This window comes from Sesamum indicum, linkage group LG13 (genome assembly GCF_026168435.1).
Source record: "Sesamum indicum cultivar Baizhima isolate 11 linkage group LG13, ASM2616843v1, whole genome shotgun sequence".
NCBI lineage: Eukaryota > Viridiplantae > Streptophyta > Magnoliopsida > Lamiales > Pedaliaceae > Sesamum > Sesamum indicum.
In genome coordinates, this window is record NC_142669.1 from 16,489,572 (window position 1) to 16,559,593 (window position 70,022).

The 70,022-nt window shown below is 31.9% G+C and overlaps 8 protein-coding genes and 1 pseudogene across 12 annotated transcripts; 7 read left to right on the top strand and 2 right to left on the bottom strand.

The window, feature by feature from the left end:
- Positions 1 to 17,234: 17,234 nt before the first annotated feature.
- LOC105158599 (casein kinase II subunit alpha-2) lies at positions 17,235 to 23,876 on the bottom strand. Of its 3 annotated transcripts, XM_011075398.3 has the most exons (11): positions 23,465 to 23,873; positions 23,248 to 23,377; positions 22,355 to 22,549; positions 21,368 to 21,525; positions 19,429 to 19,519; positions 18,993 to 19,058; positions 18,548 to 18,630; positions 18,401 to 18,464; positions 18,233 to 18,301; positions 17,806 to 17,889; positions 17,235 to 17,687 (listed from the first exon to the last, which is right to left on the bottom strand). In XM_011075398.3, exons 1-10 carry the CDS (start codon positions 23,806 to 23,808, stop codon positions 17,830 to 17,832), a joined length of 1,260 nt encoding a protein of 419 aa, XP_011073700.1. In that variant the 5' UTR covers positions 23,809 to 23,873; the 3' UTR covers positions 17,235 to 17,687; positions 17,806 to 17,829. The 3 variants fall into 3 exon arrangements, 2 of the variants coding, with proteins under 2 accessions (XP_011073700.1, XP_011073698.1); XM_011075396.3 differs by having other exon boundaries at positions 17,235 to 17,889; XR_002286813.2 differs by lacking the exons at positions 17,235 to 17,687; positions 17,806 to 17,889 and having other exon boundaries at positions 18,548 to 18,650; positions 23,465 to 23,876.
- Positions 23,877 to 26,190: 2,314 nt separating this feature from the next.
- On the bottom strand, positions 26,191 to 32,175 carry LOC105158600 (uncharacterized). Of its 2 annotated transcripts, none has more exons than XM_011075399.3 (7): positions 31,746 to 32,175; positions 28,001 to 28,238; positions 27,718 to 27,908; positions 27,224 to 27,459; positions 26,907 to 27,150; positions 26,697 to 26,804; positions 26,191 to 26,531 (listed from the first exon to the last, which is right to left on the bottom strand). In XM_011075399.3, exons 1-7 carry the CDS (start codon positions 31,968 to 31,970, stop codon positions 26,409 to 26,411), a joined length of 1,365 nt encoding a protein of 454 aa, XP_011073701.1. In that variant the 5' UTR covers positions 31,971 to 32,175; the 3' UTR covers positions 26,191 to 26,408. The 2 variants fall into 2 exon arrangements, with proteins under 2 accessions (XP_011073701.1, XP_011073702.1); XM_011075400.3 differs by lacking the exon at positions 31,746 to 32,175 and adding an exon at positions 28,494 to 28,812.
- A 3,329-nt stretch (positions 32,176 to 35,504) lies between these two features.
- Positions 35,505 to 36,920, top strand: LOC148784566 (serine/threonine-protein phosphatase 7 long form homolog). The gene is made up of 6 exons (XM_088876891.1): positions 35,505 to 35,628; positions 35,806 to 36,108; positions 36,224 to 36,269; positions 36,358 to 36,556; positions 36,637 to 36,798; positions 36,903 to 36,920. The coding sequence occupies exons 1-6, from the start codon at positions 35,505 to 35,507 to the stop codon at positions 36,918 to 36,920; spliced, it is 852 nt and encodes a 283-aa protein (XP_088733017.1).
- Positions 36,921 to 41,422: 4,502 nt separating this feature from the next.
- On the top strand, positions 41,423 to 42,645 carry LOC105176198 (LOB domain-containing protein 37). Its single transcript, XM_011098929.3, has 2 exons — positions 41,423 to 41,834; positions 41,929 to 42,645. Exons 1-2 carry the CDS (start codon positions 41,651 to 41,653, stop codon positions 42,387 to 42,389), a joined length of 645 nt encoding a protein of 214 aa, XP_011097231.1. The 5' UTR covers positions 41,423 to 41,650; the 3' UTR covers positions 42,390 to 42,645.
- A 2,547-nt stretch (positions 42,646 to 45,192) lies between these two features.
- On the top strand, positions 45,193 to 49,260 carry LOC105176320 (casein kinase II subunit alpha-2-like; annotated as a pseudogene). Its single transcript, XR_016063510.1, has 9 exons — positions 45,193 to 45,285; positions 46,809 to 47,006; positions 47,242 to 47,401; positions 47,550 to 47,628; positions 47,720 to 47,785; positions 48,205 to 48,287; positions 48,468 to 48,531; positions 48,619 to 48,687; positions 48,835 to 49,260. The product of XR_016063510.1 is annotated as a casein kinase II subunit alpha-2-like (transcript).
- Positions 49,261 to 51,739: 2,479 nt separating this feature from the next.
- Positions 51,740 to 53,631, top strand: LOC105176199 (uncharacterized). The gene is made up of 3 exons (XM_011098930.3): positions 51,740 to 52,534; positions 53,157 to 53,247; positions 53,368 to 53,631. The coding sequence occupies exons 1-3, from the start codon at positions 51,948 to 51,950 to the stop codon at positions 53,431 to 53,433; spliced, it is 744 nt and encodes a 247-aa protein (XP_011097232.1). The 5' UTR covers positions 51,740 to 51,947; the 3' UTR covers positions 53,434 to 53,631.
- Positions 53,632 to 54,807: 1,176 nt separating this feature from the next.
- On the top strand, positions 54,808 to 57,644 carry CGLD27 (DUF1230 family protein (DUF1230)). Its single transcript, XM_011098931.3, has 7 exons — positions 54,808 to 55,126; positions 55,239 to 55,391; positions 55,588 to 55,665; positions 56,461 to 56,556; positions 56,725 to 56,760; positions 56,989 to 57,170; positions 57,233 to 57,644. Exons 1-7 carry the CDS (start codon positions 54,902 to 54,904, stop codon positions 57,393 to 57,395), a joined length of 933 nt encoding a protein of 310 aa, XP_011097233.1. The 5' UTR covers positions 54,808 to 54,901; the 3' UTR covers positions 57,396 to 57,644.
- Positions 57,645 to 58,414: 770 nt separating this feature from the next.
- LOC105176201 (uncharacterized) lies at positions 58,415 to 58,813 on the top strand. The gene has a single exon (XM_011098932.3). It carries the CDS (start codon positions 58,491 to 58,493, stop codon positions 58,746 to 58,748), a length of 258 nt encoding a protein of 85 aa, XP_011097234.1. The 5' UTR covers positions 58,415 to 58,490; the 3' UTR covers positions 58,749 to 58,813.
- Positions 58,814 to 65,303: 6,490 nt separating this feature from the next.
- LOC105176321 (uncharacterized) lies at positions 65,304 to 66,673 on the top strand. The gene has a single exon (XM_011099086.2). It carries the CDS (start codon positions 65,528 to 65,530, stop codon positions 66,497 to 66,499), a length of 972 nt encoding a protein of 323 aa, XP_011097388.1. The 5' UTR covers positions 65,304 to 65,527; the 3' UTR covers positions 66,500 to 66,673.
- The last annotated feature ends 3,349 nt before the right edge of the window (positions 66,674 to 70,022 follow it).

Consider the following 70,022-nt stretch of genomic DNA (forward strand, 5'->3'; position numbering starts at 1 on the left):
GATGTCAAAATCGTAGATTACTTACATGCCTACCTATAAATAATATTTTAGAAATCATGGATCCATCCTAATGAAAATTTCTCAATGTTTAAACTACAAAAAGATAAAATATTATAATAATAATAATGTCAGCAACAAAATGTTAAGTGATAATATTTAAATTATCACTATCACTAGTTATATATGTTAAGCAACACGTTTTTTTATTTTTTATTTTTCGGTAAATATAAATTTCGTTAAATAAATGATAGTACATCGGTACAATACAATATGAAAGGCTAGGAAATCATATCGACAGGCCAAAGAATCCGCCATAAACGAAAAAGGGCACAAGTACTAATAGAATAAGGTAAATTAACACTAAGTATCCGTTATCGGATATCTTCAATAATAAATTTTCTTACGGAAGACACCTTGTGTATTCCTCTATCAAATCGTCGAAAACTGCGCTCGCGCCATATGTGGTATACAAGAAAGCCCAATAGTGCACAATAAGAAGTCGAGATACAATAATTTTTTATTTGACACTTATGTAGTTAATGGTAAGAAAATTTGCATAAAAGTTTTAGGTAGTAATAATTAGTGATAAAAAAATCTATGCGTAAAATTGTTACCTTAGAAAATTGGTGACAAACCACTAAAACCAAAAAGCAAAAAAAAAAAAAAAAAAAAAATAGAAGATTAGGAATAAAAAAAAGTTGATAAATTTCATATTGGTACCATTATATATATAGTGACAAAAAAAATTATTTTGTCAAATTTCGTAGCTTTGATAGATAGAAATAATTAGTAAAAAAGAAAAGTTATGCATAAAATTATCATTAAAACAATTAGTGATATATATATAGTGGCAACCAATAATTTAATTTATTGTCACTATATTTGTGTTGTCACTATATATTATCTAATTATAGTGACATTAACTTTATACACAATTCTTGCCATTAACATTAATTATATTATACAAGATTAAAATTATTGTTACGTAATATATATTTTTATCTGACAAATTTAGAATTATCACTTAATATTTTATTTTTAATATTATTTTTATTGTAGTGTCAATATATAATTCCAAATAAACATGGTCGACATAGATGATCTGGGTTTAATTGTTGGATCCAGTCTGATCGATTGTACAATTAGGTTATAATAAAAAGACGCACATCATAAAAGTTTCAAATAAATTAATAATCTTAAGTAACACGTAATAGGTGCCTAGGTGATACCAAATCTCTTCCCTGAGTTGTGAGATAGAGGTGTTAGGTAAAGAGGTAATGAGTTCAAATTTTACTGATGTAGGTATTTAGTTTATTTTAAATAGTATTATGTTATGTCTTTGTTTGCTTTGAATTTGCTGGTCAATTTAAAAGTATTGATATATTGCGTAATATATCGATTGATTTAGAAATATTGATATATTTTTAGAAAAAGAAAAAATAAATTGCAAAATTTACAATTTCATTAAAATAAATAGACCAAAAATGAATGACTAGTAATTATTCAATTACAAAAGGACACGTACGCAGATGTCATTTTACATGTTGGTAAAGTGAATTAGGTTAAAAATATCTAAGCACAATAAAAAGAAATGACAGTGACATACAAAATTAACAATAATTATATTATTGACCATGACTCTTAATTATATACTCCATGATATATGTTTGTGACAGCGATAGCAAACAACGCCACAATTATATATGATCCCTAGTAAAATAGTATTCAGCATATTATTTTTATTAAATTATGTGCCTACATACAAATATATATATAAATTTTATTGTATTTTTCATTTTGTAATTTATTGGAGTCGTGAAATGATCATTCACCTTTTTTAGTTTACTAATTGACTTAAATGCATTTTTTATTCCATAATTTAGATCATTTTTCATTTTTTAACTTTTTATTATAGTATTTTGGTTCTACATCTTTTAATTTTTGCAATTTTAATCCTTATTTTTTTAGATAGAGTTCGCTCTTTTAAAAGATGCATGTGTATATATCTCCATTAACCTTTTTGAATTAGGGTTACTGTTCATATTGACTTAATTTTGCCAATATTTTGTACTTTAATTTTTTAAAATAGCATTTTGATCTTTTATTTTCAAGATTTCAATTTTTTTTTTCGCCAGAGTTCAGCCTTCTCTTGGTGGAGGTGAACCCCGACAAAAAAGATGAGCTAAAATTGCAAAAAAGATACAGAACCAAAATACTTTTCTAAAAAGCAAAAGGATGAAAATATCAAATGATATAAGTTACACGACAAAAATTGCATCTAAGCCTTTCGTAATTTCAAGACAAAATTGATTGAAAATTTCAAAGTTGACCAAAAAGTAGCATGGTGCTAGTTAAAAGTTGGAACATCACATTTTATTGGTTAAATTATGATGACGTGACAAATAGTGGTTGATTTAAAAAAAAAAAAAAAAGACAAAGTGGTTGAAGAAGTTGCCATGTCATACTTGCTTGTCATGTCAGTAAAAATAAAAAAGATAAGATGTGTTATTCTAATTTTTAACTTGTACATAATTAGCACATATATGCCACTTTTCGATCAATTTAATCTTGAAATCCAAAAATTTAAAGAAAGACCAAAGTGATCCCTCAATTTTAAAATTAAACAAAAAATTACTACTTTACATGTTAGGTTTGCATTGGTTACTATAAAAAAAATAAAGAAAATTTGAATTATTCTTTATACTATAAATCATCATTGCTTAAAAATCAAAACGTATCAGTATTGCTTATCATGGTCAAAATAAAATCAATGTAAAATTTAAATTTTCACTACGATAAATTAATATTTGTCATAATTTTATCTATATATGGTAATATATTTGCCGTAAATTTTAGTTTTAACTATTATTTTGAATTCGTTCGTAGAAATAACGGCTAATATCAGTTAAACAATTATGTGCAATTTTATTATGAATTTACTTTTAACTGTGATAATTAATAATATGAAATGTCGTATTCTTCCAATATCATTTATTAAAAGTTTAGAGGATAAATTTAAGTTTAATATTTTACATTGGGCATAATATGCGTGAATAGTTTAATTTAAATATTTTATATTTTTTTATCTAACTATATATTTTGGTCTAAATAAAGAATTCGACCCGAAACAGTAGTCTACCCTTTTGTTACAGCTTTCTTTATTTTATGCATTGAGCCCAACAATTAAACTTTTATTAACTTTTTGACGATCTAATTCACACAGCTCCGTTCCCGAACTACTTTAAAATTCAACCCCGCCAATAAAATAAAGAATTAAATATTTTCTATTATAAATTAATATCATATCTCGTCTTACACTTTACATATGATACGTATGTCACTAAAAAAAATGACTTTTTATTATAATTAATTATTATAATTAAAAATAAAAAATTACGATGAATACTAACTAATTTCGATTGTGTAATATTTATTAATTGTTGTTGCTACAAGTGCTATAACTAAAAATTATGATAAATATTTTTATTATAGGTAAAATCATAAAAAAATATTAATTAACTGTACTCGAAACTCATATTTTCGCATTGATTTTGTGTGACGATTGTAGAGTATTGATTTACTATAATTTTTAAATCATGGTGATTTATAATGTTATGAGTAATTCATTTTCTTTTATAGTGGATACAAAATTCAGGCCACTTTTATATTTAAGAAAATGTTTTATATATGCAACATGCATATGCAAAATAAAAAATAAATAATTATATTTACATCTCCGACCTAACGTAAGGTCTGTTTATACAAAGTACTCATGCCTTTTGCATAATTATATAAATCATCCCTATCAGTCAAAATACAATGGTAGTTTGTGTAATGATGTTGATATTTTTAAGAGATGTATATGTAATTTTTTAAAAAATTAGGAGTGATTTTTATAATGATGTTGATGTTCTCACGGGGCACATGATAATTAATAAAAAGAATGAATGCTTATGAAAATAAATTATAAAAATAAATATAATTATCCCAAAAAATTATAATAGATACTAATTAATTAAAATTATACAATAATTATTAATGATTGCTTCTGGTGTAAAATTGGGTGTAAATAGTAAGGTGGTAAAAGTATCTATAGAAAGTTTTAGGTGGAGAAAAAAATAAGAAGAGGGAGACAAAAACCTCGGTATGATAATGGCAGGGATCTTGTTCCCTTTCCCTTATCTATCTATTAATAATCCGTACGTTGATCTTTCACCCAATCATATTCGAATCACTGATGAACACGAAGCACCACAACAATTGTAGGCCCCCTCCCAAACATCACCTCCTCATATCATGCATTGCACCCCCACCTCCCTTCTCCTTCTTCGTGTATAATATACAAGTCGTTGTGGTACGTCATTCTTATATATATATATAATAAATATCTTTTATATTTTAAATTATACTATAAATAAGAGTAAAATATATAAATTAATATATTATATTCATAAAAAATAAATTAATTATTTTATTATGAAGAGCATTTTTAACTTCACAAAAAATTAGTATAATGGTGTCATAGCCACTATTTATGAGTGTGGAGTAGCTTTTCTTTTTATATTACTATATATATATATTTATATGCCTATATATATACTGGTTGTCGCTACACATCATTTCCAAAAATATATAAAAAAAATTGATGTGAGATGAGGAAAAAAACGATGTTGAAAAGAAATAAATCATAATTATAAATTACAATAAAGTGTGAAAAAGTAAGGTGAGAGGATTCATGGAGTATAAATTGATGGGAAAAAATATAATTATAATATTATTAAAAAATATTAAAATTACTATTCTGAAATAAATAAATTAAAGAATAAATTTAAGTATTTAAAAATTAGTACAATAAATTTTTTTTTTATAATAATATATATTATATACATATTTTTTAACAGGTATATATCTATATATTCACACAAACACACACATTTTTCATCTATGTGTGTAGTGTGTGGGTGTTTCTGTGTTTTTATTGTAAGAAGAGAAAATCTAGTGGGAAAAAAATTGAGGAACATAATTTGGAACCCTGGCCAAGAATTCTCTAGCTGCCAATATATGTATACAATATAAACTTTCTAAATAACTTAATTAATTTAGTATAATATATATATATTTAAAACACATATGTATAAATAATTATATTCGTGTGTAAGTGTATGTGTTTAGACTAGACAAAATTATATTTTACGTCTCATAAGTTAGTTTTTTGGAATTTTGGTCCTAGTGTTTTTAAAATCAACTCGTTTCATCCCATGACTCCAAAAAAAACTCAATTTTTAGTTTTAGTCTTTAATTCAATTAAATTTTTTAGGAAAACAACCTTAATCTTCCTCAAGAGTTAATGGAGCTTGTGTCGTGCACGTACTGTTTTCTGTCATAAATTTAATGAAATTAAGTCTTGGAATTAGAATTATAAATTTTGTGAAGTTATACAATGCAATGTATATGATGAATTTAAAAATAATCGAATCAAAACCACAAATTAAAGAATAAACTTATGGGTAAAAAAAAAATGCAATTTTCCCGTTTAGAGCAAGAAGAGAAGACCAAGTGATAAAAAATTAAGAGGTAAAACATAATTTGGAAGCCTAGGCAAGAAATTGCAACTAGCCAAATTGTCCACATGATTTGTCTTGCAAATAAAATGACGCCCAGATTGACAAGAATTTATTTGTAAGAAAATAAAGGATCTTGTCTGCAATAATACATCGCTAATTGCATAATCGACAACTTAATGAAAAGGATGACATGATGATATGGTGGTTTTGTTTAAGAAAGGGATCTTATGATTGTGTTAATTTAATTAAGGTGGTTGAAGTTGAAAAGGTAAGGTTTGAATAGGTTGACCCGAGGATTAATTAATTAACTAAAAAAAAGTTGGTGTGGCTCGAGGAATGATGAAAGATTAGTTAAGGAACAAGAGTAATTAAAGTAATGTAATCTTGTTGTAATCATATTCTTAGTGCTTGACGATATTTATTAGTATAAAATGCAAATGCGGACATGGGTTTGGGTTTGGGCAATACTCCCACCAAGTTGGTGTGTGTGTTGTCATGTAAGAGTCTCAATTTGACCCGGCAACAACTGATTCCATATCTGGTCTGAAGGGATCAGGAAATTGACTAGACAAGCAGGAGACCCTTGTTTTCTTTCTCTTTTTTGCATGTTTTAAGGCTCCCAATCACTCCATTCAAACTTTCACCCTTTTTCACTCTACTCTCACACACACACTCTCTCTCTCTGTATGTATATCTATATATGTTAGTTATATTAATCCCCATTATACTTTGACCGACAGTAATCAATGTTTGTCATAATTTTACATATGTCCAACACTTTTGTCATAATCTTTAAATATAGTTAATATTTTGAACTCGTTGTAAGACAACGATTAATAGACATTGCAATTGCACAAACGTGGTTAATACAATATGAATTTATAATAGAATATACGGACAATGGATGATTAGGACCACCACCAGGCTTAGGAGTATGAAGCCACTAATTACGATTTCTTGGCCTCGAGAACAGGTTAATTTAACCATAATCACATGCAATAGAGATGGAATTAAGGAATGTCAAATATCTTGACATTAATTAATCAAAAGAATTGGTGGAAACAGTGAAAATATTCTGTTGCTGGTGTATCCATCTGAATGATTAATTTAATTTAATTTGTTCCAATATTTACGCAGTCTGAAATCCATACAACACATGTACAGTTACGCGGGAAGAAGGGAAAACTAAGATTAACGTACGTAGTCATTTTTGTGTCTGGAAGTGGCATTGCCATGTCCATATTTCCAGATGGAGTACAGCTTTGAATGTTGGAAGAGAGAAGTGAAAATTCAGAGGAAGGGGACAAAACACGTATACATGGATACAATGCAGATTTGGTTTTGTACTTGAGAATTGAAGGGGGGGACGTATTTGGAATAAGGGCAGAAGACGAACTGTCATTTCTCCCTTTGTTTTTTTCCTACGTTTTTTGGCTTCTTGTACGCTGAGTTTCCGACACTAGGGTGCGGCCCCCGCCCCGTCGTATCCCTATTCTTCTGCAACGTGTTTCCTCTCTCTCTATACCCTATCTAGGGATGTAAACACATCATCTCAGTCGACACAAATATATTATCTTTTAATTTATGCTTATTTGAATTATTATCGACTTTAAAAACTTATATTTGAGCCCGATTTGACTAATAATGAAATCGAAGAATTCAAAACGAATTTCAATTGAATCGAACATGCACTAAAAAAAACAAGGCATCTGCTTAAGTCCAACCACAGTAGATATTCATTCTATAACTACAAAAAATGCAGGGTTGTAGCTATTCGGTTAATAGGCTGAGCCCAACTTAAATAATTTGATATTTTAAAATGTATTCTAATAATTTTTTTACAGTACATTATTGTAATTGCGGTTTCATGGTGAAAAAAGAAAAGGGTTGTCGACTTGCATGATTTTGGCAATTACTACTGTAATAAATATATATACATGAATTAGTTAAATGTCTCGAGAATGATGTATGAAAAGAAGAGAACACACTTGTCTTAGGAAATGCTTCCATGCAAACATGGAAATGTGAACTGATCAGTGGTCATGAAAATTTAAAATTAATGTTGTAATATATATATATATATATATGTATATATATAAATTTCGATAGTATTACAGTTCGATTTCACGCATAGAAATCTGGGATGGATTCTTTCTTTTCTAAATACATACATATATATACATATAATCGATGGAGCTAGCTAGCTGATTGGACAAGATATAACAAGGTAGTTAATGAGGTAATGAGATGTCTCTTTAGGGTTCTACAAACCCTAATCAAACATGGTCCTTGCTAAATGCAGGAGTTGACTGATGATAATCGGGATTAAGAGGAGACAGGGAAGCATTTTTAATCATCTTTTACGGTTAATTACATGTGCCATGCATGTGTTTATGTGTTAATTTGTTCATTTTAGCTGGTAATGCTACCTGCAAATTATTATTTTTTTTCTTTTTTTTTTCCTTTTTCTTGGGGGAATCATATGTAAGTATTCTGGAATTCAACTGTCTGTAAACATGGCTGGAACACAGTTCATCTCTATGTCGGAATCCGTAGGTGATTTTAGTATCTTCTTGGAGTTGTTGCATTAATTCTTCGTAGTATTTTATGAAGAATTGACGAATTTTAGACTGTGGGAGGCTGCAATAATCTGTGTGAATTTTGCTACAACTTGTCTTGGCATATGTGATATCATCGTTACCATTTTCTCTCAAAAAGAAAAAGAAAAAAGAAAATACAAAAACCCTTATTTATGACTTAGGAGTTGTTTGGCTAAACTTAATTAAAACATTATATAAGATATTTTCAAAGATTATAAATTGTTTGGATGAAATAAGTTGATTATGGAGTTTATAAGATATTACTAATGAAAAATTTATAATTAATTTGAAAACATTTATCAAAGTCTTAAAAATAAATTAGCAACTCTTTACTTATAAACTTATAACATTTGATTGTTAGATCTTATAAGCTCTTAGAAGTATGAATGTGGTATTTCCAAAATTGAAATAGTCTTAATCAATTCAATAATGTCTCATATATGTTACTATTTAATACCAAGTTCTAAACTTGGAATTTTGGCGACAAAATGAAAGGGAAAATTAAAACAAATATAAGAGATTAAAGTATGGATCACTGTCATTTAAAATATAACGTAGTTGCAATCATGCATGTAATTTTGTTTTAATATTTGGCACATAAATCTAGCTACTGGATCCAAAAAATCGAAACTAGATAAGCACATGTACAAAAGAAGAGATTAATTAGAAGAATTTTTAAATTCATTAAACATAGTTCAAATTTGTTTGAAATCCTTTGAATTATTTGAGTTATATAAACAAATTCGAAAAAATTATTTTTTTACAAAGTAATTTCAAATTCATCGATTTGAATGTATGTAGTCTATAATAGAATTCATCGACAATATAATATATATATATATATATATCTCCATTATATATATTGTAGAAGCATGTAACCCTTTCAATAGAAATCCCATCTCAATTTATCGAAGAACTAATGTCTTATAAAAAAATTGATTGTATATATATCTATATAGATTAATAATATAAATCAAAGAGTACATCCACTGCAAAAAATAAATATTAAGAGATAAAAAAAAAGTTAAATGATAATTTTAATATTGTCACTACAAAATAAATTTATTTTATCATAATAAAAAAATTTAATTTTAATAATGAATATTATTTTGTAAAAATTGTTCTTAGCGAGAATTAGCTAAATAAATTATGTATAAAATTATCATTAAAGATAATGAGTAAAACATATATAGTAACAATAATTATTATATTGTCAGAGATGTGTCACTAATTATTTATAATGCTAATAATTTTATACACAATTCATGTTGCTACTAATTATATACAACGACAAAATAAAAATTATTATGTAATAACTTTAGAATTATTATTTGATGTTTTATTGCAAATATTATTAAAATAGAAATGTAATCATATTCATGTTTACTCAAATTAAATTATAACTGTGTATTATAACAACAATTAAATTTACTACCTTCAAATCTGACATGAAGATCTCTGATAATTACACTACAAAAAAATCAGAAAATTAATCCAAAAAAATTAGAGACAATTTTAATATTTTCACTAAGTATATATACCATCAAGAATTTTTATTTTGTCACAATAATGAATTTTAAAATTTTATAGTGATAATTATTTTTTAAAAAATTACAATTAGCAATAATTAGTGATAGATGCATGTTGTGCACTAAAAATTTTGCTAGAAACAATTCACTTATTATCACTATATTTGTATTGTAATTAATTTGTTATTATATATGTGTCACTAATTATCTATATAATGACAGCTTAATTTATACATAATTTTTATCACTATATTAATTATATAGTAAAAAGATAAAAAATAATCATCACTAATATATATTGTTTGAGACAAAATTATTACTTGATGTCTTGTTACTATTTATAAATAAACATATATCTTTAGGGTTAATAGGGTTAATTTTCTTAGGTGCATGAAAACAAAATAATGAATATGTAATTCAGGATAAATTGTAATGGACTTTTTTAAAATTTAATTTGTCATAAATTATAAATATCTTTTTATTGTTTGAAAAATTCAAATATTCCTCTAAAATCAACAATCGTCTAACAAATACCTTTCTTGCTGACCTATTATAGGAAATATGTACTGTACGGCACGTTAATAATTTTAAAAGAATATTTATTATTGTTGAAATGAAAAAATAGTATTTATAATTATAATAAATTTTACAAGAATCATGTATAATTTATTTTGTAATTTCATGATTAGTGAAAATTAATGATTAAAAATTGAAAGAGAAAAAAAAAGGAGGGTCGCCTTTTAGAGGAAGTGGTATGAGTATCGTATCAAAAAGTGTCACGAAAAAGACAAAAAGGGTAAAAATAAACAAAAAAGCCATGGGACTTGTCCCTTGAGGATAAGAACAAATTCAAACACCATCCATCATAAATCCTTACCATGCATTGCATGCATGCATCTCCATCATAATATTACCATCATCCATCCATACTGTATCCATATGATCCATGCATGTGTATGCCATACGGTGTATGTGCGTCATGCATCGTCCATTTCTCTTACCAATTTTAGAAAATTATATATACACTTGCAAAGGTGTAAAAATGCAATATCAAAAGTTCTTGTAAATATTAATATTCGATACTAATATATCAGATAAAAAATATATTGATGGATGATACATGCTTACTTTTTTATATCGAAATTCACTGAAGAAAGGTTTACTGGTGCAAATATTTCATATCTGTGATAAAATTATGGAAATAATATTTTATGAAAGGATAAGTGAATGTACCTCAGGACTGTTTTGTATAAAATATCTCGATTTAATATGAGATATACTTCTAATTTCGTAGATAACATGAAATATTTTGTGTAATTAAATCTAAAATCAGATGATTCAATATAATTTAGTCTACTTTTAAAAAATGAGAAGTATGTAATAATTATCCAAACATTTAATATAGGATAAAGTACAGTCACCTTTCCTAAAATTATATAATTATATATATCTTTTTTTTATTTAAAAAATTATAAATATCTCCTGATTTCAATGCATATTTAACACAAGTGCATTCCGTTAGCCTCTGTTAGATTTTCATCTAATTTTTGCATTGAAGTGACCAAAATACTATTTTAAATTATAAATTATAATTATATATATTTTTTAGAATTTTTATGGAATATGCCCTATGGGTTATTTACTTTAACATCTTCAGATTTTTTTATATTTTTACAAATAATTTTTTTTGAAAAAATAATAAGGCATAAAGTAGTTAAATTTCCACCTTATTGTTTAGGAGTTACATAATCATTTTCTATTTGAAAGAGATATTTATAATTTCTTAAACAATGATAGAATATTCATAATTATGTCAAATTTTAGAAAATATAGCTGTAATTTACGGTTGAATATATAAGCATTTACTGCACTCATATTTAACTGAATTCAGACTATAGAATACAAACGTTGCATTTTATTTGAATGAAACTAAGACCTACTTATAATAAGATAAACCAATTATATGACAATGATTAACTAAATTTTGCAAATCTAAAACTTCTTGTCTAATAACATGGTATGCAATAATTGCATAAATGAATATTTATTAGGTTTTGATGCATTTAAAAATAGTACGAACTCAATGGATTTGAACTATCGTTAAAGCTTGAGTTGAAGTATATGCAGATCCTCAAAAAGAAACCTGCAAAAACGACATTAGCACTCCGATACTCAAATTAGTATTGGATTCAAAGTAAAATAACGCAAAAGGGTAAACAAATTTAATTGAAAATCGAGATATGGTGAATAAAGTTGATGAAAAGTGCAAGAACATGTGACAATATGCTTAGAGAGCTTAAGAAATAGTTTAGAGAGTAAGAGAGGCATCCCCCGCCTGGAGGACTAAACCTATATTTATAAGAGAGTGCTCCCGTCTGCTAGAGGTCTATCCTACTCCCGAGAATCTTGCAAAAATTGATTGGGGTGGTTGGATAAGAGATAGGGCATCCTTATTTGCAGCTAGACGTGCTCTAGTGAAAGTCTTCTTCAGCTTAGGAGATCCCTTGACCGCAAGAAATCCTAACCGCCACAGAGTTTCTCCTTGCATACTTTTACCTCCTAGGACTGATGTGGTCCAAGGTGGTTGCTGATAGGTGAGTCAATTTGGTGCCACGCAGGAGAGTGGACTGCCACATCTGTAGGTCTTTTGGGCCAAATGTCTTGTTGGGTTATAACCATGGGGGTGTCCTAGACTTCCTCCCTTTTTTCTAGGCTTCTTGATTACTTGGGTTGTCTAGGCTTGCATGTTTTGGATCGGGGGTTGGGCCGTCCTAGGCCCCTATCACTTTAAGCTGGGTCATCCAGGCACACACATCATATTTAATTGTAATTTTGGTCTTGTAAACTTAGATCTCATGAAAAGTGTAAATTATATTGTAGTTTAGTAGTTGTTTTATTTTTCACGGATTGATAACATTTATTGACGAAAAATTTAAAATTACTTAAAAATAAGGCATGCAAGTCATATGTTAGCTTAAATTTGCATAGTCACGCATCTTGCACGTAAGATTTTTCAAATATTTCTTAAATTTTCCGCAAGAAGGGACATCAGTCCGTGAAAATAAAAATTAGTGGACTAAATTGTCATTAACACTTTAAAGTATTAAAATGTATGAAACATTGACACTTCAAAAGTATCAAAACGTATAAATCAAAATTGCAATTAATTCTATATGTTACATAATAATAATTATTTTTCTATTATGACGATCTTTCAAGTTTAGTATTGATCTATGTTCACTATGATAATTAGTGATACAAATTTCCTGACGACCCAATGTTAATAAGTTTATTGCCACAATATGTCATTAATATCTTCTCATATCACAACTAATTATATCAATTCAGTTTGATTTTTAATTTCGTTTTTTGAAGCTTTCAGTTGCTGACAAACTGGTACAAAAAGAGAGATTGAAACTCCTGAAAGCTTCTTGTCTCGCCTGCAGGCAATTGATTAAACCATTGTTGAGCTGTCCTGGTGAATGTAGTGACAAAGACGGGGCATTTGATCCCATCAGTATACTTGTGGAGGAGGACTGCATTCTCAAAACGTGAAAGATGTTCTTAGGATCAGTAGTACCATCGTATTCGGGGCCATCATCATGTCTGTGAAGGGAACACCCTGTTGCTCTTCCTGGGGGGCTCCTGCAATATGACACTACACGTCTTGTAGACCTTTCTACAAGCACTCCTAACGCGCAAGCTATTGAAGAGGGACCTCCTGATGGGCCATCGGGAGATGTCCTCGTCCTCCTACCATTGGTGGTGCAGGAAAGGGGATGCCTCATTCAACATCTTCTTTGGGGGCGTCCCCATCAGATGGGGTAATTGTGTGAGTGGGTACCAATGCTGCCGCTTACTCTCGGAGCCGAGACTATTTACTGGATGGCTCTAAAGAGGGCCAGAGACAACTCTCCCGAGGAGGTATTAGAAGAGGCTGCATCAAGGGGGGTTCGTCACGGGATCCACTGATCTGGGAGGTGGTGGCATTGGTGCCACAGGTGTTGGGACCGGTGCACTACCAGCGGGGGTTAAGGACATCCCTGCAACGACATGCAAAGCCTAAACGTGCCAGGTGTCTCCACTGCCTTCTACTTGCTTGTGGTACTGTTAGGAGTTTCCATTATTACTCACGTCTTTTGCTATGTGTTTTCCGCATACGGCGCTAGAATTAAAATACAAAAGATTTAGAAATAGAACAATAAAGATAAAAGTTTTTAGAGTTTCAAAAGTATAAAAAAGAAAAAAAAAATCTATTATTATATTCAACTTAGAAGAATAAAATAAAAATTATATACTATGTAAAAAAAAGAGCCCAACAGACCTGGTTCAGGACCAAGTGGTCCTCGGCCACAAGGTTGGGCTAGTCCCATGTATTGACTCCTAGGATCGGCCCGATCTCAAGCGGGCCTAGGCCGAATCAGCCCATTTTTTTTATTGGTTCAATACGATTTTGAGTTGGGTTGGTCCAACTCAACCCACTGTGCATCTTGAGGTCAGAAAATGTAGATGTAATTATCGCTTATTATTAAGGTAAAGCTCATGCTATGTATTCACAAGTAATTTATAGACATTAGTCAAGTTTGAATACCATGTATTAACATCATGTTTAATGATCTTAGAATATTTGAAGAAATATGATATCTTAATAGAGAAAATTGTATTTTTGGTCTTATGTGATAGAAGATGTTGTACTTTTGGTTTCATAGTTTACGGGTTTAGTACATTTGATTCATAGGATAAAAAAATTATAATATTTTTTGTCCTATAGGATAAAAAATTATAACACATTTGATTCTATAGGATAAAAAATTATATCATTTTTTGTCGCAAGACCTACAATATTTAGCTTATGGGACCGAATTACTAAATCTGTAAACCTTGAGATAAAAAATATAACACCCTTATGATATGAGACCAAAAGTACAATTTCTCTAATCTTATTAATGCGACCAAGAGTGAAAAATTATTATATGGAATACTAATTATTATGAGGCTATTAATTGAAACAGAATGGTCATGTCAACATTTAGTTCAAAAGTTTAGAGCGGACCGAACTTGATCATGGTTCGAGATCACTATAACCATGAGGGCAATCCAATCTAGACAAGTGTTGGATCTAAGAGAATAAACAAATGTTAGGCGTACTAATAAGTTCCTAAGTAAAATCGTCTGATATTTTTAAGTTAGTTTGAGTACAAAATTGAGGAAAAAATTAAGACTAATATTCTCTTAATAAAATGACATATATTGGTCCAGAATGGTTATAAAGCATTAATAAGGTCAAATATCCATACATACATAAATCAGTGTATCGAAATCTCTCTCTTCTAAGTGTGAATGATATACGATGATGATTTTCGATTCTCAAGTTGGGTGCGATCCGCACAAGTACAAATACATAAATCCTTAATCCTATTTGAGCATCTGAAATTTCAAGGGAAGTATTTGTGTTTTAGATACTTTTCTTACTAAACCCCATCAAAAGCTTTATGTATTAATATATAAATATTAAATCCTCATTTTTAATATTAAATATTGTACTTTGGGAGTGGTTGTGATATAATGTAATAATATAATAGTATTTTATTTTTGACATCATAATTAGATAATCGTCATTTTTCAGAAAATAGGAAAGAAAATATATTTGAAGTATTGAAACTTTGCAAAAGGCAAAAAGACCATAATTTATGGCAAGAACACGCCTTTAATTCTGCAACCATAAGCGCTTTTTCACAATGACTGTTGACGCAAAATCACAATGATCACGACGAGCAGTCTGTTGCAGTTGCAGCCGGCGATTTTGATTTTATAGTCGGCGCCCACATCCGAGTCTCCGACACTCATTCGGACTTGATTGCTTTTCCCCATAATTTCCCATCACTTTTTTAGCAATTGGATTCAATGTCAGGAATACAAAAGAGTTTATCATTTCTGTGCTTTTCAGCGATAAAACCATTGTATCTAAATCTAATTTGAGAATTACACCGCCATTTCGTGAAATTTACTGTAATTTTGTATAAATTATTTATTAATTTAAAAAATTAAATCTAATATCTCGATATTTATTTTCTTCCGACAAATATATTCATCCATTAATCAAAATTCATAAAATTTACCGACATCAATAAAAATTTGATGAAAATTTAGATTTACCCTCGATTGATTTATAATCAAGCAAATATCTTTTAACCAAACTACCCTAATATATTTTCACACATTAATGCATGTGAATACATTTTTAATCATATAAAAATAGTTTGATAAAAAAAAAATTTGCTCTATAATAAATCTGAATCAATTGGGGGATAGATATCAATTTTTATTCATTATTTTTCTGATGTCAACAAAATTTCGTGAATCTTACAAACAAATAAATCTATTTGTTGGGCAAAACAAACATCAAATTACTAAATATAATTTTTCAAATCACAGATAATCTACAACTCTGCATATAATTATACCTAACCTTGAGAAAGGGCAACATAATTATACTTATATTTTCTAGAGATAAATTCATTCAATTTTGACTGACGGATAAACTTATTAAACCACAAAAAATTTAAATATAATTACACCATAACTCAATGAAGAGGAGTGTAATTATCCCTATATATAAAGGTCCGTCAAATAGATCATTGTCCCAACAATGAGCGAAATGAATTCTAAAATGGAACTTTATAAATGAACAAATCTTCAAACTTTAGTCACTGAGGGCTTTAACTCTTTCACTCTCTCCCGGACAACGTTGATTGCTCACCCAGTGTTTATTTGATATTTGCTAAGCTTTTTAGGGCATCTTGTAAAATATTTAAAAATTTATAAACAATAAGGAATTATGAGATCCTAAAATACATTAACAAAATCTACAAACTCTTTTCCACAATTAAAAAAGAAAAAAAAAACTAAAATTCTTAATTTATGTTAGAGATCCGAACAAATCTTCAACCTTACAAAATTTATATTTCTAACATCCAATAAGCTACATAAACTTAATATATACAACCAATACAAAGACTTATTTTTGAAAATAAAATTAACATCTCTCAAGCTTTAAAAACTTTTCTCTAGAATATAAAAGCTTCCAAACCTACCTACCCACAATAATATAGGGTTAAATACAATTTAATCCCTTTATTAATAAAAAAAATACAAAAAAATTCTGTGAAAAAATAAAATGCGATTTACCCCCTTGAAATTTACCTCACTCTAGAGAAGGGATTGCATCATTTTTAGTGCTATAGGAAGGTAAATTGCACTTTATTTTTTTACACGGGCTTTTTTGCACTTTTTTGTTAACACAGTGAGTAATTTGTATTTAACCCCAATAATATAGTCATAAATAATGCAATACTGACTGATTTTACATAAGTTGACCCACTTGAGGGTGCAACTCTTTCCAAAATTGGTTTACAACATAACTCATAATTTTTTAATCAAAGTCCAATGCATCAACATTGAGCAGACTGATTTAACCACACAAAATGACCAAATCCAGCAAAAAATTCACATTATTTGGCCATATAAGTCAACCATAGTCATAAGAACAACAACAATACCATTGAAAGAGCCATCACACAGTCATAAAACCAAGAACAGTTATAGTCATCATGGCAAATATTTTACCATCTTATAAATTCCAAACCCGACTTTTTCTGCTGAGTCGGCCACTGTGTGCATCAAGAGAAGAAATTAAGGCAAGCCAACAGTCGGAAAATTTGAAGGCTATGATGCACATGATGGCCCCCCTGCATACAATATCTACTTACCATGTTTTAAAGATTTTGAGTTACTGTTTTTCGTCCACTCTGAGCTACAACAACAAACAGGATGACACAGAAAAAGTGAATTACAAAGGCTGATATGGGCTTCCGAAGGCACTCCTCAATTTACAGCCCTCTGGTGTCTTTTCAATTTCTGCTTCATTTTAAAGCATATGACTGAACTGTTAATCTCTTACCTATAAGCCTACTTGACACAGACGAGGGTTCATGCTGAAGTCCAAAAACATGTGGATGAATCAGATGGTAAGCACAACAGAACTAGTGAGATCAATTGTAAAAATGTTGTGTAAGAGGTTACTAGAAAGAGCAAGAATGAGTAGGAACCAACAATTTCAGGTCATCTTGCTGAATCCTATTGGCCACGGTTTCTGCGGTTTTCTGCATTCCTTACTGGGTAGAAATAGGGATGGGCCTGCATAAATTCATAACGAGAACTCAACAGGATGCGACAAGTTACATTCAAAATTAAGAGTTAGAACGCCACAACTTGAGGCACAGTGTTTGAGCTTTGAATTGAAATCCAGGGGACACAAAATACAAATTGGATGAAATATTTTGTCTTGATGTACACAATTAATATTTAAATCTCAGTGTCTGTGATCAAATGCAAAAATTTCTCAGTTGCTTGGTTTCAAAAAAATCATATGCACAGCAAAACAGATTCCAGATGAAGATTTTAAACAAGAATTTCTCCCATTATTCAGAAACCCAAAATTTTACAGCAACTCAGTTATCCAGGGGGGATGACTCTTTACCATTGCTTCTTTCGCAGTTGGCCTTTCTTGGTGATCATATCGCAACAATTTGTCAACAAAGTCAATTGCCTTGAGAAGATAGAAACCAAATTATCAATTTAACATCTTCAGCAGAAACTTCATCACATAATATTTAGGTTCTCCCTAGCCATACAGCATACAGCTCACCTCGGGAACAGCCAGATGTTGATTATCAGCATTAATAAACTTTGTCCATGGTTTTCGACTATGCCTAGGTTGACACACCAGAAAAAATATTTTACACAATGATAAGCCAAATACTTCCAAAAAGATATGCATAGGTTCAAAACTGACCTTCCAACAAGGGCAGCCAAATGAGAGTCCAATTCCAAATGGTACTTGTTCAAATAAGCATTCAACTCATCTGTACCCAATACCTGCCATACATCATATGCTTCTATACCTTATTAAGTACGATATCAAGATTTTTCACGACCGGTCCATATCAAATCAAACCAGACTGTAAGGTCAAATATATACATCGACGGGCAAATATACTAAAGCAAAAAAGACAATCAGCATGAACTCAAAAGATCAGAAGAATGTAAAGTTGCACAGGAAAGGAAAAGAAAGCAACCAAGCTGTTAACTTCGCACAACAGTTTAATTCATTAAAACTTGACAAATCATTTCTAGACCATCAGATGCATCTGCATCCGCATACTTGCGTGTATTAAAGCAACAGGACAGATCCACAAAAGAGTGCTATTAAATCATCAAAGAGTTATGTTCTAGCTTACCTTCGCAATCTTGACAAGTTGATCATAGTTATCATGCCCATAAAAGAAAGGCTCCTTGCGGAATATCTGTACAGCACAAGCCCTCAACATAAGCATCAATGTGGAAGTACACAACTTGGCATATCTTGAGGGGCATCAAATTTTTAACCTCCTCATCATCTGTCATCCACAGATGACATGCAAGAGAATCAAAATCCAATATACAGCTTCAATGAACAAAAATAACCATAGCTTGGATATTCTGGAGTCATACTAGATAAACTTCTGCATTCAAGCAAAGAAGAAAAAATAATCTTGGTTTCAAGAATTATCCAACAGAGATGCCACTTATCGTGTTACATGTCCAGGTTGTAATATGCAAAAGTTCGTGTAACATGCTTGTGCGATAGAATACAAATTTCGAGCTTTGAGGAAGGAGATTTATGGAAAGGCGTACCATTCCAGCAAACATACAGCCCAGGCTCCACAAGTCCAAGGAGTAATCATAGTCTTGCAAATCAACAAGGAGTTCAGGGCCCTTAAAGTATCTGTACATTGTGGGCCAGCAAAATGAAGTAATACAGTTTAGCCAAAACTATAAGCAGCAAGATCAACTTAATATGCAGGTTTGTGCCAGTATCCATGCTTATAATCACCATTAAGAACTGCCATCATATATAGCTAAGAAATTTGGCCATCCATATGACAATTAAAGATGATCATCAGTCATCACACTAGGCAACTTCTGAAATCTATGAGCAGAGCCAGAATGAAATGCGCGCTGCTCAAAATTAAGTATCTGAAGTTTAAATAGTCAGAAGTGCACAGATATAAGTATTTCTTAATCTCAAATAAATGCTTCTTTCAGAAAATGTTGGCATGTCTTAGCAAATTTGACTACTCAAAACTCTTCGAGAATTATTATCCAATAAAACTAGTTTTCATATAAAATCAATTTATATATCTTTCGAGGTTTTAAATTCACTTGACTAAATCATATGTCACCTTTTAATTTTTTTTTGTGATATTTCAATTCACCAAATGAATTCTACTGTACTAAATATAACATTGATTAATCCTAATAAACACCATAGGAATTAGATGTATAAACTATGAAGCGAAATGTATCTGCATAGGGAGTAAATTGCAATAAATGCAAAACAAATTAAAGTCCCTACTGAACTACTTTTAAATCTCAGCTGTTAAAAATGAAATTGATATTTGGAATTAAACTAGAGTCCCAAGATGTACCAATTTGACATTTGTGGGGTATCAATAAGAAATTCTGAACACTCATCTATCAATATGATATTCAGGGCAAGATTTGGATACAAACTATGGTTTTTTCAAACTTTTTCAATCATGTTTCCGTCAATAATTCTATAAGTTCCATTTCGTTCCTTAAATGCTTCTGTTTCACTAAATGAACCAGGGATATACCAAAATGGAGAAAGCAAAAAGCAAGTTCAGAAACTACTGTTTCAACTTAGCAAAGTGAAGAAAGCAGTTCAAATTGAACATTATAATTAAGCTACGGAAATTTACAACCTAACATAAAGGAGGTCCTAATCTTAGTTCAAAGTTACAAATGCAAATTTAACCATAGCCCCTGTAAAATGTTGCAACAGCAAAGATATTGTATTCAAGAAATTATTCATCCCATTATGGCCATAAAAGTTCAGAACTCCACTTTCTCAGAAGCTCGCAAGATATGATTCACTATCCAGGTTAAGGCCCAGGTGATCCTCATAAATATCAATATCAATATCGCGAGAAGAATCCAGAGTACTGGGCGATTGTTGATTAGAATGGTAATAGCCGTATTATTTTCACTTTCACTCGGAGATGTATTACAGTTCAGACTAACTTTTTCAAGTAAAGGGGTCGTCATATGGATTGATTGAGTTTCTGGTAGTTCCGCTTCTTACTCTAAAAATGAAGAAAGACTTGTCGGAAATCGCCTTGGTCCAACCAAGCAAGGCATGGGAGTGAAGGGGCATAAAGAAAAGATTGGCTGCTTCTAAAGCTCTCTTTCTTCTCCTACGATATTTCTACTTGGATGAAAAGCGATGCGAAATGTCTGACAGCGGGGCCCGCTACTGTATTTGTTGAATCATTAAAAGGAGGCTTCCCTAAGCTGACAGGCAAGATGTCAGTATAGACAGAATTCAATCGCTTCGCTCCTCCGTTCATGGATTTCATTCTCTATCGTGGGAGTTAGGGAAGGGGGCTACTGGGAGTAGGCCGAGTGAACTACTATGGGTTCTTTTTAGAAGGCCCAGACGAACTCCAAATCTCCAGGCTAATGCAAGTAAATGCTATCTGATGAAAGTATAATGTACAAAGTCAGAAGACAACATCGTATGTAAAGCTAAGATACATGAAAGATGGCAAACCTTGAAGCAACACGAACATTATACTCTTGTCCAGGATGGTAAAACTCAGCGAGTCCCCAATCTATTAGCCGGAGTTTACGCTGCTCATGATCTATCATGACATTGTGGGGCTTCACATCTCGATGCATGATACCTTGAGAATGGCAATAATCTAAAGCCTGCATGGAAAAATTGAATAAAACTAAACATTTTCCCAATCAGCACAAATTACAACCCAATAAAACAGTTTGAAGAGCCAAACCAGCCAGAGGCCTGTGTTGGGGGGGATGCTACTAATTTGTAATGAAAACAAAGGAAATTCACATTATTGACATTAAACAACCAAATCAACTAGAAAGAAACATCCATCAAGTCACTAAACAGGTTACTAGAACTTAAGCCCAAATACCGTTTATGAGTTCGTAACTAATCAACCATGCTCGGAATCCTAACTCTGGTGCATATTCAAAATGGTAATTCAAAGCTGGTTCTCGAGATAGCGAATAACAAGAGCAGCACTTTGGAGGTTCCTTAAATTCCTAACTGAAAGATACTCCTTGTCTCTTTTTCCTTTCCAGACAAAAACAAGAACCAGCCTCTCCAATTCTAACTTTTCATGTTATTAATGAATGCGTGACAAAGATCTAAATCAAGGAGGCAACTATAGTTAAAGTTATGTCTCTAATAATGATGAAGCAACCTGAGTTAAGGTTAGGAGCATATCAGCTACTCTAAGTTGATTCCATTGTGATAGAAGTGGACATCAAAGAACAAAAAACATTGTTTAATCAATACAGCATCAGAGTTAACATGGATGGCAGAAAACATAAAAACCACACATTGGCCAAACTGCTGGCAGTTGGCAAATACATAAGGGTGTGATCAAGTTCTTGACTATTGTATGCAACAGCAGTTAAGGGAGAATAAAACAAAAGTACAAGCAACCATAAATTTCACTCTCCAAAGTTTACAGAAACTGTAAATTCAGACAAGAGGAGATAGATTTACCTTCAGAAGTTCATAGATATAATATCTAATATCAAAGTCCGAAAGTGTGGGATATAGCACTTTGAAGTCTGTATTATTCACATGCTCAAATATGAGACTTGGTGTCTTTGACTGTTGATCCCTTACAATATCAAGCAACTTCACAATATTAGGGGCACCACAAAGATTCTGTAAAATCTTAATCTCCCTCTTGATCTGCACAGCAATGGAAATATTAATTATAGGATCTTTAAAGTTACAGCACCCACACCAGCAGTCACAGGCATATATAAGATCTACTAAGAAATTCATGAAATCTGAAGCAGAAAATAAATAAAAGCTATCTGAAAAATTATGGGACAGTCTGCTTGTTATTTTAAGATAAAATAGGCTAGCTATTGATTGCCATCATGAATTCTAATTTTATGGTCCAAAACTTCTGTATGCCCCTGCCTAAAATCTAAATCACTTAAGGGGTAGTGCAAGTAGGGTCGCTTCTCAGATACAGATGAGAGAATTCATTATGACAACCACAAAAAAATATCATATTGAAAGGCACAAACTACAGGAGACATTCAGTAGAAAATATGACTGCACGAATGTTATGGACAGAGAAAGATGACACGGGATAATGTTACACTCCTTTTTAGCTATATAGGCCCGAACAAGAAGAAATATAACTGCATGAATGTTATGGACGGAGCAAGACACAATTGGGTAAAGTTACACTCCATTCTTACTATATAGGTCCCAACAAGAATTGGTCAGCGACCTTTGGTTCTCTCATCATATTGTTGAGAGCAGCCATTCCACCCCGCCCCTCAATGAAAATAATAAGGGAATAAAACAGAATAGCCAAGAAACAACAGTCAGGAGCAATGAAATTCGGAGAAAAAAGAAGATTAAGAAGAGACCTTTTTCTTCTTGACAGGTTTAAGAATCTTGATGATGCATTTCTCGTTGGTGATGGTGTGAATACCCTCGAAAACCTCGCTATATTTTCCCCTCCCCACCTTCCTAACCACCTCATAATCGTCCTGCTCCCTGTGGCAACCAGTCAAAGCCCAAGATAATCAAACAGAAACAATAAAGCAAATAAACAAGAGCAAATTAAATATCCTAATTAAGTACCCCCATTGAACAGTTAAAGACTCGTAGTCCCAGTACTCCTTAGGGCGTATGACATTGATGTTTTGGTACACACGCGCCTTCGACGCGGCCCCAGGCCGCCTAACGGCTTTCCCGATCTTCTGCGCCATGGTTTCCGGCACGGACACGGCGGGCCGGCGGCTGATTGAGGATAACTGCTGCTGCTGCGCCTGCGGTGGCTTTTCTCTCTGTTGGTAGTGGTGTATTTTTTGACTATTTCTGGGGAACGACACAACCGGCGGTCGGGTGGCTATGTGGCGGAGGAGAGAGGTGACGGCGGAGCAGTGGTGGCGATAGACGATGAATTGGAGAGGCCTTACGGCCATCAAATGTGTTTATTCTTAACTTTTCTTGGTTGCTACAACGGATCGGAGCCCTTCTTTTTTGACTTCTTTTTCCTCAAGCGACGTCGTTTTGAGGGTGGATAAGGTGTACAAGTCTTTAGATTTTGCAGTGGGACCCGACCCTTCAGAAAATATCCTGCACTTTGTTTTATTGACAATTGTAGCAAAAATATCTTGAAACTTAATTTTAGCTCCCCACTAGTCTGTTTTCTTCAATATAATTATTACTCTATAATTAATCTTGTATTTATAATACGAAAATTTGTAATTGTTTAAAGTTTTTTATTTTTTAATATTTACACACACGAACACATCCAAAATCTGAATGCGAAATTTTCTATATGAAAGTCTTGTACCTGAATCATGGAGTTGTCCCCTTGAAAACTTGTCTAAAGTTTGAAAAGTAATGGTGTGAGAATAGGTCTTTCTTTTCTTTTGGTTCGGGGGAGGACAGTATAACAATTATTGAATGACTATAAGAAAATGATTGATACATATAAATGAATTTAGATGGGAATAAAATAAATTTAAGAATGGAATAAAAGTTTTGAAAAAAAAAATAATTTTAGTATATTGTTCCAATGAAATTGAATTAAATTTTTTTAAATTACTCATTTATCTATTTGGTAAGTAATAAAATTTAAAAATAATTAAAAAAAGTCTTGTTACATGAAAAAATATTTGGAAATGCTAAATTACTTATAAATTTATAACATGTCTTTTTGGATGTTTTTTTATATATTTAATTTTTATAATTATTTATTATTTACATATTGAAAATACATAATGCAACAATATGGTATATATGCTTTATATAATATTTTTTACTTATATTAATATTTGATGATGCGTATAAAGATGTAACTAACTTTATATTATATTTAACAAAATATTCAGACTTTATATTATTTATATTTTGATAACACATATTTAAATATTTTATATTCATATTCATTATATTTAATATATCTAAAATAATATATAATTTTGTGACTACAATATTTGCAACTATAATTTTATCAAAAATTATTTAGGTAATATAAAAAAAATAATCTTTGGGAATAGCTAAATCATGGGTAAAAGAAAAATGCCTAATCTCATAATTATAGGGACGAATGGATATTCCTAAATGAAGGAGTATCCAATTCATAACATATTCCTTTCATTCCAATCATATCACAAGAGTTTTCCACCACAGTGATTCAGAGTTCCTTTATGAAAACAAATGGGTTCATAATTATAAATATTTTTTTTATTATTTAAAAAATTACAATTATCACTCTAATTTTAACACTCATCTAACAATGGGTACATCATGTTAGCTCGTATCAATTAGATTTCTATTTAATTTTTATGTTGAACTGTCGAAAAGATCTTTTTGAATTTGAATCATAATTTTATATACTTTTAAAAACTTTTAAAATATTTTTATGGACTAATATGTTCTATGAATTATTTATTTTGTCCGTCTTTAATTTTTTTTTTACATCTTTTGACATGTTTTGTCTGTTTTTTTTTTTAAAAAAAAAAAAGCAAGGATAAAATATTAAATTTTACATTGCCGTTTAAAAACTATATAATTATATAATTATTTTTTATTTGATGGGATAGGTAGTTGTAGTTTCCCAATAAAAATATCTAATAAGAGGATTTTGGCTCAAAATCTTATAACTTCAATAGAGGTAGGTTCGCATTAAATCAATTACATTACAAATTTAATAGTGCATATCATTTCTCGTTCTATTTAAACTATACGCCATCAATATATAACAAGTAAAACATTATCACTGTGTGAGTAACTTGATTTGTTTTATCAATCCAATTTGAACTAGGATTTCCCATAAAAATAACATAATTGATTGATGATTTGGAAAAGTAGTATTTAGTCCTATAAATTAAGCTTTTTTTTTATTTTATTTTTTTTATTTATTGATTATTTCAAATTGCATCCCATAATTAAAATTTTCTTATTTTTAATGCTCATATGACTTTTCGTCCAATAATTAACGGAGAAGTCACTGATCCATTAGTTCAAATTAACAAGTGATTTCTCTACGACACCTGTTCGGGTCTTTTGTTGTAAGGGGGTAGTACTCTTTTTTTATGATTTGACTAGAAATTTTAGGGAGGTAGCTCTCCCCATTGTAACTATATTGTGCGTTTTAATATAGAAGGATTGGGGACTCCGAAAAGCTCCCCCACCTCCAGGTGGTTTTTGTTAAAAAAAATAAAAATAAAATAACAAGTGATTGATTAACGGCCCCGTGGCTTCTCGTCTAATTAGTGGATACAAAACTCGCATGAGGACTAACGTAAGAAAGTCATAATAAATGGAACTAAATAATAAAAAAAAATCCCAACATATAGGACAAAAAATACGATTTCCCCATTATATTTTGCAGGATTAATACTGCTGATTCCTGAACAGAGTTTCCTGTTGAGATACTGACCGAACACATTCCATGTCATCATATGCATTTAATTACAGAAAATCAGGCACATCATTCTGCATATTCTACTACGAGTTTCCATTTATTGCTAACTACATATTTATGCCCCGGCCTGCTTGCTTGCCATTTCAGTCAGGTTGTAGCACATGGATTTCTAGTCGTCGGCAAGTTTCCATCGTAAGTGCACTGTGGGAGACCTGGATTCCTCACGAGCCTGGGGCCGGTGGGCACGGTGGTAGTTTTGGGACGAATATCCTGCACGTTGACAACTATGATTTCTAGTGAAAGTAAACGTATAGTCTTATATTTGAAATTGTAGTGCTCGAGACAACGGTGCTTTTTGTATAGAAGTTGTCGCTATGAGTTTCACTATTATATCGGTAACGTTTGCATCGGAAGAAATTAGTACATCTGTATTACCTGATCGAATATAGCCACTGGAATTGCAAGGGTGGCAACCGCGTTTGGGGCGTCCACTATGCCTGAAATCCTTCCTTCGCAAGGGCAGCATGAGAGGAGAAGGTAGACCTGATTCACCGTTATGTCATTGGAGCTGTTACTGTGATGTTACAAAGTTTTGGAAGGTCTGCTTAATTGTGAGAGAAACTGAAAACAGGGGATTTCTCAGACCTGTTCCTTAGAGTACCCGAATCTGGAAATATAGTCGATAGCATTGAGCACCGCACGCTTGTAAGCAACACTAGCATCAAGATAATGTTGTCGTCCACTCTCATCGACGCTAATGCCCTCAAAAACTAACCATTCTGAGAATCTTGGCTCGACAGGCCCGATCTCAAAGATCGGATTCACGTGTAATGGAGTCGGCCCCATTGGCGTCAAGTACTTCTTCATGCCGTCCCTAATGATTTCGCACCTGGTATTTGAACTTAATTAGTCTAGATTAGCAATGACGTGGACTGAAGATGAGGATGAGCTGTGTAACTTACTTGAGCTCCAGAAAACCACTCATCTCGATCGCCCCACAAAACGCCACTTCACCGTCACCTTGTGAGAAATGCATATCCCCGGTACTAAGATTCGCTCCGTCCACAAACACCGGCAGGTACACTTTTGAACCTCGGCTGAGGTTCTTGATGTCGCAGTTTCCTCCATTTTCTCTTCCAGGAATCGTCCTTGCCGCCTCCCTGGCTATTCTTTCCCACTCTGGAGTTCCTTCCTTAATCTACAAACACTATAAGTCATCAAAGCAATCGTGTTTTGTTTTCCAATTCTCTCTTCGCACACAAATTCAGCTGTTAGAAAAAGGACATTTTGACACAAGCTATAATTACATAATTATTTCAAGATATCAATCAGTATTTCAATATATCCTCAATGACATTCGAATTGCAGACAGACGACAATGAAACAATAAACTATAACAAACTCATAAAATGAAAGAAATACTTATACGTCTGGTGATCAGTCCATGAACACACACCTTGCCAAGAACGCAGCCCTTTGTCGACGGGAGGTTTGCAAGCGGACGTGAATGCAACACCTCACATAGTTTTAGAGACTGAAGACCGGTTTCTTCGAGTTCCCTTTCCCTCTCGTTCCATATATTCAGCAATTCCATTGAAGGTGCAGTTCCAACTATTCCAGGGTGTGTCAAGCCCGGAAATCTCACCCCTATATGATCAAGACAACTTGGTATACAATTAGCTGTTTCGATAACTTTACAAAGGATTAGCAGTTCATCATGCAAGCACGTAACAACTTACCAGGTATATGAGGAGAATAGGCATATATTCCTTCAAAATACCATATAGCTTTCGTTGCACGAGGGAAATGGTCCGTAAGAAATCCACCACCGTTTTCCCTGTCGAAGATTGCTGTAAAACCCCATTCATCTCCCGGTAGAGGGCCCAAATTGCATATTTCGACAGCTAGAAGATCACCTGGCTTGGCCGGATTCCCTTCCGTGTCGACCACGCTAATAGGTCCACTAAGATAATGCACCTGACATAACATGTAGAAAAAAATACTTACAGAAAGATAATGCAAAGATCTACATTATTCAAAGGGTTCTTTTTGCTTGTTTCTTATATCATAGGGGTAAATTGCAAGTTTTCCCAATTTCTACTGTTACATATGTATTTAGGAATTGTAAAATTACAATGTTACCCATGTAAGAAAAGATGTAAGTACAGTATACTTCACATCTTTTCTATGTTATTACAACTTGCATATGCAAGAAAACGTAGTTGTACTTACAGTTGACAGGTCTAAGGTTTTAACATCAACTGCATGGTTATCATCTGAAATTGCTCCTCCGGTCCAATCAACCATCTCCACCCTGAAAACCTCACCGGTTTTCACCTCCCCCACCGGCGGTATCTCCGGGTGCCACCGGTTGTGGAGCGGTGGTTCTTGCAGCCACGGCGGCTGCTTTAGGTTGACTGGAGCTATTAATCTTGGAGTTGGAGGGGCCATGATTTATCTAGAGATTCTCAAGCTCTGCTCTTGTAATTCCACTCTATCACTATTGTTCTAAGAGGAGATTTTAACATGGAAGTTTTGAATCATGTTAGCTATGTAGAATGGTGAAGTCTGATTTAGACAAGTTTACTAGGTGACAAGTGAAAGAGGGCAACTTTTTCCAATGGTCCCAAGTTGTCGTTGTAGCCTATAGTCGGCAGGCAATAATTAAGTTTTGGTAGTTCTCATGTCATTATGCAGCATCAATTGTGGTCATTTTTAATTTAGTGCATTTATTACAATTTTTTCATATCAAATCTGAAATATTTTTTACTTTTAGTTCTCAAATGCATTTTCTGTCCAATAATTAACAAAGTCATTAACAGTCTCACGTTGCTACAAAAAAATACAATATTTAACCATGGTTAATTATCATAGTTAAAAGCAAAATAGCCGTAGCAAATAGTCATTGACCACGGTCATGCAACGGTTGTTGGCCGTGGTATCTGCTACAGTGGCTAAACATTTGTCATGGCTTGGCTAAAAACCATGACAAATAATTTTTTTTTTTTTGTGGAAAATCTATATTTTTTATCGATTTTATTTAATCGTAGTTAATAAAATTTATTTATCAAGATTTTTAGTCTATAACTATTAACATTGTAGTCAGTAGATATTTTTCTTTTAGTGCATGCATATATTTCTATTAATTATTTTAAAAAAAATGTATGTGGGGGCTAAAATTGAATTTTTTTTTTAAGTTTATCGAAGTTAATGTAGAAAATTTTGTAGCAAATAAAACTAAATAGAAAAAGAAAGCCCTAAAATATAAAAATAAAAATGCAAAATTTCATAGATCGACGAAGAAAATATACATTTTGATTGTGATGTCTGAATCTGAACGACATTTGTCTTATGCTTATCTCCTTTGACTAGTGAAATTCAAGTTCTAACAAATGTAATTATTCCATTGTGGTTAGGTTAGGATGCTATATTCGTAATGGTTAGTGTAAGATGGATTTTATTATTAGGGATAGTTTCATTTTCACCAATATATATAATCTATGACCAATTTATATTAATTATTCTTATTTTTTTGAAAAATTATACGTACATACGCTCAAAAAAATATCAACATTGTTCATATATATTATCCATAGTTTTTTAAAGATTAGACATACACTCCCCAAAAACGTCAACATCATTACACAAACTATCATTGATTTTTTACTGTTGAGGTTAGTTTCTATAAATTACACAAAAAAAAATAAAAATAATTTGTGTAAATAAACTATAAATCATAGAGCTAGTGTAAATATAATTATTCCATTATTATTAACATGACACAACATGGTCCATGTACAAAAGAATTTTATCCACTGAATCGTCCAAATTAAGATAGTTCTTGACTAAATTTATTTAAGAAATCGTATGAGACATCCTTTTAGAACTTATAAGATATTAAAATTATTTTTTATTAAAGTATTTAAATAAAATAAATAATCAAACTATAAATTGTTAATAATGATAATTCTATAATTAATACGAATGAAATTAAAGGAATGAATTATCTACACTAATATATAAAAGAAAACCTTTTGTCGTATTAATTTTTTAATACTCAAATTTACCCTTAAACTCATTTCTTTTCTTTAAAACAATTTTGGACAAAATAGTAATTTTAAAGTTTTTTTTAATAATCTCACAATTTTTAAAAAAAAAATTCTGTCACCCACTATCCCATGTTTCTCAGTCTGCAAACTTCTCCATATTTGTTTTTCTTACAAGTTTGTATATTTTTAATATACTTACATATTTTTTCTCTGTCATCTTATCCCACATTTCTTTTTTCTCATAGTTTTTTTTTTCTTATCACAAATTTCTTTTTTCTCTTCATTTCATATCATAATTCTTTTTTATATGCTCGCGGAACTGTGTACAATAACAATTACTAATTTTAAAAAATAAGTGAACAACTCCTTATTTTTATCAATGAGCTTATAAATTAACTTCCAACCATTTTACTTTTATACAAGCTCTTTTGCAAAATAATATATCAAATACTCTGAATATTTTATAAGTTTTCAAATGTTTTAATGATTTTAGAATCAGCTCACCCTATCAATCTCTAAATTATATCATGGACCAACTAATCACATAATAAATACTACTATATTTTAATAACATAATTAATATTTTAAGACTTAACTCCAACATAAAAAGTATAATGCACCAGTCAAGTAATACATTTTGTCAATGATGACTTAGTCTAATGATTTAAATTAAAATTATGGGATAATTATATTCCTCCCTATTGAGATTTGGTGTAATTATACATAAACCTCCTGTAATTTGAGAAATTACATTTAGCACCCTTGAGGTTTGCTTCCATCTAATAAATAAATCCTTCAATTAGTCAAAATTCACCAAATTGCTGATATTAACAAAAAAATCTATATTTATCCCCAATTGAGGAGGTATATCTTTACCGTTATAAGGTCAGTTTAGTCCAAAAAAATTATTTGATTTGTAATAAGTTAATAAATGGTAAATATCAATCTTCATTCAATTTTATCGTTAACATCAGCAAATTCAATTAACTTTGACTAATGAATGAACTTATTTGTTAGACTGAAGCAAACCACATGGGTGCTAGCTATAATTCTCTAAACCACAGGGGTCCACATGTAATTACACTAAACCTCAAGCGAGGAGTGTGTAATTATCTCTAAAATTTTATGAATAAATTTGAAGTCATGTGTTCGAATCTCAATAGATGTGTAAGTATTTAGTTTACTTTATGTGGGTTAATTGTAATAAATATTTGTCTCACCTAATATGAAGTTATTATAATATGAACTTATTATAATGTGTGTTTATTAATCAAATGGATATATTTAGGGATTTATTAATATTGATGAAAACATAAAAAAGTGATTCATTGGGATTCTGCCAAACCCTGAATTTCCCTCCCATATGATATAAATCAAATGAATTTATAGCCACAAAAAGCGAAGAAAAGGGAAAGGAAATGAATGAGAAGCTCACAATCGAAGGATCAGCAAACTTGATATCTTGAGCAGTGTAGTCCTTTGTTATGCCGCCGCCGCTGAAGTCCACCATCTCAACCCTGAAGAGCTCTCCTGTGCAGACCTCCGCCACCGGAGGTATGGCGGGATGCCACCGGTTGTGGAGGGGCAGCTGTTGCTCCCATGGCTTCTTCTTCACATCTATTGGCACCACCACTCTTGCACCATGACGATCAGACCCCATCAATAAATATTACAACTTTAATTCTGTAGTGAAATCAGCAGTTCTGTTCAGCACAAAAAACCTCTCATCTCATCAAAACCCTACTAATTATTACACGAACTTGCACCTGTAGGATTCCCTGTCAGAAAGAAAAGTTGATATGTACTATTTTGTCTTTGGTGGACCACGTTTCGCTTGATTAATTGGACCACCCTCATTCACCGCAAATCTAGCTAAGAGATCAGCGGCAGAGTTACCAGTCCGCAATACAAAGAACAAATATATGATTTTCTTTTAAATATTAAACAAAATCTTTTATAATATATTGCTTAATAAAGAAATCTTTTAATTTTGTAAGATAAAACTTTTTATTTTTAATAGGTAAAATGTAGTTATTTTAAATTTTTAATCTATTTTGATTATTATCGAAAATGATATTTTCCTACACATACAATATATTTTCTTCATAACCAAAATTTGTTATTTTATGAGGATTACTTTCATAAAAATTATGACATTCTATTAAAGATGTACATTACTTATTTTATAAAATTAAGTCCAACTCTGTAGAAAAATATAGAATATAAAAAATTAGTTAAATATATTGTTTGTTATAATTTATCTTCTATCAAAATTTATACTAAAGTTTACATAAATTTAAAATGATCTTACTTTGTAAGAAATAAAGTAAAATACAAAAATGAATAGAAACTTGCTTTTAATAAGTTATAAGAAAGACAGCTGAAAAAAAAAAGAAAAAGAAAATAAAGAAAGATTTTAAGATTTTTTATTTGGTTTGGAAATTTTTAGTGTTAATAAATAAAACATAATCATACAAAAAAACTCACGTAAATACATAGGGAATTAATATAAAATAAAACTTAAAGTTATTTAAGATAAACTTCAATTCAGTTAGTATTTTAATCTTGAAGATAATACTTTGAATAAATACAAAATAAATATTTAATATATTTAAAACATATGATATTCCTAAAAAAAATAAGAACTTTTTTTGTCAATTAAAAAATTCAATTATAACATAAAAGATAAAATTTCAGAAATTATTCATGAATAAGATCAGGACACATGCCCTATAGTGTCAACCTGAAGATCAAGAAACCGGTGGCTTGTTGTTACTAATAAACATTGTCACACTCACAGGCTCATATTCAAGGTTTAGTTCCATTTGATCTGGTGAGTAGTACAGTTTCATATTTCCTTCTCCCACATAGAATTTGAGTTTGAAGTGTTATGGAGTTCAAATATACGGGAGGTATGTTTTCTTCAAGACAAACAGTGAATTATGCTATTCGGTTAAATTCACAATTAACATTGGACTGATAATTGTACAATATAATTCGAGTTGTAAGTTTAGTTTTCTCGTCATAAATAACGTTTCTAACTATTATATATTATTTGTTCCAACGTGGTTTTGATTGCTTGTGATTTCTAAATCCGATTGTTATATTTCAAAATATTGCTTTATTACACGAAACTGAATTTTTTATGGATAAATAAAAAAAACCATTTCTTTCTAAAAATGGTCCCAAGTTGAAAAACAAATCAATTTTCTTTCCGGTAAAAAATACTTACATATCACATGCTAGACACATGCGCTACACCGTCAAATTCTAGACATAAAAATGGATGAAGACCAAAAATACTAATTTTTGTAAGTTACATAACTAAAAGTGCTAATCCTGCAACTAATGGGATTAAAAGTGAAATGAGCCTAACTTATGGGACCAAAAATATTAATTTTTCGATCTAATATAGCATAATCTATGTTTTTTTTTTGTTAAAAAAAATTGATATACATGATGTGTGTGTGTGTGTGTATATATATACTAAAAGAATAATTACATTGTTCTTCTTTGAAGCTTGGTATGATTACACAAATCATTTGTAGTTTGAAAAATTATATCTAGTACTATTTGATGTATATAAAAATAAGTTGGCCCAAGCGGCCTAAAAAAGATGAAAACAGAAGACCCATGAACCCTCGTGAGGCTTGGGACATCCCATGCCCACAACGCTCTTAGGAGGCCAAGGATGGTCCAACCTACAGTCTAATTAGGCAGACTTAGACTACCTAAGTAGCCCAAAAGAAAGAAAGGAGACCCAAGATATCTTCCAACTCGGACCATGGTTAAAACCCGACAAAACATTCACTGAAAAGGCTTACACACGTGGCATCCCACATTCCACTATGACATCCAGTTGGCCTAGGTGCCAGCATTAGGAGTCCCACATGAGCAAGGAAGGACTCCTCACAAGCAAAGGGAAGGACTCCTAGTAAAGCACTTCTAGTTACAAATAAGGATGATTTATCCCTTATCCCAACCAACTTCGCAAAATTCTCGGGAGTGGGATGCATCCCTTGCAGACGTGAGGATTCCCTCTATAAATATAGGTTTAATATTCCATACGGGGAACACCTCTCTCAAGCCCCTCTCATCTTTCTCACTCTCTAAACTATCACTTTAACTCTGTTTAAGCATATTATTATATGTTCTTGCTCTTTTTGTCAATTTTATTCACCATATCTCGATTTTTAATTATATTTATTTATTTTTGACTTTATTCAATCTCAAATTCGACACTAACTCGGGCATCGAAGTGCTAATGCCTTTTTTTGCAGGTCTCCCCTTTAGGATCCGCATACACTTTGGCCCAAGCTTTGAACAATAGTGCATATTCATTGGACTCGTGCATTTTTTGAACGCATCACTATTAATATTTATTTTTGTCTATTAAATAGATCCTTTCTTTAGTCAAAATTTATGAAATTTGATGATATTAGCAAAAAAAATTGAGTAATAGTTTATATTTACCCTCGACTGACTTATTACTTACCTATAGCAAGTGAAGCAAATTTTTTTTAACCAAACGACTTCATACATCTTCACACGTTAATGTGGGTGGGTGGGTGGAGGAGGGGATATATCTTTGTACTTATAAGAATTTTTTGTTAGAAAAAACTTATTTAACTTGCAATAAGTAAGTAATCAATCAGTCTAGTACATAATTTTTTTTTAAAATAAGGGTAAATACATCCACCATCCTTGAACTGTCACCCAAGTTGTAAAGTGACCCATAAACTATGAAAAGTAACTTAAAAGGCCCCTCATGTTAACAGTCAAACTTAAAAAAACTAAATGACGTTACTTTTAATAGACAATTATGGAGTTAATTATTTTTTTATTATAAAAAAAAAATTATTTATTATAATTTTATTTAAAATAATAACACAAACATGACGAGTCGCGATTTGAAATCGCGACTCGTCATTAAATTAATGGGAAAAAATGCAAAATTCCCCATGTCGGGAAACAAAACCCCGACTGCAAAAACCCCGCGCGGCCAGCCCTTAACTTTTTTTAAATTTTTTTTAGTTTTTTTTAAAAAAAAATTTCCACCACCCTCATCCACCATTATAAATTGGACGGATGAAGGGTGGTGGAAATTCACTTCATCCACCAGCATAAAATTTGTTTACGGATAGACGATCAGATTTTTTTCCTCCACCCTCCTTCAATTTTTTTTTTCACACAAATGGATAGACGATCAGTTTACGGTCCTCGTGATAGTACTGTATTATCTCAACAAGCCCAACATAGGTCTGACGATATTCCAGAAGCTGACCTAGACGCCGTACTAATTTCACGGCGTGCAGATGGTAACTTTTGGAGCTACTTTAACCAAAATAATATGTCCGAGCGTGTACAAGAAATCCTACACCAAATAGGATTTTATGGAGTTTACAGGTGCGGACGCCTTCAATTAAATCAACACCTCATCACTGCATTAGTGGAGAGGTGGTGATCGGAGACGCACACTTTTCATTTTCGTGTAGGGAAAGCCACAATTACCCTACAAGATGTACAAATAATTTGGGCACTCCCAATAGACGGCGAGCCGGTGACTGGAATTGATTTCGACCGCACAACACAACAATGGCAAGAATATTGCCTTACTTACATAGGCTTTAGCCCGGATGCAAATGTGTTGAAGGGCTCGAGATTACAGACATCGGCAATTACATCTCATTTGGCGGCGGTCGAAATCACTTATAATACTCCCCAGACTGTCGTCGTCCAGTACGCACGTGCTGTTGCATTACTTTTATTTGGGGGATTGATGTGCCCAGATTCCTCAGGTAACTATGTCTCATTACTATATCTTTCAAAATTAGAAGATATAGAAACCGCGGGGAACTATAATTGGGGGAGTGTTGTGCTGGCATTTTTATATCGCGAATTGTGCAATGCCAGCACAAAAGGCAAAGCGGCAATTGGTGGAGCGCTGCAATTGCTACAGGTAAAATTGACTTAAAAAGTCTTACACTTTTTTTTTTTTTTTTGCTATTGATATTCATTAATAACACATATTTGTATTGTTCTTGTAGATTTGGGCATGGTCACAGATTACGCCACTTTGTCCTGGACTTGGTGCCCAACGGCTATTTATGGGCCAAGTGCAAATGGACAACAATCGCTGGCTCCCAACATGGTGCTACTTGGAATTGTCAGCACACTTTCACCACTACAGTTCGGGGAACTGTACGAGTCATACGAGAAATTTTGGATGAGATGCAGGCGGATCAGGTAACTAAATTTTAATATTATTCGTATATTTATACCGTGAATTAAATTCGTATTAATTTACATCTTTGTTTTTATTACAGTTCATATGGCAGCCGTATGACATGGACTCGGATGTCATTATGGCTTACGCCGATGAATTGAACCCCCAGTTGTGGAGGTCATCCGTTCCGTTGATATTCTACGCAATAGTTGAAATGCATCGTCCCGAACGAGTTGTTCGCCAATTCGGGATGAGGCAGAATGTACCAGAATCGACGGATACCCGTGATATGAGCCTCCATCAGATTTTCCGTAAAAATCATGCGGGCGCAGATTGGTCTCTGCAACACATACAATACATCACTAGATGGCAAAGACGATATGATATGGTTGTACATAGGCCACTCATTTCTAATAGAAGGGAAACAGAACGAGGTTATTGGGAGTGGTACTACAACATAACAAGAAATTTCGTGTCGTCATCTACTGATAGACGTGTGGAAAGCGGGTACCAACCTGGAGAAGCACCTATGTTGCAAGTTGTGGTACGTTATTATATAATATTACATGTTTTATTTTATATATATTTTTAACAACACAAGGCTAATTATTTTTCTACACTTTTTAGGCAAATGAGGTGAATGCCCTTGAAACTTTATGTCGATCTAGACCACCAAATATCGAAGGATATAGTCAATTGGTGGATAGATTTGAACATGGGTTACATATTATCAAGGAGGCTATAACCCAACAGCCACAACAAATTGTTTCTCCATCCGATGATGCTCCCACAACATCCCACAAGCAAAGAAGAAGTTCTAGCCGAATGTCACCTGGTTCAGTTGAACGTCATGATATTGGGGTGGATATAGCTGGTCCTTCTACAGTATATCACCTCAAGATTATTACGTACCTCAACCGTCTCAAGATTATTATATGCATCAACCATCTCAAGGTGATTGGTTTCAATCGACTCCATATATGTCAAATCAAACACAAGATTTTTCTCTTGACCTTGGTCTTGGTTTTAATCAACCATATACACAAGGATATAATATTTCACCAATTCCATTTTCATCATTTGGTGCATATCGTGACAATGTGGAGTCAAGTTCTGAAATTAGAAGACCTCGACGTCAACGCCACAGACGACATTGTGGAACGGGTGGACATTTTTTATATTTGTAATTGTATAATTTAATATAATTTTTTACAATTGTACAAAATAAATAACTATTACATTTGTACCTTTAATTGTAATTTTTTAAGTTAATGCAATGTTAATTTTATTAATTTTGGATTTTAGTATATTGTTAAAATTAATTATATATAAATTAAATTATATAATAATAATTTAAACGAAAAAAAAAAACAGCAGAATTCCCCAAGTCGGGATTTTGTTTCCCGACTTGGGGAATTCTGCATTTTTCCCCATTAATTTAATGACGAGTCGCGATTTGAAATCGCGACTCGTCATGTTTGTGTCATATATTTAAAAAAAATTATAATAAAATAATTTTTTTTTATAATAAAAAAATAATTAACTCGACAATTACGTTTATGCCTATTACCCATCAACCAAAAACATTGAGTCAATATAACATGTTATTGCCATATGTGGCTGACGTAATATATTTACAAGAGCGCCCATGAATATGCAGTCTTAAAACTGTGTTAAGAAAGAAAAAAAACACTATTTTTCTGTAAAATGAAAAAAATAATAATGTAACAATTTAACTATGTAAAAAAAAAAAAAAAAACAAATCATCGCTCTGCCATAAAGAACTGAAGGCCGCTTTTCTTCTTAGTAGTTGGACAAGAACCAAGGCGATCCCTTTTATACCAATTAAAATTCGGTAAAACAATTTTGAAGAATGAAAGAATTTATTTATTAGATAAAAGAAAATTTAAAAAATATTAAATTGTAGAAAATTTATGTATATCAATATTCAAAAAAGAGGAGTGTAATTACTCCTTCGATCTAATTGTATACTCGCTGAAACTTTAAGTGACAACTCTTATTTTTAGATGATTGATAATTCAAAATTTCTATGCTATAAATTCCATTAAAAAATATTGGAGATAAATTTGATTAAGAACATCAAATTTATACAAACTTCAGAGTTCTATTAGAAAATTAGAAAATGTAAAAGGTCTTGCACGAAACTTAAACAAAAAAGTTGTAGTAAAAATAAAATAGAAAAAGTAGATAATTCAAAATTACTATATATTTTTATTTCTAATAATTTAAAGACAATTTTTTAAAAGAAATATAACATGATTTTTTTATCATAATTAAAAGTAAAAAAACATAAAAAATACCAATTAATTACAACTATGCAACTGTTATTAATAGTGTCTTTCTTTGCAAATGATACCAAAATACTAATTATAGTTAAATATCATGATAAATATTTCAACTATAGTTAAAATCATAAAAGAAAGTATTGGATTTAACATAAAAATAATTTATTTTGTTAGGAATAATTACATTCTCCTCCCCTAAAGTTTGGTGTAATTACACTTAGACCCTTTATGTTTGAAAAATTACATTTAACATCTCCAAAATTTACTTCTGTCTAACAAATAAGTCCTTTCGTTAGTCAAAGTTCATTGAAATTGTTGATATTAACAAAAAAATTGAATAAAAATTGATATTTATTACTGACGTATTACAGGTCGAACAATTTTTTTTTCAACTGAACTACCGTTAAAATAGTGAAAATTTATCTCTTCACATGCATTAATATCTGAAGATATATGAAGGTAATTTGATCATAAAAAGATTTATCAAATTTGCAATAAATCAGTAATAAGTTAATCACAAGTAAATATAGACTTTTTTTCAATTTTTTGTTAATATCAGTAAATTCAGTGGATTTTAACTAACGGATGGACTTATTTGTTAGATGAAAGCAAATATCAGGAGTGTTAGATGTAATTTTTCAAATTATAAAAAAATTAGGTATAATTATACAAAATTTAAGAGGAGGTGAGTATAATTATTTTTATTTTTTATTATTGATTGTAATCCAATAAAAACCTTTAATGGGCTGGGTCATGGCAGATCTTGGAAGATCCATGTTAAATACTATCAAGTCAATTGGAAACGACAAGTGGGTTGTCGTTGTGTTAAAATTTTCATTAACATACGTATTCTGGAGTGGCTAGGCGGTAGGATAAGGACGCCACGTCCGCCCAACCCAATCAGAAAACGACCTTCCTCCCTGTCGTTTCCTCCCCAGTACCAAAACTAGAGTCGCATCGCATCAAAATTTAAATCAAATTGTGTAAATTATGTACTCGCAAAAATGATACGTATATTTTCACATACGAAAGAGTTCATTCGTGTGATTAGTCTAAGTGAAATATTATTACTATAAATATAAGTAGTTAAAAGTTAAGGTCAAATGTGCAATTAATCAACGCTTAACAATATTGTTCATGTGTATTTATACATATATAAATTATCAGATGTTGAATTGTATATGACGACACCATCATATATTGATCCGACGATATTTGGTGGCGTTAAAATTAATTCCTCAATATCCTCGTTCTATATCATGTAAAATTTATGAGTTAATTAATTTGAGTATCAAAAATATTAAAATTAGAAGTTATTCAATAATTCTAACAATGAATCACAAGAGCAAGTAACAAATTGCATATAAACTCAAAGCAATCCCATACAATGCAAATTTGTGAACAATTGAGTAGATGTGAAATGAAAAATTGGGTATAGATTCATAATTTTCAAGTGCAATTATATATATATATGTATATATATTCTTGAATCCTAAGGAAGAAAATGTACATGATTTTATCCTTTCTTGAACATAATTTTCCTTAATAGGTTTAATATAAATGCCTTATGTGAACTTTTAGTTTTGCTAATTGCTGTAATGATGTGTACATTAGGGGACAATCCAGTGGATTATAGGCTGTGGTTCAAACTTATGAGGGTGTGTGAGTGTGACGGGTGCGTATATATGTAAAATAAAAAGAAAAAAGAAAAAAGAAAAAAAAATTGTTGCAATGATGGATCACCTCATTATGCAATTGATCTGTGTCCATAAACCAAACAAAGACAAAAGATAAAAAAAATAATATCGCTTGTCCCTTTCCCAAGTTTTATTAAGGTAGAAATTTTGATAGTGTTGACATGGGGCCACCCTGAACTTCTTAAAATGACAAAAACACCCCTAAAAAGATATATATAGATTTGAGCCCGTATATCTTATAGTAGAATGTATCAACTTGAATCCGATTATATTTGAATTTGACGACGTGCATAATCTCTTCAATAGTTCGATTGTAGTTAGGTAAGAGGTCAATGATAAATTGAACAAGTAATCTATATACACACATATTCCAAATATTAGGTACAATTTTTGCTACTTTTGTTTTTTTCTTGAACACTAATTTTAAAACAATTTACTAATTTAAGTATATGTGAGCTATAATTAAGAATTTTCTATTGTTGTTCTAGTCGAACTTATACATACATGTATGTGCTTGAGGGATTTAAGAATTTAGATAGGAGCTAGAAAACATTGATACTTAATTTAAATTTGGACCTCAAATCAAGTGTGTGTATAATTGTGTGGAAAAATATAAATGAAAGTGATAGGTTATCAAGAGTCTCAATATCCAGAAAGCGCTACAGAATCCAACGGTTGAGGGATAGCCATCCGCGGAAACTAGCAGCCGCTGTCGCCCAATACTTCGGAATCTAACCCAACCACGCACCACTGTTGTCTCTCTCTCTTACACACACACACCACCCACCACTCTCTCATGCCCATCAACTCAACAAACCCAACTATAGTTAACTGCTCAAAAAACTTCACCCTCACTCTTTCTCTTCCCCAAGTCTCCACTTCCTCTTTATATATGCACCCTTCTTTCTTCTTTCCATCCCTGATACTCTCTCTCTCTGGCGCCCCCCCTCTCTCTAAGTTCTTGTTTCTTGCTGCCTGGGAGGCCTCTTCTTCAGTTTCTTCTCTAACATCTCTTTTAAACAACTGAAATCATCTTGATGTCCTGATAACTCAAGCAAGATATACACAAATATTGCTTGATTAACATCGTAAAGAGCAGAAATTACGAGAGATGAGTTGTAATGGTTGCCGGGTTCTTCGAAAGGGATGCAGCGAGAGCTGTATTTTGAGGCCCTGTTTGCAGTGGATTGAGAGCGTTGAAGCCCAAGGCCACGCCACTGTCTTCGTAGCCAAGTTCTTCGGCCGCGCCGGCCTCATGTCCTTCATCTCCGCCGTCCCGGAAAACCAAAGGCCTGGTTAGTATTTCACCAATTAGTGTCGTCCCATCTTGTAACCTGTATTGATGATTTAATCTGAAACCTGAAGCTGAACATGTGGGTTTATGTACAGCTCTTTTCCAGTCCTTGTTGTTTGAAGCTGCCGGGAGAACAGTGAACCCCGTAAACGGGGCGGTGGGGCTTCTCTGGACCGGCAACTGGCACGTCTGCCAGGCCGCGGTGGAGACCGTACTCCGCGGTGGCTCGGTGAAGTCAATTCCAGAGCTTCTAGGAGGTGCATCGGAGCCCGACGATGCTTCTGAGTGCACCGACATGTTCAGGCTCCAAGATCCTGGCCTCAGTTCAGAGCCCAAGGTGCAGAAACGTCGGCGTTCGCCGGACGAGCCGGCTAAGGTCATGCAGTTAGCTGATCTTGATCTCAGCCTGACGCCGGGTTTCCAGGACAAAAGAAGCAGCACGTTGCCTGAAAAGCGGCGGCCCGTAAGCCCGTCAATGTATTCCGAAGAATCTGTGACGACAACTTGTGGAGATCAGCCCGCAACCGAAATAAAGCTTCTCAACTTGTTTAATTGATCAACCTGTACTCAACTTCATGCTATCAGCTATAGCTTTTTTATTCTTTTACCGTTTTCTTAGTTTAATTTGCCCTGACGGGTACCCGGAATTTTACTCCGGCGAGGTTTTGTAAATCGCCGGCACAAGATTTCTGTCTTTAAAGGATGGGAAAATGAATGTTTCGCCGGCGATTAATCCTTTCTTTCTTACTAGCTTGTGTAATTCCTAATGAGTGTCGGACTTGAATAATTGAGTTGATTTCAACTTTTTCTTACTTTCTTGGCATCAACAGATGAGCAAAGGTTTCTTGCAGTACTGTTCTTTTATACTGTCGCTCCGAAATTGGATTTTAATTTTAATTATATTGTATTTCTTATTTTATTTTATATATATATATAATGTGTATAAAAATCATTTTATTAAATTTTATCTAAAAAAAATTATAAATATAGATTATATATATCTAAGGAAAGATTTTATATAGGTGATATGCATACGTGAAATGTAATAAAAAATATAATATGAATTGTAATAAGAAACAATTTGTTTCGCTCCCGAATCAAATTAGATTAGTGTGATATTTAATGTGGAATCTTTTATTTGTGTTATAATTAGCATGCGTTGAAATTAAATTTATAATTAAATTAAATTATGACTTAAAAAAAAAACATACAACACACATAAATGTTACAATACTATTTGTGTAACACAAAATTGTGACAATGTAACATTTGCGCAACACGAAATTGGAACAAAAGATCATCCATCTATTTGCCCAATAATTGTTTGAAAAAATTATGTGATAGAAAAAAAAGTTAACAACAATATAGTGTAATTCAGAATTATCAATGCATTTTAAATTAAAAAAAAAAGAAGAGTCCATCAACCTAAGTGGCCAAGGGAATATAGGCGTACGTAGGTAGGGTAGGAAGAAGGTCAAAAACTCTGTACCACCTCACAAGTGGTACTACGTCAATAACCATTTTATCATTTCTCTAATTTTTCTAATTATTTTAAAAATGTAGCATTCAAATCAGATTCAATTATATAATTTAATTATATTATAAGTACTATTTGACTTCTCTGTTATTAATATTTTTGAATGGTACATTAATAATTACAAATGATATACATACACACAAATATGATATAATTAATTCTGATTCAAATAAACTTGATTGGAGCTTATAAAATTTTCTTGCAAATCATTCAATTATTACATAAAACATAATTTATAGAGTGCAGATACAATACACTAACACTTTTTTCACAAAATTACAAAATCACTAAGAACACTTTATAACACCATAAATCAATGTAAAATTTAAAAAAATATAAAAAAAATAAGAATTTGATTGGATAGTTATTGTTTGTGGGAATAAGATTATACATCCATCCCAAACCTCTCGTTTTGGCGGTTGACTAAAAGATTTTTTAAAATAAAATTATGAAATTTATATGAATAAAATCGATAATATCTTCAACAACGGATACTAATAAAATCGCAAACTACATCGAAATTAATGTCAAAATTTGACTTTAAAGGTGTGCGGTGTGAGAATACGGATGATGCTGAGGAATGAAGAAGCAACCTAAAAAAATCTAGACTAGTTTAATTGGAAGCGTACCCTGTACTAGTTCCTGGCAACTTGGGGCAGGTCAAACCTTTGACCCAATCACACCTCAGATTGGTGTAGGAATTGCGTGGCAAAGGGGACAAGTACACTTATAAAAATAAGAAAACAATTAATTTAAAATATACTTGGTAACGGGTCCGAGTTCGGGTACGGATCTATATAAATGGATGTTGTGTTTGGCCCTTTTGGAGACCTTTTCGGGGGTAGAACAGCTTAATTTTGGTAGGGGCGAAGAGAGAGAGGGAGAGAGAGGAATTGGCTTCTGGGGAGTGCAAAGGGGCGTGCGTGAATCTTGGATTGTAATCAAATGGTCTGATGTGTATCCCTATAGTCGGAGCCGACACTTGGTTTTGTATTCTAGATGAACCTTACCGCACTCTAAATATTCCCACTTGGGTTTTTTTTTTTTAATTTTTAGTGTAAATTTTATTAATGCTGATTTAATATTATCTTAAAATTTTATGTCTTATAATATAATATGATGATATTTTAAAAATTAGTAACGTATTTATATAGTTAATTTTTGTTTAAACTAATTTATTTGTATATATTATAATAAGGACATTTCTTATAGGACGAAAATATGCAACATATATAAATATATATATATATATTATCTATGTTATTAAAGTAGAGGAATTTTTTTCCGCATAAGTTTTTAGATGATGAATGTAAGATATAGAATTTAAACAATATAAATCACACTAGTAATAGGATCAATACTGATTATTTCAAGTAATTGGATATATTCTTCGCACACCAATCTATAATATTTATTAAAGATGTGACCTCTAAAGTAATTAATTGAGTGTGCTTTTACCGTAATTATAAATTTATTTCTTGAGCTATTATAATAATAAAAAAATATATACTTAATATTATGGAAGCGGGCTCCATCAATTGAATGTATTTGTGGCATGAAAATCAATTATCTGAATGTTACTAATAGGTTTCACAAATAAGAAGCACGCTTTTAATAAATGACAATAGAATATGTTCGAAATAGAGTTTGGCCGAATTTGAGATCCATAATTTAAATTTAATTGAATCCAAGATCCGACCAGTCTCATTCAATATGTAATGTCAAGTTGCAATAAAAAAAAAAAAAAAAAAAGAATTGGGTAAGGACCAAAAACCACAGTTGAAGCAATAAGATATTGTGTATGTTAGGACAAAGAGATGAGATGGAAAGTGTGACGCGGATTTCACCACCGCTCCTTTTCATGGAACTTGCGCCAACCCTACCACGACAAATTTCCAAGCTTCTTGGTGCAGATGTAGCCTTCTTCCTCACATTTAAATTTAATTTAATTAATAATAAAAACACATTATGTAAACATTGTACTATATTTTAATCATTAATTATTGCTCTATTAAACAAGTGGGATCTGCACTAAAACCCATCCTACTTACAACATTAAACAAACCTAACCCACAATTCCTTGTGGTCGCTTTTGGTCTTTTTCGAATTGTCGCCATGTTCATCCGCTGTAATAACATTTGAGTTGAGCAAAGGTGTTTTTCTATATTTGTTTATTTATTTTTTATGTATTTCGTATTGAAATAACGTTATGTAATTAATAGTTTATTATTTATTTGTTGGAAATACAGATAAACAATCAACTCTTGATATTTAAAATTTTTTTATGTTGGAACGAGGTAATAAGTTATATTTACAAAAAGAATAACATGATTATATTTATATCAGGACAGATCTACAAATAAAAGTTTGAAGGAGCCGAAAAATTATACTTATATATTGAATTCACATTGTTGGGGATAATTAAAATAATTAAGGGGCCAATGTATATATAAAAAATATAGGGAGGGGGGTTGAATGTAGTTACAAAATTTGTGGATGAATGTATAAAAAAAATTAAAATTTATATATAGTTCTTGTAAATATATCTCAAATTTGATTGATAATTGGCATATGGTTTGTATTTAATAAATAAATTATAATTAATATGTTAAATATTAATATTAAGATTAAGTTATATTGACACTTCTAATTTTATTAAAAAAAAAAAAAAGATAATTACAGCTGCATTTCTAGAAGGAAAGAGGGGGTGTTACAATTATAATTTCAAGTATTTATAATTTTACAAAATACGGAAGGTATTTGTGTATTTTGAATTACCCTAATTTATCCTAATATTAAATAATTATAAATAAAATCCAGTATTTTGCAGTTCCATGAATGTTGTTGTTATAGATGAAATCCAATAAATATTTTGTAATTTATGTAAATGTCGTGACAGTGATGCAGAAACGGCGAAGTGGTTGTTGTTCCCAGTCATCTACTGACAGAATACTTGTAAATTGCAAGTGACGATCGCCGCTGGCGCACTGTTACGTTTGGCATCTCAAGTTCTAGCTTATAAATTTCCTGTGTGCTTTTCTCTTGTGTGGTCAAACATTTGTCTTATCAAACTATTTACGGAGGTAGTTTTACCCCAACTCTTTAGGGTGCTACAAAGATTCTTTAAATGTTTGTCTGAACTGGTCAAATGGTATTAAATGAGAAATGTGAAAGACTAACGTAGTTGGGAGTATCTGTTGATCGCTCCTATTAACTCAAGCAGTTTATGATAAGCATGTTTTATAATTTTTATCTCATACAGACTGTTACAGATACTTGTTCTCTATTATCATTTTATCACCTGTCAAAATGCATTTCTATGGAATGAAAATTCTAGAAAATCTGTTATATAGTTGAGTATCTATCTGTATTGATAGCTCATGATAACTCCAGAGTTTAATGCTGAAATTTCTAATGTTTGTTTGTCATCATGTGCAGAACCTATGTGGCCGGGGACCCAATGTTGTCAAACTTCTTGACATTGTTAGAGATCAGCACACAAAAACTCCTAGCTTGATATTTGAATTTGTGAATAGTACAGATTTCAAAGTTTTGTACCCTACATTGACAGATTATGACATGCGCTACTACATATATGAGCTGCTCAAGATGAGGCGAAATGACATTCAATGTTAAGTTCATGCTAAGTCGTTTTGCTTCCTCATCATTCTCTGTCACTTTTCTTCTTTTTATTACAAGAGGCAACACATAATCATCACTAATGGTGCACCTATACTGTTGGTGGTAAGAAAGGTGTTATCATATATACTTACTAAATTCAGGATGTGCCTTAGAGACCACTAGATACATGTTACAATATTTCATGTTTGATAGTAGTTCAAAAGACTAAGGTTTTCTTATGCTTCTGTAGGCACTAGACTACTGCCACACACAGGGGATAATGCACAGAGATGTCAAGCCTCACAATGTAATGATAGACCATGAGTTGCAAAAGCTTCGTTGATTGACTGGGGTCTTGCAGAATTTTACCACCCTGGCAAGGAGTATAATGTTCTTGTTGCTTCAAGGTAACATGCAACTATTAAGGCTAGTAGCTGATTAGAACTTTACCTGGATACAAACCTCTTCTCCATCACTCATATTTTCAATTATGTCGTCGCCTTGAGAAAGAGTTTTGATTTCATTGATAATGTCGCTGGGCCTTTGTTCTGTGATTTTTTTTACTTTAATTATTGTATTAGGTACTGGCTCAAATTCCTTGGATATGTGGAGCCTTGGTTGCATGTTTGCTGGAATGGTGAGGGTTTGCAGGGGTCTATTTCTGTGGGGTTTTTCTTCAGTGACCTCCTTCTTACATCTCCTCTTCGTGCTTCATATTCTTAACCCAGTTTTTCCGCAAGGAACCTTTCTTTTATGGACATGAAAACCAGGATCAACTTGTCAAAATTGCTAAGGTAAAAGTTTTGGCCTCCGCGCCAATGACTAAACCTTTGAACTTTATATGTGATTCTATTTCTCTAAGTAGTTAAAACTGGGATGTATATTTTGGTCGGATTTATAAAGAGCACAAAATTACAAACAAGTAAAGAGATCCAATGACCTGGTAATTAAATAAATATGTATTTATATATTTGCATGGAAGACAGAGTTGTATCCAGTGCTAATTCAAATGTTAGAGATGCAATGTTTCTGGCCTGAACTCTGTTTCTGTGGGTTCATTGACGTACAGAATTACCAAAAGAGACTTAATGATGTAGCTCTCCACATTGAAATTTTCTGGAACTAAATTTTTCGAAAGAAGGTCACATGACATAGTCCTGCCTTCCTCAGGTTTCTAAGTAATTTGCCGTCTGATATGAGACTCTCTGTCCAGGTACTTGGGACAGATGAGTTGAATGCCTATTTACACAAATATCGTTTGGAGATTGAACCTCAACTTGAAGCTCTCGTTGGAAGGTATGCTACGGGCTGATAACTCTGATTAAAACGCAAGTTTAACATTTTAATCACAGAGAATCTATCTGACAAGATGAACGCCTATCCTATTCAAGTGCTCAGAAAAAAAAACAGAAAAACATAAGTGTACCTTAGTTTGATACATTTGCACATAAAGTTGTCTACCTTTTCGTTTGACAGACACAGCCGAAAACCGTGGTCAAAGTTTGTCAATGCAGATAATCAGCATCTCATGTCGCCCGAGGTCTCTTATTTCCTTAACCCTGAAAAAGATTTAGACAAATCTCATCTACTTTTTTCAAATTTTTATTTTCTTTCTACACTGTTGCAGGCGATCGATTTCCTTGACAGACTCCTGCGCTATGATCATCAGGATAGAGTCACAGTAAGAGAAGCCACGGTAGTCTTATTAATGACTTCACTAAGACTTGTTTTTCTATTCTCAATGTTGTTCCTTTCTTATGGACCTAATCCCTGCTTTTCGCTTTCTTTCTCGCACTTTCATCCTCGACTAAACTGCACACATAATTCTCTCTGTTGTTCCTAGGCGCACCAGTATTTCTCGCAAGTGAGGGCTGCAGAAAATAGTAGGACTCGGACCCAATAGCCCGGCCGCCTTGTCCCATACACCATAACAGTGACTTCTGTTGTATTGCAACACATCCAGAATTGAGTCCCCCATTGTGCAGGATTTAAGATCAATCATGCAGAAATGTCTTTCGGACCAACCAGAGATCTGACATCATAGTAGTTGCGCTTTCTTTTCCAATTCAAACAAGTTCACATGTGTAACTCATATCTGATTCCAATTATTCTAAGGTGGTTTTCGTGACTTCCTTTCACTTTTGCTGTGGTTAGAAAGTGGGAGAGAGGACCACTTACACACTTCTGCATGCCGTCGGATCAACACATAATGTGTACTCCAACAGGCCCTTATGGGCGGCATCGCAAAGCCCCACACCAACACTTTAAAATTGCGTATTTGTATCTTTATACAACACGAAAATTGTTGTAATTGCATCCTTTTATAATATGCAGGTACTTAAATATATCTAAAAAATTTTTTAATTAATGCCTATCGTTTATCATTTCATCTAATATAATTCCTTCCCACTTATTTCCATATTTAAATTTAGACTATTATTTATTTTCCCGTGCATCGACATGCAATATTGTTTGTTTGTATTTTCATTTTCAGGTATCAATTTTAATGAAAAATATATGTTTTCAATTTATTTAGATTTTCATATTAAATAAGAATGTGTTTGGATTAGTTAATAAAATTATATTTTATATTAAATTATGATATTAAATTAATATATATTTTTTTAATTATTATTAAACATGCTATGATCCGAATTGTTTTCGAGGAAGTCGGAGTGTTAACATGTGCCAAACGTTTCAGGGCTTTGTTGATATATTCAGGTCTAATGTTTTGATATTTTATTCTGAATAGTTAGAACAATGTGCAAACAATCAAAGTCTTAGGTGAATAAGACATGTAAATTACATAAAAGTTAGTATAATATTCCTATATGATTCAAATTGATTATGATCTAATCAAACACAATTTAAATTAGAATTTTCTTGAGATATTCCCTTTTGCCACCTCGATTGATTATTTATTTGTAATAGCAACTTGAAATAAGACCAGCTCAATTATATATAGAGGCATGAACCATCATTTTTAAAGTTCCATTTAGATGGAAAAATTATGATATGAGACAAAAAATTAAGGGAGAGATCTTAAATAAATTCATATTTAATAAATTTAAAACTCATCATAATGACTCAAAAATACATTAAAATAAATAAAAAAAACTTGAAAATCATTGCAACATGGAATTATTCGCATAAACTCAATAGTTTTGTTATTATGCATTTTCGAAGTCCTTATTTGCAGATTTCTTGTTTCAAATACAACCTTAAAAATTTGACAACTGCAAAATAACATATCCATAGCAGATTGGATATTTTTTTTAATTATAAATCATATTGTAGATTTTATTACATTTAATGATAGATGCCACATGCATAAAAGTTATATGATTTAAGTAACGAAATTTATATGTTGCGTATATATTTAATGTAATAGATGATGCAGTGGAATTTACAGTAGAAGATTTTGAATGAAATACGAAAAGAACTAGTATCCTAAAACTAGTGAGAGTCGTCAAATTCTAGTACTCCTATTATCCTGTTAAATAAAATTCATAAAGAGACCAAAATTTTTGTGAATAAATCTGTTATAACAACATCAAGCAAAGCCCCGACAAGAAGGAAATACATAGCAAGAAAACAAAAACCTGGGAGACAAGAACCATATACCCCAATCTTTTCTTGGTAAACCACAGTAGTTGAATCAGTATCTTTTGCAGGAGAGTTTTGGGGTTTGAAGGGTAAATTATAGGGTAAATTGCAATGATTTGTTTCTTAAAATTTGGTATAATTACGAATAATTTTTTATTATTTGAAAAATTACCAAAACTCTTGATTTTAATGACCGTATAACCAAAATATGATTGTGGGCTAAGAATTATAATTTTATTTATTTTTCAAATTTTTTTTGATTTTTTTATGTACTAAGTGGATATATATATATATTCTTTTTAATTTTTTCATCCATCCCGTTTGATTTTTTTATATTTTTTTAAAATGAAAAAATATACAATAAGGACAAAGTTGATAATTTTATTAATCCATCAAAAGATTACTTAATTTCATTAAATATCAAGAGGTATTGATAAATTTTCAAATAACAAGAGGGTATTCGTAATTATGCTAAATTTGAGGGGATGTCATTGTAATTATACTTTATGTGTTTCCAATCGGGAGGTCGTATGGTCTAGCGTGGTGGGTGCCATTGGGTGGAACCGTGGAAGAAATAAGGCCGAGATCTCTTTTAGCCCGTATCAACAACAATACCTCTTGATGTTAGACATTAGACTTAATTATATAAATAAAATTATAGGTACATCTCTTGTTGGGATATGAATGGAATGTACCTAAGGAGCGTTTACGTAAAAATTTTCTATTGAATATAAAATATATTTATAATTAGAACAATCTCAAAAGATGTTTTTGTAGTTTTATAAATGACAAAGCTGTGTTTATGTAATTAAACTTTACTTTAAAATAAATTAATATAATTCACCGTCATTGGATTTTAATTCAAATTAACTTGGTTGTATATAAATTAATTACATGATATTTACTAATATATAATTGATAAAATTTAAAGAGAGCAATCAACTATACGATATATATTATAGTTATCATGTCATTAATTCGTCCCCAATTTAGATAAGAATTTTATCAAAGCAAAACAAGAAAAGGGACGTGTCCAAATTTATTGGTAAACGATAGAGTAGAGGCTACGGATTGTTTATCCAACACAGATCGTTTGAGAACATCTCGTCGGGTAAAACTCTTTTGCACACGTGAAATGCTAATAAATTATAAAACTCTTCCACCGCGCAGTGGGTCCATCGTTCAAGAATTCCTCAGCCGAATATACTCTTCTCTGTCTTCAAGAATTCCGTCTTTTTTTAACTCTAATCTCCTTTTTGTTCATTATGATATAAAGACAAGAGACGGGTTTCAATTATTCTTTTACTGTCGTCGGCCTCTTGTTGCTTTCTCCCTTAATATTTGCTGAATATGGATGTGGTGGAGCTTTTAGTGTTGTGTGTTCTGGGGTTTTCTGTTTTAGTGTTCTTGATTCTTGACAATCTTGTTGCGATCGAGGAGAGCAGAAGAACTTATCGTGAAACAGACAAAAGCACTGATCTTTTTAATGATTCTGAAAGCAAAACTAGGATTGGGTCTTCAGCAGTGGAATCAGTGAACGAGAGTTGTCATCAAGACGAGGAAAAGAGTGTCGGTGCTGCTGAAGAGGCTGAAAACAGAGTAACAGAAGAAAAAGAAACAGGAGTTCCAGTTAGTGTAAGGTCTGAGGAATCGGTTTCTTGCAGTGGGTTTAAGGATGATGTTTGTCAGAATATGGGAATCTGTGAGGATGATTGTGAAGGAGAAGAGGGATTGATTGATGATGATTGGGAGGGAATAGAAAGGACTGAACTGGAAAAGAATTTTGGTGAAGCAGTGGTTTTTGTGGGTTCTGAGAGCAATGCTGATCAGATTGCTGATGTGAAGTTGCAGTTATATGGGCTTCAAAAGGTTGCTCTTGAAGGGCCTTGCCATGGATCACAGCCTATGGCATTGAAGATTTCAGCTCGCTACAAGTGGTAATTTCATCAATTTTTACTCTATTTTCGAGGGTTAGTTGCATTTTACCCCAAAAGACAGCACTGACAGAAACGCGATCCCTGAACTTTTAAAAAGAAGCTCCGTGCAGGGCGACGTTGCCTTTTCTTTTTGGCCTGTTACTGTTTTCACGGAGAGCCTGTTGCATGTTTTCATTAATTGCTAGTTTTTACTTTTCTAGATTTGGTAAAGGATATTTATTACCTGCTTGTCTCTGTTGAATATGGAACATGTTTCATATAATATAGTACTACTTCATACTCGGCTAAAATTGGCTGTATCTGTTAATGAAAGGTCAGTGAGAATGTGATGATTGAAGAATTGAGCTGATAAGGTTATGCATCACTCGGTAGCGACTCTTTTAGTAATTTAACCCCAAGTTTACAAATTTTTAAACGCGCTAACGCTTATTTCTGCTTGGTTGGAGTCACGTATATAATAATATCTACATCCCTTCTGAGTCCAGCAAAGGTTATTAGTTTTCAATGATGAAATTCTTTAATGGCTGTACTGAGGCTGTCGTTAGTTGTTTAGACTATGTAACGAAGGAGATGGGAGCAGTTACACTGGATTAACTGAGAAAATGGTTCTGTAATATGACAGGAATGCTTGGCAGAAGCTCGGGAACATGAGTAGGGAGATGGCAATGGAGAAGTATATCGATGTTCTATCGCAGGCTGTTCCTAATTGGCAGGTGGACCAGAATTTCACTAGTTCAAATGAATTTTCCATTACAACCTAATCCCTCTTGGTATTTTCTGTGTTTCTTGGAGGATGCAATAAAAGTTTCCTGAATTTCTCTACTATGGCGCAGGGGGAACGTACGCAAACTATTCAAGATGGAGCAACTTCAGAGGATCTAACTATGCAGAAATGCTGAAGCTGAAAGATAAGCTATATAGGATGTGAATCTACCTTTTGTTTTTGTTAGGACAGTATATATTAAACATCCAATTATTTCTTTGGTAAATTGGATAAGACAATGTGGATTTATCCATTTCTATATTCATTCTGATATCTTAAATCTCCCCAGTAATCTGGGAACAAAAATATATGACAATGATTTGTCTTAGACGAATTTCTGCTTCTGACATGCCGGACCTTTCTACCGTTATGTGTTGCTGAGGCAAATGATTTGCTTAAGGTTTACATTGTTAAGACGGGAAATGTTTTGCGCTACTGGTTGTTTGTCTATGTATAAAATGTAATACAAAATGCGATACGAATCTGCAATAGAGTATTTAACTCAAATCCTTGCATTATAACTGTCTTTGCTTGTGATCAAGTTCACTGCAGTTCTCAGTTTATCTTTAGTGAAACCATGTCTTTGTTTGTTGTGTTTGATAGTTTGTGACTCGTCCATAATTGACCGCATCCAATGAGGTTAGACGCTTGTTTGTAAGCTTTGCAAGAGAAATATGTTACAGAGGCGGAGGCCTCGTGAAGAAATTGGTTTTGAGGTTGATGCGGCATAAGAGATGGCAAATGGGCCGGGCAGGTGTTGTTTGGACCTATCTTGAATAGGATGAGTTCAAGGTGGGTCTTGAAACTTGCCCAAACTCCTAGAATTAATTGGAAAAACCCAGAAGAGCATCTTAATAGCTTGAATAGCCTTGGATTCATGTAATTCATGCTCAGATCAGACTGACAGGATGAAATATGATAATATACTAGATCTCCTCAACAGTCATATTAAAACTAAATCAATAGTCCATAGTGAATCATAAAATTCGATAAAATTTATAAATATCTAACCTCTAGATAGTAGGCACAATATTTATTGTTTTTACTTTTTCTCTCGAGTTTCACCTTCATTTAACCTTATTAATTTAAACATCTAACGGCTATAATAAAAAATTTTCTTGCATTGTCGCACCTAAACTTGTGATTGCGGCAGGTGAGCCCGAGTGAACTCGGACCATCCTACTTCACACAACGTTCCACTTCGTCCCATCTTATAGCAAGAAATTGGAAGTCATAAAGCCCGTGGAGACTTGCAAACACGAAAAGTAAGCAGCGTGCTGCTGTATTCTTGACACGTTACGCCACACTCTATTACACACACCTCACACCACAGCCACACAAAAACCCAACAAAAAGTGTAAATCTTTCTCCAGGATAATCCTACTTACAGATGGGGCCAAGAAAACCTGTGGATTCAAAGCAAAACACTCCGCCGGGGCCACCCCAATGTCCAATCAGAAAAGGAAAAAAACACAAATATTAATTTCCCTCCACGTAAAAGAAATTTTGAAAAAGGAAAATCTTGCACTAATAAGCAACCACTTCCTCCATTTTTAAGATTCCAGGAGCTCTCCTTCATCTTCCTACCTTTCCAGGTAGCAGACATGCTTCGATTAAACCTGTATTGTTCCATAGTCCCGATTCCCAGACAGGCCAAGATTGATGTAAGAAGCTTCAGCTCATTACTTGAGTATAAAAGAGGTCATGGAAGGATGGGTGTCAGGCTCAGGGCCCTGAAAGATGAGATGGGCGGAGGCAAAGGTGGAGGAGCTCCAGGTCAGAGTTGGGAACCTGGATTGGAATTCGAGGTGCCTTTTGAGCAAAGGCCGGTAGGTTTTAATTCATCTAAACATCATGAAGCTAAGATCACATAGAAATGTTGTAAATTCTTGTTTTGGGGGGTTGAAGTTGAGAGTAACGGAATCAGGTGATGATAAACAGGTGAATGAGTATTCATCTCTGAAAGATGAGAGTCTGTACTCGTGGGCTGAGCTGGGGCCTGGATCGTTTTTCCTGCGACTTGGGGGACTATGGCTGGTCACTTTCACAGTCCTGGGCGTGCCTATTGCAGCAGCTAGCTTCAATCCTTCAAAGGTACGTAGTTTGTGTTTTTTCAGAATTTTCTCTTTTATGTTGGATGAAATATATGTATTCCCTGCTACGGAAATTCACGCAGAAATTTTGGACGGTAATTAGCAACAAATTCAACTATTTTATAAGAAATTTATATCGTTGCTAATGACATTATTTCTTGAGCGTCAGAAAGAACTAATAATTTTGAATGATGCAGGATCCTTTACGCTTTGTTCTAGCTGCTGGTACGGGAACTCTTTTTCTTGTTTCGTTAATTGTCCTAAGGATTTATCTGGTACGTTCTAATCTTCTTACTGGAAATTATTACTACTTTTTTGTGAATCCGAGAATTTCTATTTGAAATCTTATTATTTCTAAAATAAATGACATAATTTCTGTAAATATATTAAATGGAATAACAAATATAATAGAGTTTGAAATAGAAAATTTATTTTCAGAGCCAACATAAAACTTAGGGGGTGTAAACGAGTCGAGTTTGAGCTCGAATCATATGTAATGATCTCGAGCTCGATCTGACGAGCTCATCGAGCTTGAGCTCGAGCTCAACTCCCCCGACTTAGAAGATTCCTGTTAGTTCATTCGCAACTTGAGACATTTCCTCTAGGCAGATTATTGGGTCAAATTTTGGACATAAATTGATCTTTTGGTTTAACTTTGTAAAAATTATGGAAGGAACAGTAGTTTCCAAATAATTCATTTCAATTTTCTGTTATTTCCACCTATGTGTTATTTTTACAAAGCAGAACCAGAAGGAGAAGAAACTAATCATATGTGCAATTTCATGTTTTCATGATGACAATTTTATCTCATAACTTATGGAAGTGATGATAAGCCTAATAAAATCCTCCATCGAAATGATTTTTCAAAAAATTTCTTACTCAAATCAAGTTCTGTCGAACAAAACTAATTATAAAACAAAAATTCTTACCCAAGTCATATGATTTGTCATTTTCCTTGAATTGTACACCAATCACACGACAAGTATGTTGCACTTGATATATAATTCGTTCAAATCAGACAAAATCGACTGTCCTCTTCCAGGCCTCACATTCTGTTTTGCATTTGACAGGGATGGAGCTATGTTGGTGATCGGCTTTTATCAGCAGTCATACCATACGAAGAAAGCGGATGGTATGACGGTCAGATGTGGGTAAAACCACCGGAGGTTAGCACCTTCTCGTCGATATATTGCTACCCAAAGTTAACTCTTTTAGTGAAGAATGGAAATCAGACTCTACCGAGCACTAAATGAACAAAGAAACAGAATGGAGCATTTGTAATCATTGATCACTGATCATGTCATTTCTTTTTATTTTATCCCTTTTCCCTGCAGATCCTTGCTCGTGATAGATTACTGGGCTCATACAAGGTACAAATTTGATTTGTTCTGTTGAATTATCAAAATGACTTGTAGAATACCGGCATGCATAAATGTTTAAACCATTAGAAAGAAGAATCGTTTAATTCTCGAACTAAAATTTAATACCAAAATGTGCTGATTGTATGACACGAAAATACGAGCAAACCAATCAATTAGTGTGTTTGGGATCAGAGTAGCATGTTTCTTGGCATAAAGAACTGTGGTTTATGCATATAGGTCAAACCAGTCATCAAGTTGCTGAAGCAGACGCTTGTCGGTACAGGAGCCCTGCTCGTTGCTGGAGTTTCACTATTCATTTTCGCTACGCCAGTAGAGGACTTCATTAAGACGACCTTCGCCCAGAAAGAGGACCCGTCCGACGTTTCAGCCTCAAAGATCAGCACAAAGTTCAACATAAGGTATCATGAGACTTCAAATCCATCAACTGAGTATGCATGCATAACAATTACATAAATTGCAGGAAGGAGGAGCTGCTGAGATTGCCAGTTGACGTGAAGTCCGATGACGACCTAGCAGCGGCAGCAGCAGAGGCTGCTGATGGCAGGCCGGTCTACTGCAGAGACAGGTACTACCGCGCATTGGCAGGCGGGCAGTACTGCAAATGGGAGGACCTGCTTAAGTGATTAACAAAAATGACAGCTAAAAGTTTTCACGGGTTCATGTACAAGGTTAGGGACCCGTATTTGGTGGAAGCATCGATGGAGCGTTTGATACACATGTAGGGGAATATATATATATATATATATATAGATGTATCAGTGTTAGAAAGAAATCCAATTCCAAAGATAAGGAAACTTCTTAATTAATTTTTGGATAAAGAACATCTGAATTCTTGTATCCCTCAGCAATCAGTATGGATTTATTGAAGAACAGCAATGTGTCAAAACTCGGACCGTTCTACCGGTCTGACTAGATAACTGCTCTTGGTCCACCGAGTCTTCTAATTCTGCAGTTGCTTTATGATATACTTAGTTAATAATGAAAGAGGAATTAAGTTAACAATAAAATCCACCAAAAATTATAATCTGGTTGGAATTTGGGAGTTATGTGTGGGGCACATGACGAATCTCATAAGAAAAAATTTGCAGTTTTCAACGGATTTTGGTCTTAATGTCATTTTTCTAAAATTGCATGATTTAATTGTTAAACCGAATTCCAACATAATTAATTAAAGTTGCCTATTTTTGTAATTGTGTACTCAAAATTGTGTTTTCTTTTTCTTGTAATTATTTGGTTATTAATATATTAATATTAGAATTTATTTAAAAAAAATTGAAAGTACAAATATATTTTTTGTTTTCTGGGAATAACATTCATTAGTACATCATTTAATAATACAGTCAAATTCAAATAAAAATTCAAGATATCAATATTTTTAAATTATCGAGCATATTCGAAGTAAACAAAACAAGACAATTACAATACTCTCGCATATGTGGAACTGAAACTCAACCTCAAAATTATAAAATCTCCACAAAACCCAAAATTGGATAAGAAGATAAGTCAATAATCCTCGTAAATTTAATTGGCATCACATTGGTCTAGCCATGATTTCCTCGGCAGTTGACACCTAATGCCAAGAACTGACACACCTTCGCAAACGTGGCGCCATTACACATACCATCAAACCTTATAAAATCCAAACAATAACCCTGCTCGTGAAAACAAACCTCAAATCCCAGTGAATATAGCAAGGAAAAACGCACAAGGCCGGAAATATGGATAAGAAGCAAGAGAACGAAAAGAAGGTGAATTTAGAAGGGCTACCAGTGGAGACAAGCCCATACACGCAGTACAAAGACGTGGAGGATTACAAGAAACAAGGGTATGGAACGCAGGGCCACCTCCAGCCTCAACCTGGCCACGGCGCCGCCGGATCCACCGACGCCCCCACCCTCGCCGGTCGCAGCGGCGTCGCGGATCCGCGGGATCAGCTCTCCGCCACCGATGCCATTAACCGCCAAGGCGTTCCTTAGTCTCTTTTGGCAGTTGTATTTAACTTGTAAGGTTTTCGTTTAGATATTTGAGTGTATCTTTATTATTGTGCTGTCTCCTTTTATTCTATTTTTCTAAAAAAAACATCCATATTTACCAGCAAATTACCACATTCAAATACGCAATACAATATTATAAGAAATTTAATATTTTTGAATCAAACCAATAAATTGATAAAAATAAGGAAATAATTGATACCTTAACCTCACTCGTCAAAGAAAGGAATATCTGAAATAATTGCATATTAGAATTTGAAAGGTTTACTTTTTTTTTTTAAGTAAAATTAAGGGATAATTATATTTAGGTTTGTTTATAACTAATAAATAAGTTTTCTCTAGTTAAGAGTTCATATAAAAAATATATATATATATATATTTATTTTTATTGATTTATTATGAATTTATTGTAGGTCAAATATATTTTTTTATGAATAAATTATTTTTATTTATTATATATAAAGAGGTATAATAATTTAATTTTTAAAAAATTATTTTATTTATTTAAGTTAGTAATAAATTAATTAATGATAAATATAAATTTTTATTGATATAGTAAATTAAGTGAATTTTAATCAACGGATAAATTTATTTATTAGATGCAAGTTAATTTTAGGAGTTTTAGATTTAAACTTTTTAAATTATAATGAGTCTATATTTAATTATATTAAATTTTATGGGAGGAAAATGTAATTATTCCTAAAATTAATTACATTTAGATCTTAACCATGGATAACTTTAATACTTCACCAACAGAGTTTGGCAGCTTGATGTGGTTATAGAAGCTTGAAAGTTAAAGTTGGAAGGCAGAAAGAGAAAGAAATTATAGCAAAAAAAGATATAATGTTTACTATTAATTTATTTAGTTAAATGTATAGCAAATATATTTATTTTATCCACTCCTTAATTACGTTTAATAGTGTTGGTGGACGAAGCATGTACTCCATGCCTAATTCGAATGGCACTTATTCAATTAAATTAAAAATAATTCGTCAATCAAAATATTTAAGTATGCATGACAAGAAAATAATCGATGCTTTAAATTGATTTAAGAGATAGTTATTTATTAAATAAATTAATATATATTTAAGGATATTTTAAATTAAAGTAGTTATTTAAGGGGATCGAGCCTTAATAATAAATAGTACAATTGTAGATATATCAAATGTTTATAAATAATATTCATAAATTTTGAAATTTTAATTTATGATCTTATAAGAGTCTCGGCTTGTGACGTATTTTTTTTGTTCACCCCATTGTCTCTTATAGTCAGATAATTGAATGTGGATTCTGTTTTTTCTTTTGCCTTTTTTTCAAAAATAGCTATATTATCAAATTAAATAATTATTATCAATAATTTTATGTTAAATTATGCATGGAAAGACGATAAATAAAAATTATAATAAACGTAGATAATTTTTTGTACACATGTGTCATAAGTGTTAAATGAAGAATTGTGGGTCTTAACTTTATCCTTCAGTATAAAGTAGACAATTCGAGGGACCTTTTGTTCAACGACAGACACATAAAATATTAGGATGATTATACTTTTCTGTGTAGTTTTACATAATTTTTTTGTGGTTTGAGAAATTATATTTAATACTATTGAGATTTGTTTTTGTTTAACAAATAAGTCTCTTCGTTAATTAAAATTCATCAAATTTAGTGATATTAACAAAAAAATAATAAAAAAATTATATATACCCTCGATTGACTTATTATTGATTTATTGCAGGTCAAATAAATCTATTTATTATCAAATTACTCTCATACGTTTTCACGTGTTAATGCATCTAAGGAGGTATATCTTCACTATTATAAGGGTAGTTTAGTTCGAAAAAATTATTTGACCTGCAATAAGTCAGTAATAAGTCACTCAAGGTAAATAACAATTTTCACTTAGCTATTTTGTTAATATCAATAAATTCAGTAAATTTTGATTAACGGGGGACTTATTTGTTAGACGGAAGCAAACCTCAAGAGTGCTAGTTGTAATTTTTCAAGTTATAAGGAATTTACGTGTAATTATACCATACTTCAGGGGAGGAAGTGTAATTATCTCTAATATTAGGAAAATTAATGTAATTACACATAGATTCTCTATTGTTGGGAAAATTATATCTAATATCTGTAAAATTTACTTACGTCTAAAAAATAAGTTTTTTCATTAGTCAAAATTCATCAAATGTATTAATATTAATAAATAATAATTGAACGAAAATTGATATTAATGTGTAAATATGTATAAAAAAACCAAGTTAAATGTTTGATCTAGAAAGTGGTGCATTAACTCCTGCATTAATGTCTCTCATGCGATCCTCAATGTGTGGCCACTTCCTCATTAACTCACTCCTCCGTCCAAATATCTTCCGCCATACATTTTTTTTTATCATACTTCAAATATTCTTTCTCAGCTTAGAAAGTTGCTTCACCCCATCCACGCTACTGTTCTGCCAGTCTTTTACCTGTAGAATAGGCAATCGCCCTCTCACATTTTCTTTTTCCTTATAACTATCAATTATTACATGGGAATGTAAAATGAGGAATAAAATTAGATTGTTAATATTAATAGTTTTCATCCAAATCATAATAAAAGGGGATGTAAAATGAGAAATAAAATTAGATTGTTAATATTAATAGTTTTCATCCAAACCATAATAAAAGGGGATCATGCATAATCGATGAATTTGTGGAGGGGTTGTAAGTGGAATTTTTTCAAAAAAATATAAAATTTCACATTTTTAAATAGAGTTTAAATGCAATATACAAAAAAAATTATTTCCATGTAAGGGAAAGTTTTTCCTCAGATATATTATCTTACTTCTTGGATAAATGTGATTCGTGTTGCTGGTGGTCATCCAAATGTAAGGGGTTAGGGTTGCAGAGCTGATTCTTATAATACGCTCAAGTCAGTAACTAGTAAAAAATTAAATGTTTGGGGTGATGAAATGTATAAAATGTGTATATTATTTGCCTTTCTGGTTGATATATAACTATAGAACTCGATATATGTACAATCATAATCAATTAACATGGAATCTCTATCTATTAATTACAACATGCATGTCACCATCATCTTGCGACGACAACTATCAATTGAGTAAAATGCATCGCAAATCAAGTTATTGTCGCAATGTTCATTGCAAAATTTGATGTGAATTTAACAAAGGAGATAACCCTATATTACATATAGGGAGCGTTTGCTGAAACTTTTGTTTTTATAGATGTGATTTTTATATAATATTTTGAAAATTGTAATAGAATCAAAAATGGGTAATATAGCACTCCCAGAAATACATGTTGACATTTTTAAACAGTTCAATAGTACTTTCTTTTAAATCAGAAATTGAAAAACATTTTTTCATTGATATTGCAAGCAAATTGAAAAACAGTTCAATAGTCTGATAGTGCATTTTCTAGATGAACTTCTTTTCCCAAAAATATTCTCAAATATACACAGTTTTGATATTTAAATAAAGGGATAATTACACTTAAGTTTCATCAGGTTTGGTGTAATTATATGTAAATTCTTTGTAATTTGAGAAATTATATTTAGCACCTCTAAGATTTGCTTCTCTAACAAATAAGTTCATTCGTTAATAAAGATTCACTGAATTTGCTAATATTAACAATAAAATTAGACAAAAAATTTATATTTATCCCCAATTAACTTATTACTGACTTATTGCAGGTCAAATAAATATTTTCATTACCAAATATGTTAATGTATGTGAGGAGATATATCTTCACCGTTATAAGGGTAGTTTAGTTTAAAAAAAATTATTTGACCTGCAATAAGTCAGTAATAAATCAATTGAGGGTAAATATTAATTTTTATTTAATTTTTTTATTAATATCAATAAATTCTGTAAACTTTGACTAACAAAGGAACTTATTTATAGATGAAAGCAAACCTCATGGGTGCTGATATAATTTTTCAAACTAAATAAAATTTACGTGTAATTGCACCAAATTTCAAAGGAGGATAGTGCAATTATCCCTTAAATAATGGTGTGAATAATAATCTTTATAAATTTAGAAAATTACGCAAACAAAAAAAAAGTGTGGCCCAAGAAACTAATGCAATGCATCGACATTTATAAATTGACGAACATATTTGAACAATTAAATAAGACATTATTATTAAAAATAGATCATATATATATATATATATGCACACATATTTATAAAATTTAAACACACAACTTTTTAATTATAAAATTTCAATTTCATCACCGGAGCAGAATTGGATTGGGGAGCGGGAGCATTCACATGCCCTTCACGTCAATTAAAATTGCATAACAATATGAAATTAAAAGCTCACCGGCGAATAACGTCCCGTCAAATTGAAGTGTATATGTACAACAACTACCCTTCCTTCTTACATCGCTGTCTGTCTTCAACACAATGAATACTGTCGTGAACATCTCAACCAGCACCAAATTGAAATTTCAGGAATTCTTTATGCCATGAAAGTAACTGTGTCTGTGCCCCCCACCACACCACAATCTGTCTTTCCACAGTTTTACCACTACCAGTTTAATAATCATTATTTCCAACAGTTTAAATTCTGAAAAAACAGCAAGTTCAATGTTCACCTATGCGTATTTCTTTCTTTCTTTTTTTAATTAACTAAACAATTGTAATTATATTATAAATTTCAATATTCACAACAACTATACTAATCAGCATGTCAGCTGTATCATTTAATAATATTCATAAATCATTATTACCGTTAATACAAAAATTAAATCTGTCTTATTGAGACCATGCACTGTTGTTTCACTATAAAAACAAAAGGGATAATTATACTCTCTTTCCTAAAGTTTAGTGTAATTACACGTAAATCCCCTATGGTTTGAAAAATTACCTCTAGCATTTTTTAGGTTTGCTTCCATCTAACAAATAAGTCCTTCCGTTAGACAAAACTCACCGAATTTGCTGATATAAATAAAAAAAAATGGCCAAAAATCTATATTTGCCCCTAATTGACTTATTACAGGTCAAATAAATTTTTATATGACCAAATTACCCCTATACATCTTCACGCGTTAATGCATGTGAGAATGTATATTTTACCGTTATAATGGTAGTTTAGTTCAAAAAATATTATTTGACCTACAATAAATCAGTAATAAGTTAATCGAGGGTAAATATCAAGTTTCATTCAGTTTTTCTATTAATAACAACAAATTTAGTAAATTTTGACTAATAAAAGAACTTAGTTGTTAGATGGAAGCAAACCTCAGGAGTGCTAGATGTAATTTCCCAAACTACAAGGGGTTTACGTGTAATTACACTAAACATCACCGGAGAGGAGTGTAATTATCGCAAAACAAAGTTGATTTTATTTATTAGATTATAAATCAATACAATTAAAAATTATAGTAATTATAATACCTACAGCAAGATCGATGTAAAAACTTAAATTTTGACTATGGTTGAACAATGCTTGCTATGATTTCACCTTTGATCAAAATATTTACCAAGATTTTGAATTGTAGCAAATGTTAAATTTGATCTCGCTTGCAAAAATAACAGTTAATTAGTATCATATTCATAACGATCTTTTATTTTCAATCATACTAATTAACCATAGTGAAAAGTTATAATCTGTTCTAGACATAAAAAAATTACTATTGGCTACAATATTAGTGGCTATGGCTAAAAATAATGGTGAATGACTATTATTTAATACGGTTAAATAAAATCGATACAAAAAAGTAGATTTTTTCTCCATGAAAAAATTATTTGCCACGACTAAGAGCTATGGTCGCAAAAACTACGACCAACACTCATTACGTGGTCATGATTAATAACTATTTTACTACGAATATTTGTTATTATTAACCAGGCTTATTACCATAGTTAAATGTTATATATATTTTTTTTGTGTGTGCTTTTCAATAATAGTTGCTGGTTTTATTAATTTAGTCAACCCATTACCAAAAAGATTTTTCTTAATTTTTTAAGTGAAAATAATGACTAACGTGATAAATCTTTTTTAATGTAAACTGATAATATTAAATGATATTGAGAATATTATATATAAAATTTTAATGACATTAAGATATCAAAAGTAAATGCTCTATTATTTTAAAATTGTGATGATTTAATTCAATGTTGTAATTCATATAAATAATTTTTGGAACATAGAATTTGGCTTCACAAGCTTATAAACCCTGTCGCGCTCCATTTTATTTGTTTTAAAATATTTGTCCCTTACTATAGATTAGTGTAGATAATTTATACCATCTTATTTAAATTTAATAAGGAAGAAAAAAATCTTTTACCATATACTTTTTGCTATGTATGGAAATTTACAAAAGCCGTGGTCCGACTTTCAGAATTTGTTTAAAAGGCGAATTTAAAAGAAATAGCTTTTCTTATTTTCTAGCAAAAGTCAGAAGAAATATTTAATATTTTATAAAATACTTTCTAAATACAAATTCAAAATTAATTATACACTGTTTGTATATTTAAATTAAAATATAAAATTTAAAATGAATTGAAATTCCTCAAATAAATTCCTCCCATTCCTAGACAAGATGGCACATATTTTGGCCGCCTGCACGCTGGTCTCTTTACATTTCATTCTTCTCTCTCCGACCAGTTTCAGATTCCATTTCTCTCTCTCTCTCTCTCTCTCACTCTCTCACTCTCTCTTCTTTTCCTCCTATATAACGTCCTTTCCTTCACATACAATTGAAACCCCAAGTCTTAGTTGACAATCCTATATTCTCTAGCTCTCTCCTATTATTATAATGGAGAAAATTTGCCATGAAGAAAGGTGGGCGCTCGTCAATTCCGCCGAGAATTCAGCACCAACACCAGAAAACGGCGGAGGAGGGGAAGACGATGCGGATGACGCACTTTCCTTATGCGATCTCCCCCTCATTCATCACTCAAGAAAAGATGAGGATGAAGAGAGTAGTACTCCTCTCATCAGAGCCAGTACTGAAACTCCAGAGGATTTCGACTTCTGCTGTCTGTTGAAGGAACCAGAAATGTGTGTGGCTGACGAAGTCTTTTTCCAGGGCCGGATTTTGCCTTTCCGCCGTTTGATGAGTTCAGGGGAGAGATTTTTGCAATATTCCGGCAGCTGCAGATCGATTTCCAGGTCCGAGTCCATGGATTTTCACTCTTCCGGCGGCTTAATTTCCAGCAGAAGTAGCAGTATCAGCAGCCACCAGTCGTCAAGCAGCGGCAGCTCCGCCACGGATCCCAAATCACCACCGCTAAACCAATTCCGCTCCCGCCCAATTAGCCCATCTCCCAGAACACGTTTTTCCAGCCCTAGACAAAAAATGGTCAGGAACGACAACAGAAACCGCACCAAGAAATCATCGGCGTGGAACATCTTTCGACTGGGACTACTAACCCCTCCCGAAATCGCGTTCCAGGATCTCAAAAGTCGGTGTCCCAGCAGCAATAACCGCAAGAACTTCGGGAGCCGTAACAGCACCGGTAGCAACAGCAGCAGCAGCAGTGATAAAAAGATCAAGATCATACCGAGGACGGCTTTACTACTTGGCGGGTGCAAGTCGTCATGTTCAGTCGATGCAGTTGATACAGTTCCTTCAAAAGTCGTGACCATCAAGAGAAGCGCTCGCGACAGCGAGATGGAGGCGCGAGTTGAAGAAGAAAACCTGCTGGCGATGAAATCACCCAAAAAGCGGTTGTCCCATCGTCGAACGTTTGAGTGGTTAAAGCAGCTTTCACTAGATGAACCGTAGACGACATTCGAAAAACATCGTCGCGCATGCCTACTTTATGTTTTGATGTAACCTGTCTTGGGGGAATTATGCGCTTGTTATTTTAGGACTTTGTCTTTTGTGTGTGACAAATGTAGTAATTTGGAGGAAATCTTCTTCTTCTTATGTGAAATCTAATTGTTATTAATTTTGTCAGTTTTTCTCAAAAAATAAAAAATATCACTTGGTAAGTCAAGTCTTGTCAGTTTTTAGATTATAAAGAAAAATAAATTATTTTCTATTGTATAAATTACTACAATTTAAAAATTATTATAGATTAACGCTATTATCACGATCAGACAAAAGCGAGTTAAAAATTTAAATTCTAGTGATGATTAATCAATATTTGTTATGATTTTATACCACAGTTTTTAGCTGTAACATATGTTTTGGCTTCGTTTGTAAAACTAATAACTAATAATCGTTGCACAATAATAATTAATTAGTATCCGTCATAATTTTTTATTTTTAACTATACTAATTAACCATACTAAAAAGTGGAATTTCTTTTAGTGGACTGCAATTATTTAATTTTTCTCAAGTAGTTTTAGAAAAATTCACTGCAACTGCAACTGCAACAAAAGATAAAAGAAGCGACACAATCATATGTATAGTGATATTAGGATTGTCACTAAAAATAGATATTAAGTGAATATATAATTGTCACAATGATAACCTGCGCCGTCATTGGCATGGGTTTTTTAAGCGCGATCGCATCAGTCGATTTGACCGATTTAAACACGAATCAATCAAGAGTACAATCTAATTTTTATTAAAAAGTTGAAAACAAAAAAATGTAAATTATTATTTTTTTCTTTTTGAAAAAAATTGATAATTTGATCAACTTAATTGACTCAGTTTACACTAAGTTTGTCAATGGGCGGCCGATAAACAAACTTAAGCCCATTATGTCTGTTATGCAAATGCGGACCCAATATTATTTCATTGGATTTAGACCCAAATACATCATCATTTAAATAAATATTTCGGGGATGAATAGAATTTACGTCCTATGATATCCATCGATATAGGTCAAATTTAGTAGCCTGTTATGCACATTTATACATTAACTTAAAATTGTTGAATTTATAAATGTTTGATAAATCAAGTGACTGTATTAATTAACTTAACGTCTAAAAGAATTCAAATTTTGTAGATACTTATTAATTAATCTTTTTACGTATAGATACTTTGGCAAAATTATTAGAGTTTTTTATCTTTATTTTCATAATGACAGCTCCAAATTAAATTTTTGATAAATTAATTTGAGCGTAATATGATAGTTTAGAAAATCAAAAATTATATAAAAAAATTAATTGCTTAAGCTCGACTAATATATAAAATAGATAAAATTCGTTTGAATTCAGATTTTAAAAATGCCATTTGATGAAAATTGACGCAAATATAAATGACAAAAAAAAAATTGTGCCAAAGTTAAAATATTATTTTTTCTTGCAGGACTTATTGTTTTTCCTTATTCATTCTCAAATGTTTATGAAATTTAAAATTTGAAAAATTTTATTTTTTTCAAATTTACTATTAAAAAAGTATGACCTAAACTATACCTAGTCACTTTGGCTCAATAGTAAACGAAAAAAATTATCAAGGACCAAACTTGACAACCCAAGACCAAATGTGTGGGGGGCCAAGATACCTAATGCCCCGGACCAAATGTGTGGGAGGGGTATAAATTATGGAACTAAATCTATAACTACTAAATATAATTTTGCCAAATATTTTATACATATGAATTATACATAATTAAGCGCAATTAAAAATACAACACCAATTTTCAACAAAAACAAAAAAAAAAATTCTAACAGTGGGTGCTCTTCATGATTAAATTCTAGAGAGAGAGAGTTGGATACAAATCGAACTTGATTTTCTGTTATAATTTTTTTGCATCGTATGTTTCATTTCAAATATACGCGCCACATGTACAAGAAATTATGTGACGTCATTTTATTTAAGAAAATATTTTATACTTGTAATGTGTATATATTAAATGTAATAAATGACGCATTAGGAATTATAATAGAAAATCCAATGCGAATACAGATATGCATGAAATGAATTAAAAAGAATGTGATGGAATTGATAGGAGATGAATGCAGGGTGCAAATACGATAAAATATCTGAATTATTGGGAAGAATATTAAGAAAAAGGAGACAGCACGCTTTCATCTTCATGGCCTACAGAATTGCTTTATCTCCCACTGACCACAACCAGAAAATGGTTTGTAAAAATGGTGCGTGGTCTCTTTTCCTGCCCCTTGCGGGACCAAATCTTGCATGCATGCATTGCACATTCATCATCTAATCAAACCAATCAATCATTGCATATTTGCAACATCATTACTCATCACTGTTTCTACTGTGTAATACACTACTGATCCTGCTGCATTATCATTAGGACTCATATTGTATTGACGTGGCAAGATTGACAAATCATGTCAAATTTATATTTAAGAAAAAAAAATTAAATAATTTTGTCCAGTTCATTTTAAAATTTTGTTACCCAAATCAGATCCAATTGAATTAAATTAATCATGTATTCCGTATTTAATATTAATCATATGACAAGTGCTGCAATATATATGTTGTGTAACTAATTCAGATCCATCAAATTCCATTTGAATTAGAATTTATATTATTCCCGCGAATATTTTAGCATGCAGAGTTTACCTAATTTGTCAAGCTCAAAATCGATCCGACTCGTGCCACCCCTAGTAAAAACTCGTTTAAATTCGATTTGTTAAATTTAGTAAGTCAAACTTTAATAAAAAAAAAATTATTTCATAAATTTCAAATTCAACTCGAACTCGATTCGATTAGTACAAAAATAATAAAATGTATTTAAACATAGAAAAACTATGATTTTTTGCTACAGTTTATTACTATAGCCAAAAGAAGAAAATCATGACAAATACAACTACGGTTTCAAAACGGCCATTAAACGTCGTTTCTACAAGTGTGGTAAAAAATTAGCTATGGCTAAAAATCATGGTCAATAGTGATTAATTAAGGTAAAAATTTAAATATTTACTTTGATTTTGTTTCATCGTGATTAATAGTTTTAATTTACCGTAATATTTAAACGGTGGTTATTTATAGGGGCAAAATTTTAAATATTTTTAGTGAAGGAAATCGGAAAATGTCCAATTTGCCTTTATTTTTTTAATAACAAGAAGTTGTAAAAGACAGAGATAAGGTGAAATTTTCTTTTTACCCTTGACATAAAATATAACTCTTCTAAAAATAGTAAAAGCAATAAATTTGAGAGGACAGAGTATTTATCCTTCATTATCCGCTCGAATTTTATTTATCTTAAATTCATTTAATGTTCTGTATTATATACACTTAATTATTATGCAACATTCATATATGCCCTAAGTGTATAATTTTTTCTTAAATACCTACAAATCTCTTCAATTATATACATATATATATATATATATACACTTCACGTTTACGTGTTTAATATAATGCAAAGTGAAATAAAATT

Excerpts from the sequence above, each read along its gene's own strand:
- LOC105158599 (XM_011075398.3), bottom strand. The coding sequence starts at position 23,808 with ATGGCCGTAAGGCCTCTCCAATTCATCGTCTATCGCCACCACTGCTCC. Across the intron at positions 19,520-21,367 it reads AATGTTCGTGTTGCTTCAAG|ATACTTTAAGGGCCCTGAAC; the intron begins GTTTGCCATCTT and ends CACAATGTACAG. Across the intron at positions 18,631-18,992 it reads AACTTGTCAAGATTGCGAAG|GTATTGGGTACAGATGAGTT; the intron begins GTAAGCTAGAAC and ends GATGTATGGCAG.
- LOC105158600 (XM_011075399.3), bottom strand. The coding sequence starts at position 31,970 with ATGGGGTCTGATCGTCATGGTGCAAGAGTGGTGGTGCCAATAGATGTG. Across the intron at positions 27,460-27,717 it reads AGGGCTGCGTTCTTGGCAAG|ATTAAGGAAGGAACTCCAGA; the intron begins GTGTGTGTTCAT and ends TAGTGTTTGTAG. Across the intron at positions 26,805-26,906 it reads TCGGGTACTCTAAGGAACAG|GTCTACCTTCTCCTCTCATG; the intron begins GTCTGAGAAATC and ends ACGGTGAATCAG.
- LOC148784566 (XM_088876891.1), top strand. The coding sequence starts at position 35,505 with ATGGATAGACGATCAGTTTACGGTCCTCGTGATAGTACTGTATTATCT. Across the intron at positions 35,629-35,805 it reads AATTTCACGGCGTGCAGATG|GGAAAGCCACAATTACCCTA; the intron begins GTAACTTTTGGA and ends ATTTTCGTGTAG. Across the intron at positions 36,557-36,636 it reads ATGAGATGCAGGCGGATCAG|TTCATATGGCAGCCGTATGA; the intron begins GTAACTAAATTT and ends TTTTTATTACAG.
- LOC105176198 (XM_011098929.3), top strand. The coding sequence starts at position 41,651 with ATGAGTTGTAATGGTTGCCGGGTTCTTCGAAAGGGATGCAGCGAGAGC. Across the intron at positions 41,835-41,928 it reads CCCGGAAAACCAAAGGCCTG|CTCTTTTCCAGTCCTTGTTG; the intron begins GTTAGTATTTCA and ends GTTTATGTACAG.
- LOC105176199 (XM_011098930.3), top strand. The coding sequence starts at position 51,948 with ATGGATGTGGTGGAGCTTTTAGTGTTGTGTGTTCTGGGGTTTTCTGTT. Across the intron at positions 52,535-53,156 it reads ATTTCAGCTCGCTACAAGTG|GAATGCTTGGCAGAAGCTCG; the intron begins GTAATTTCATCA and ends GTAATATGACAG. Across the intron at positions 53,248-53,367 it reads AGGCTGTTCCTAATTGGCAG|GGGGAACGTACGCAAACTAT; the intron begins GTGGACCAGAAT and ends ACTATGGCGCAG.
- CGLD27 (XM_011098931.3), top strand. The coding sequence starts at position 54,902 with ATGCTTCGATTAAACCTGTATTGTTCCATAGTCCCGATTCCCAGACAG. Across the intron at positions 55,392-55,587 it reads CTAGCTTCAATCCTTCAAAG|GATCCTTTACGCTTTGTTCT; the intron begins GTACGTAGTTTG and ends TGAATGATGCAG. Across the intron at positions 56,557-56,724 it reads TGTGGGTAAAACCACCGGAG|ATCCTTGCTCGTGATAGATT; the intron begins GTTAGCACCTTC and ends TTTTCCCTGCAG.
- LOC105176201 (XM_011098932.3), top strand. The coding sequence starts at position 58,491 with ATGGATAAGAAGCAAGAGAACGAAAAGAAGGTGAATTTAGAAGGGCTA.
- LOC105176321 (XM_011099086.2), top strand. The coding sequence starts at position 65,528 with ATGGAGAAAATTTGCCATGAAGAAAGGTGGGCGCTCGTCAATTCCGCC.